At 37.6% G+C, this 72089-nt stretch overlaps 1 protein-coding gene across 1 annotated transcript; it reads left to right on the top strand.

The window, feature by feature from the left end:
* Window positions 1-22376: 22376 nt before the first annotated feature.
* Window positions 22377-71677, top strand: LOC106878490 (elongator complex protein 2). The gene is made up of 20 exons (XM_014927711.3): window positions 22377-22519; window positions 25139-25238; window positions 29198-29268; window positions 33080-33263; window positions 35741-35821; window positions 39260-39324; window positions 39803-39869; window positions 42212-42379; window positions 45132-45227; window positions 49353-49453; window positions 50421-50543; window positions 56077-56232; window positions 57339-57533; window positions 58172-58325; window positions 60328-60458; window positions 61250-61430; window positions 64893-65014; window positions 68148-68272; window positions 70052-70150; window positions 71485-71677. The coding sequence occupies exons 1-20, from the start codon at window positions 22394-22396 to the stop codon at window positions 71642-71644; spliced, it is 2505 nt and encodes an 834-aa protein (XP_014783197.1). The 5' UTR covers window positions 22377-22393; the 3' UTR covers window positions 71645-71677.
* Window positions 71678-72089: the final 412 nt, after the last annotated feature.

Below are 72089 nucleotides of genomic sequence, written 5' to 3'. Positions count from 1 at the left end.
TTTATATCAATAAGCTATTGGTTATATTCATTGTGCAATTAATTATCTCTCCTTGACTTCTGTCTGTCTTTTTTTGTAAACAATCTTTCAAATGTCAAATGCATCAAATGAAGTCACTAAACCATCTTGATAAATGACAAAATAGATTATTATTTTAGTCAGGGAACCTTGGGTAGCTGTATTTCACAAGACTTTTGAGAGTTTTATTATGATACACATGTGTGTGTGTGTGTGTCATTGTTATTATAACAAATTTATAGACTTTTGAAATTGGGTACACACATACACACACACCCACACAACACAACACACACACACAGCACAGCAAGAAACTCAAAAGAGGGCAGCAATGTCAAACTCCTTCCTTTACCAAGAGCCAACCGCATAAGAATGGCCATGGAAAAGATGATTACACAGGTGGTGCTCCAGCCTTTGAGCTGAAATGCATAAAAAAAAATAAAAAAAGAATATATGTGTACATATATACATATATACATACACACACTCCCATATATATGTATATATATACATATATATATATATATATATATATATATATACACATGTATGTATATATATATAACAATAAGAAAATGGAGGGGAATATGTGGTACTCATCAACTTGCAGACATTGTATTATGTCAATTTACCTGTTTATTTTTCAACTAAGAGGGTCCTCTTAGTTGAAAAATAAACAGGTAAATTGACATAATACAATGTCTGCAAGTTGATGAGTACCACATATTCCGGTCCATTTTCTTATTGCTATATAAATTAAGGGTAAAATTTCCTTTTACCTGCACCCATTTATTACACTCGGTAAAAACACTAGTGTAATAATAATTGGGTATCCTTCCAGCAGTATATTGGATAGATATTATCCCTTAGTGGGTTGGATTCACAACCCCTAACTTTCTTGGTTTATATATATATATATATATATATATATATATATCACACATACATACATATATATCACACATACATACATATATATATATATATCACACATACATACATATATATATTTACACAAATTTTTAATAAACCGGATCCATAATCCCAAACCTATAGATATAGTTCTAGCTTCAGTCACTGACTCGAAACCATCCAAGGACACTACAATACGAAATTATAACACGAAATAACACTAATCAACCCTCTTTTTTAATTCTTTTAATTTTTACATTTTTACTTTATTCTACTATTTTTATATCATTTTACATTTTTTATTTGATTTTATTTTTTACTTTATTTTACTTTTTATTTCTTTGTATTTTTTATTTTTTATCTGTTATATTTTGACTCTTTTATCTTTATTTTTTATATTTTATTATTTTTTCATTTTTAATTTTTTAATTTTTTACCTTTTATCTCTTATTTTTATTATTTTTTACTATTTTTTAGTTCTTATTTTATTGTTTATTTCTTATTTGTTACATTATTAATGTGGGTGCTAATATTTCCTATCACTAGTATACTATATTACTCTGTATTTTGAATTTTGTTTTTTGAATTTTAACGTCCAACCCTACCTCCCCCATATACTTTATTTCCCTTTTCTTGTTGACATGTTTATTGATTCATTCTTTAAGGTCTTCTATGTTATAATTACCCTTTCCACTTCCTTCACCCTTCTTCATCTAGATAAGTGTATGTAGATAAGTTAGTACACTTAAGTTGTAATTCGCTTAGGTTGACCACTGACCACTCACCACAAGAATTTCATGTTTCAAGTTTATTCTGGCATGTCACTTCTTATTTACGACCCACCACTGATATAGACAGACACAGCTCATATATATCTATCCCTTACGACCTTTAAGATCTCTGTATCTATATCTATTTATCGCTTTATCTTCCTCTTCTACATTTAGATTTTTCCTCATCACCCTTCGCCAACCCATCTAAATAGCTTAGATGTATCTTACTTGACTATCCAGATTTTCTCTTATTGTTTCTTAGATTACCCGCCCCACCGATTTGACTCCTGTTATGTTTTATTTTTTATTTTAATTTTTATTTTTATTTTTACTTTTACATGATTATCTGTGTATTACTTTTTCTTTTCTTCTCGGGATTTTATATTCCTATTTTATTTTATATTATTATTTCATTTTGTCTTTTTATTATATTGTTCTTAACCACCAACTTAACACTACACACTGAATCGTGGCAAGGTATGGACGGATTTCGGAGTACCGAGGAAATTATGTGTAAATGGAGAATTCTACGAGGTATAGTACAATATATAGTACAATACAAAATACCAAAAGGAACCTCACCCCTTACATCTCACCTTTCTTCCTCCTTTAACGCCGATGTGATATAATTTCTTGGGAGAGAAATACTTTTGCGGCTGAAGATAGCTTTGTATTGTCAATTATACACTGATATAAAGCTTGAAACACGTGTACCGCAGAATCCTTTGTGTTTTTGTTTTTATTTTTTGCATTTACAATTCATATATATATATATACATTACATATATATAAATACACACACACACACACACACACACACATATATGCATGTGCAGTGGTTCTAATTAAAATGATATTTCAGCATTAAATCTGTTTAAACTTCAAACCAAATGTTATAGTTCGTAATATTGTTTAGTCATATCACATTGAAAACACTGGTTCTCATCTAAAGTTAAGCAACATTGAGCCCAGTTAGTACTTAGGTGGGTGACTACTTGGGAAATCTAGGTGCTGTAAACATCTTTTATTCAAGCACAGAAGAGGCCATGTGGTGAAAAGCTTCTTAACCACATAGTTCCAGGTTCAATTCGACCGCATGGCACCTTGGGTAAGTGTCTTCTACTATAGCCTCGGGCCAACCAAAGCCTTGTCAATATATTTGGTAGATGGAAACTGAAAGAAGCTTGTCTTATATATATATATATATATATATAGAAAGCCTTTGACAGGGTCCCCGATCCCTTATCTGGTGGTCAATGAGGAAACTTGGGATAGAAGAATGGTTAGTGAGAGCTGTGCGAGCCATGTACAGAGATGCTGTCAGTAAGGTGAGGGTTGGAAATGAGTACAGTAATGAATTCTGGGTAGAGGTAGGGGTCCACCAAGGTTCCGTCTTCAGCCCCCTCCTATTTATCATAGTCCTCCAGGCGATCACAGAGGAATTCAAGACAGGGTGCCCCTGGGAGCTCCTCTATGCTGATGACCTTGCACTAATTGCGCAGTCACTATCAGAACTATAGGAGAAGTTTAAGGTGTGGAAGCAAGGACTAGAATCGAAGGGCCTTAGAGTCAACCTAGCAAAAACCAAAATCCTAATAAGTAGGAAGGTAGATAAAACACAAACCCCTTCAGGTAGATGGCCCTGCTCAGTAGGCAGTAACTCTATAAGATGTACCCGGTGCAAGCTATGGACACATAAGAGATGCAGCAATATCAAAGGCAGATTAACTACGAAGTTAGTTTTTGTATGTGGCAGATGTTCAGGTGCAATAAACACTGTAAACAAACAGGAAACAACTTCTATCTCATTCCAGGGAGAAAAACTAGAGGTAGTCGATAGCTTCAGCTATCTGGGTGACCAAGTTAGTAGTGGGGGTGGGGGCGCTGAAAGTGTAACTGCTAGAATAAGAATAGCCTGGGCCAAGTTTAGAGAGCTCTTACCTCTGCTGGCGACAAAGGGACTCTCACTCAGAGTAAAAGGCAGACTGTATGACGCATGTGTACGAACAGCCATGCTACATGGCAGTGAAACATGGGCTGTGACTGCTGAGGACATGCGTAAGCTCGCAAGGAATGAAGCCAGTATGCTCCGCTGGATGTGTAATGTAAATGTGCATACCCGTCAGAGTGTAAGTATCTTGAGAGAAAAGCTGAACATAAGAAGCATCAGTAGTGGTGTGCAAGAGAGACGATTGCGCTGGTTTGGACATGTGGTGAGAATGAAGGAAGATAGCTGCGTGAAAAAGTGCCACTCCCTAACAGTTGAGGGAACCCGTGGAAGAGGTAGGCCCAGGAAGACCTGGGCTGAGGTGGTGAGGCAAGACCTTCGAACATTGGGCCTCACAGAGGCGATGACTACTGACCGAGACCTTTGAAAATGTGCTGTGCGTGAGAAGACCCGGCAAGCCAAGTGAGATCGTTGCCAGGGCCCCTAGACTGGCTCTTGTGCGGGTGGCACATAAGATGTACCATCCTGAGCGTGACCGTTGCCAGTACCGCCTGACTGGCCTTGTAGGGTTTTCGAGCTAGATCGTTGCCAGTGCCCCTGGACTGGCTCTTGTGCGGGTGGCACATAAAAGACACCATTTCGAGCGTGGCCGTTTTCGTGCGGGTGACACGTAAAAGCACCCACTACACTCTCTGAGTGGTTGGCGTTAGGAAGGGCATCCAGCTGTAGAAACTCTGCCAAATCAGATTGGAGCCTGGTGTTGCCCTCTGGTTTCACCAGTCCTCAGTCAAATCGTCCAACCCATGCTAGTATGGAAAGCGGACGTTAAACAATGATGATGATGATGATGATGATATATATACACATGTGTGTATGTGTCTGTCTGTCTGTGTCTGTGTTTGTCTCCCCTTACTGCTTGACAACCAGTGTTGGTGTGTTTATGTTCCCATTACTTAGCAGCTCAGCATAAGATCTGTTAGAATAAGTACTAAGCTTAAGAAATAACAAAAAGAAAAAAGTACTGGAGTCAATTCATTCAATTAAAATTCTACAAGGCAGTGCCCCAGCATGGCCGCAGCCTAATGACAGAAACAAGTAAAAGAATAAAAGAATTATGGTAATTAATATTGTAGTTTTAAGCAGTTACTGAGCTGGCTTATGAAAGAGATGAAGATAATTTTTTATTTTTCTCTTCACATTTAATATATTTATGGAAAAGAAATGAATTCAAATGATGATAGATTCCAAGTCATAGGGAATGTTTTGGGCTTTTAAACTGAAGTTATGTTCAGCAAGAGAAGTAGAGTTCTTTAGAAAATCGATGGCAATGTGCATAATATCTTTGTTTGAAGTTAGAAGTGGAACCAATATAGAATTTAGAAGAATTATGGGTTTAACAGTACATTAAAATATCTACATTATTAGATTTGCTATGACCATTAAGTAGACCAGATTCTTTCACATTCTTTCTTTAGATAAATTTTTATCATGGAAAAATTCCTAGAGGCAGGTAGAGAATTGCTAGCATTGATATTAGAAAAAAGTTTATTATTACTATCAATTTTCATTATTACTACTCTGTAGTCAATACAAGTATCATCCATGCTACATCAATCATTTTGATAGTTAGTGGTACTGTTCTTTATGTATTTCAACTATTAGACTGCTGCCATGCTGGGGTACCACCTTGAGAAACTTTTAGTTGAATGAATCAACCCCAGTACTTTTTTCTGCTTATTCTATCAGACTCTTTTTGCCAAAGCACTAAGTTACAAGGATGTAAACAAGCCGACAGCAGTTGTCAAATGGTGGTAAAGGACAAACAGACACAGACGCCAACACACACATATACAATGGGCTTCTTTCAGTTTCCCTCTACAAAATCCACTCTCAAGGCTTTGGTCAGCCAGAGACTATAGTAGAAGACACTTGTTCAAGGTGCCACACAGTGGAACTGAAACTGGGAGCATGCAGTTGAGAAGCAAGTTTCTGACCACACAGCTATGCCTGCACCTACCAATATTGCTAATATTATCTTTATTACAGCCTTGGCTACAACAAACAGTTATTGTTGTTGGAAATTCTAATTGTTATATTTTTAACTAAATTATTTATTATGGATCTATGATTATTGGATATTTCATTTATATAATGTTGAGTTATTTTGATTTATGTAAAAGGTCATAAAAACCAGAATTAAAATTAAGGACCACATCAAGAAAATTTACAATTTTAGTACCCTTCTCAAAGGTAATAGATAAATATAATTTTTAAAAGATTTATGTAGGGATTTACATAAATCTTTCTGATTAAGATAGAGAATAATAACTAGTAGTGAAGAGGGATTCATCATGATACAGACCAACCACAAGTTTTGGAAAGTTTCTATGCAATTCAAACAAGATAAATAATTTTAGTACATCAGTTATGTTATTACTTAATTACTTAGCTCCTCAATTATGTAATAAAAGAATTAATTATGCTTATCTTTAATGAAACAGATGTTGAAAGTAATTAAATTCTGATATATCTGAGATTTACATTTCTCTGCAATTTATTCTCTCACTCTCTCTCTTTCTATTTAGACACACGCACACACACACACGCACACACACACACGCGCGCACACACACACACACACACACACAAAGATACATAATCAAAATAAGTGTTGTAATATGCATAGAAATAGTGAACAGCAACAGAATAAAGGTCTCAGTAAATGCACATGAACCAATATATATGAATACATGTATGCACGTTTGTGTATGTACACATGTGAATATTTTTCACTGATGTATTTTAAGAATTTGGCAAAATAGCCAATCAATAAGTCCTTCTTAGCAAAAATAATAAGTAGTATTTGTTCCACCCGAATTGTACAAACACTCAACATTCAGTTGTCACTTTTACCTTTGTAAATGCAGCCAAAAAGCGATTAGCTAGTTAGAACCATATTGATCCTATTGTTCACAAAATATTATAAAATAATCAAATAAAAAGAAAGCAAATATAATGGCTCATTCCATCCAGTTATGATAAGGTATCACAATGATATGCGTGTGTCGTCATCATCATCATCGTCGTTTAACGTCTGCTTTCCATGCTAGCATGGGTTGGATGATTTGATTGAGGACTGGTGAAACCAGATGGCTACACCAGGCTCCAATCTGATTTGGCAGAGTTTCTACAGCTGGATGCCCTTCCTAACGCCAACTACTCTGAGAGTGTAGTAGGTGCTTTTACGTGCCACCGGCACGAAGGCCAGTCAGGCGGTACTGGCAATGGCCACGCTCAAAATGGTGTATTTTATGTGCCACCTGCACAGGAACCAGTTTGGCAGCACTGGCAACGATCTCGCTCGAATGTCTTTACACGTGCCATCTGGCACAAGTGCTAGGAAGGCAATGCTGGGCACAGGTGCCATTGACGGTTTCGCTTTCACTTGCCCCAATAAGTCTTCGCAAGCCAAGTTTCATTTCCAATGAAGGAGATGACGTTGGCATGGGTGCCAGTCGTAGAATTTAGTACAATTTCGATTTCACTTGCCTCAACAGGTCTTCACAAGCAGAGTTTAGTGTCCAATGAAGGAAGGTACGTATAAGTGGGCTGCCTGAAGCCTTCGATTTAGGTCTCACTTGGCTTGCCTGATCTTCTCACGCACAGCATATTTCCAAAGGTCTCGGTCAGAAGTCATCACCTCGGTGAGGCCCAATGTTCGATGGTCGTGCCTCACCACCTCATCCCAGGTTTTCCCGGGCCTACCTCTTCCACAGGTTCACTCCACTGCTAGGTTGTGGCACTTTTTCACACAGCTATCCTCATCCATTCTTGCTACATGACCATACCAGCGCAATCGTCTTTCTTGCACACCACAACTGATGCTTCGTAAATTCAACTTTTCTCTCAAGGTATTAACACTCTGTCTAGTATGCACACTGACATTACACATCCATCGGAGCATACTGGCTTCATTCCTTGCGAGCCTATGCATGTCCTCAGCAGTCACATCCCATGTTTCACTGCCATGAAGCATGGCTGTTCGTACACATGCGTCATACAATCTGCCTTTTACTCTGAGAGAGAGACCCTTTGTCGCCAGCAGAGGTAAGAGCTCTCTGAACTTTGCCCAGGCTATTCTTATTCTAGCAGCTATGCTTTCAGTGCCCCCCGCTACTAATTTGGTCACCAAGATAGCGGAATCTATCAACTACTTCTAGTTTTTCTCCCTGGAATGTGGCAGAAGTTGTTTTCTGCACATTCAGTGTTTATAGCTCCTGAACATCTGCTACAAACGAAAACTAACTTCCTAGTTAACCTTCCTTTGATATTGCTGCACCTCTTATGTGTCCATAGCTTGCACTGGGTGCATCTTATAGAGTTACTACCCACGCCTTTTCTACAGATTGAGCAGGGCCATCTACCTGAAGGGGTTTGTGTTTTGTCTGCCTTCCTACTTATTAAGACTTTGGTTTTAGCTAGGTTGACTCTAAGGCCCTTCGATTCTAGTCCTTGCTTCCACACCTTAAACTTCTTCTTTAGTTCTGATAGTGACTCAGCAATTAGTGCAAGGTCATCAGTGTGTATGTATTTATATGTATACATATACATACATACATACATACATATATATATATATATATATATATATATATATATATATATATATATATGTATATATATGTATATATATATATATATATATATATATATATATATATATATATATATATATATATACACACATATATGTATGTATATATACATATATACAGGAGTGGCTGTGTGGTAAGTAGCCTGCTTACCAGTCACCTTGTTCCAGGTTCAGTCCCACTGCATGGCACCTTGGGCAAGTGTCTTCTACTATAGCCTCAGGCCGACCAAAGCCTTGTAAGCGGATTTGGTAGACGGAAACTGAAAGAAGCTCATCATATATATATATATGTGTGTGTGTGTGTGCATGTGTATATATATATATATATATATGTATATATATGTGTATATATATATATATATATATATATATATATGTGTGTGTGTGTGTACGTATGTATGTATATGTATGTGTGTGTGTTGGTGTGTTTGTATTTGTTCCCCCAACATCGCTTGACAACCGATGCTGGTGTGTTTATGTGCCTGCAACTTAGCGGTTCAGCAAAAGAGACTGATATAATAAGTACTAGGCTTACAAAGAATAAGTACTGGGGTCGATTTGCTCAAGTAAAGGCAGTGCTCCAGCATGACCACAGTCAAATGACTGAAACAGTTAAAAGAATATATATATGTATTAATATATTATCGAGTTAGAAAACAGAGGTCAAATAGATACAAATTAATTTATTAATTACTTAACATATATATATATGTTTGTGTATGTATGTATATATGTGTGTGTGTGTATGTATGGAAGTGTATGTATGTGTGTATATATATATATATATATATATATATATATATATATATATATATATATATATATATATACGTATATAGTGAGAGAGGTGAGCAGAGAGATGGAAATATCTGTATAAAATTTATCTCTATCTCTTATGCACAGTATCAACATTGTGCAATTGGGAAATAATTCATTAGCTCTATAATGTCTTAATTGTTAATGCACAAAATAATTTGTGTCATATCTAAAAGCATGACTAGGAGTTGTAACAACAAGCTTCTGATAGTATAGTTGCTTGCAAGCAATTATGTTGTTTCAGCATAAACAATACCCAGAGCTCATCTAAGCTTTTAATTTTGTCATTTGCATCTCACAAGAACATAGTGCTTAAATCATCACAAATTATTTAAAGTAGATGTTACAGGGTTACTTTGCAAGGCAGAGATTAATACTTCTCATGAGTAGTGTTAAGTATAACAACATTTGAGCCCTGCTCAAATGTTGGTAGGAAAAAGATTTGTCTCTCAATGTCATAAAAATGTTGAAACTGGAGATATACACTGACCTCAAAGATCTTTTTGATCTCTACCTAAAAATAATAATATTTTAAAGTATAATTCAAGTTGCTGGAAGTGACACACACACACACACATGTGTGTGTGTGTGTGTGTGAATATGAAAGAATTTTCAAACATTGGATGGCTATGAAGATAACTTAGATAATTGGGTAAATACCATTTTCAAAGACAGAAAAAAGTGGCCAGTAAGACTTTGATTCTCTGTAGAGGTTTTCTGGCCACATTTTTTTTCCTTCTTTTAAAAGGGTATTTACCAAATTTTCTAAGCTGTCTTCACAGCTATTCTGCATTTGGGAGTTCCTTTGCTTTCTTTAGAATTCTGACTCATTTGACACTTGTAAGGTTGTTTATAAAATGGTTTCTCTATATGTCACCTGAGTGTCGTGCACTAATACACTGTGATATATAGTACCACAGAACGGAGTAGATACCAACTGCCTCCACTTGATATATTCCCAAATACACTGTCAACATCTGTTACGAATCCAAAACAACTCTCAATGAACTATAACAACTTCTCAACGATTTCTTGCGACTCCACACACTCCGAACGACACCTTTCAACTTCCTGGGATTTGTCATTTCTTACTCTCAGTCAAACACTCTGCTACTTATATGAGTTCAGCTAATCAATTCTCACAGTGGGTGTCATGATTCTCACCATAACATTCTCACATTCCAAAATCTATAATATGAATATATTTCATCATCACCATTCCAACATCCACTTTTCCATGCTTGGAGGAAATACATTGTGACAGACTTTCTATGCCCAGGTTCCCATGTCAGACCAACATTCACTTGTTTCCAAGTAAGGTAACGTTTCAGCTTGTCCAGATATACTTCCATAGAAGGCTGGAAACTAACTTTCTTTCTTCCTTTTTTTTTTAAAAATTTTTAATAAGTAAGTGTTTGCAGAAAATTGATTGATAAATATACATTTGCACATATTTAAAACTTTGTACAAGTAATTGATTGCAACTGACTTCTTAAAGGTGTATCTACAATTTGTACCTTTGTTAATTGGATAGTTTGAGAACCTACATGTGACCAACTATTAGGTTGGCACGTAAGTTCCTGCCTTTCTTTTGAATTTTTTAAAAGGTTTAATAAAAAATAACAACTAATTAATCAATAATGTATTCACCCTTGTTGTTTACAACTTCTTCCCAACGTTCAACAAGATTTTCAATACCTCGTTGGTAGAAATCACCCGATTTCGACTCGAAAAATTGATCCAATTAAGCTCTCAATTCTGCAGCAGTATTGAATGAAACTCTGTGCATAGTATTTGAAAGAGATCGAAAGAGGTGGAAATCCGTTGGTGCCAAATCAGGAGAGTACGGCGGGTGTGGCAACACTTCCCAGCCATGCATTTGAATGGCTTCCTTGGTCATATTGGTGATATGAGGGCAGGCATTGTCGTGCAGCAGAAGAACTCCATGTTGCCGATCAGGTCTCTTCTCTTGAATAGCCATGTTGAGTTGTTCCATCTGTTGAATAGAGAGTTCCGCATTGACCATTTGGTTCCATTCATGCAATTCATAATGGATAATCCCTTCCCAGTCCCACCATATGCACAACATCGTTTTACGCGGATGAAGATCTTGTTTCACGCAGGGTGTCACTTGTTTACCGGGACTAAGCCATTCCTTAAGCTGCTTCATATTGATGTACAGGCACCATTTTTCATCACCAGTAACAATTCGGTACAGAAATCATTGCTTGTGTCTATGAGTTGATGAGCGGTGACGAGCAAGCAAACCAGCGGAGATTGTGGACCGTTGATATTTGTTGTTGTCACTTCAAGCATGCGAAATCCATGCTCCACACTTCTGAACCTTTCCCATAGCAGTGTGGGAGCATTCCATTTTCTCTGCCAGTTTCCTTGTCGTTTGACAAGAATTTTCGTGCAAAAGTTGGTTTAATCGCTCTTCATCGAACTCAACTGGACGGCCAGAATGAGGTGCATCTTTGAGGTCAAAATTTCCATTTTTGAACTTGGCATATCAATCACAAGCGGTTCTTTCAGCTATGGCACCCTATCCATACACAGCACAAATGTTGCGAGCAGCTTTTGCAGCCTTAGAACTTTGATTAAAAGCAAAAAGAAGGAGGTGTCGAAAATGCTCATTTTTCTTAACTTGACATCCCATTTTAATGATCTGAAAATAAACAAAAATTAACTAGAAAAAACAAAAAACAAAATAGGTTCCAAAATGATTCAAAAATAGAATTCTGCCATGTTCCAGGGAGAAAAACTAGAAGTGGTAGATAGTTTCCATTACCTAGGTGACCAAGTTAGTAATTGGGGTGGGTGCTCTGAAAGTGTAGCTGCTAGAATAAGAATAGCTTGGGCAAAGTTCAGAGAGCTCCTACCTCTGCTGGTGACAAAGGGCCTCTCGCTCAGAGTAAAAGGCAGATTGTATGGTGCTTATGTATGAACAGCCATGCTACATGGCAGTGAAACATGGGCTGTGATTGCTGAGGACATACATAAGCTTGCAAGGAACGAAGCCAGTATGCTCTGATGGATGTGTAATGTCAGTGTGCATACTCGACAGAGCATAAGTTCCTTGAGAGAAAAGTTGGATTTAAGAAGCATCAGATGTAGTGTGCAAGAGAGATGACTGTGCTGGTATGGTCATGTGGTACAAATGGATGAGGATAGCTGTATGAAAAAGTGTCACACCCTAGCGGTTGAGGGAAACTGTGGAAGAGGTAGACCCAGGAAAACCTGGGATAAAGTGGTGAAGCACAACCTTCGAACATTAGGCCTCACAGAGGTAATGACTAGTGACCAAGACCTTTGGAAATATGCTGTGCTTGAGAAGACCCAGCAGGCCAAGTGAGACCATAACCTGTTGGCCTATGCCAGTGGTGTAACCAGCCCACTTAGGTCTACCTTTCTTTCATCGGACACTAAACTCTGCTTGTGAAGACCTGTTGAGGCAAGTGAAATCGGAATCAAATTCAATGATAGCACCGCATGACTAGCATCCACGCCAGTTGAGCACTAAGAGCATCATCCAAGCGTGACCATTGCCAGGGCCACTGTGTGGCCCCTGTACCGGTGGCATGTAAAAAGCACCATTCGAGTGTGATCGTTACCAGCGTCACCTTACTGGCACTTGTGCCAGTGGTACATGGAAAACAACATTCAAGCGAGGGCGTTGCCAGTGCAATTGGACTGGCTCCTGTGCAAGTGACACGTAAAAATACCTTTTGAGCGTTGCCATTGCCAGTACTATGCGACTGGCCCTCGTGCGGGTGGCACATAAAAGCACCCACTACACTCTTGGAGTGGTTGGCATTAGGAAGGGCATCCAGCTGTAGAAACTCTGCCAGATCAGATTGGAGCCTGGTGCAGCCATCTTGCTCACTAGTCCCCAGTCAAACCGTCCAATCCATGCCAGCATGGAAAGTGGACGTTAATCAATGATGATGATGATGAATTCTCGAAAAAAATAGATTCCAAAATTTAAAAACGCAATAAATTCCCAAATTAAAAAAACGGCAGGAACTTAGTTGGCAGCCCAATACAATTTTTCCTAACGAAACCCTCAGCATATTTTTACAGTTTTTAAAATTTTGTCTCTTATTGTTTTTCTTTCCATGCTTGTACAATGGATGCTTCTGAAATATTTCTGAATTGTTTAAAAGAATTACCAGCCATGTATAAAATGAGAGGATTTTGCCTTATACATTACAGAAGATTTTGTAATGTCCAGAATATGTTCTGAAAAGTAATTCTCTATGGTACATCATAACATAACTATATGATTGTATATATATATATATATATATATATATATATATATATATATATTCTTTTACTTGTTTCAGTCATTTGACTGTGGCCATGCTGGAACACAGCCTTTAGTCGAGCAAATTGACCCTAGGACTTATTCTTTGTAAGCCTAGTACTTATTCTATCAGTCTCTTTTGCAGAACTGCTAAGTTACAGGCACATAAACACACGAACACACACACACACACACACACACATATACATATATATGATGGGCTTCTTTCAGTTTCCATCTACCGAATCCACTCACAAGGCTTTGGTTGGCTCGAGGCTATACTATTCAACTTCAAACCAGAGTTGATGCTGTGACCAAATGTGAATTATGAAACAGCTGTAAACATATGAAACATCTGTATTGATACTTTTGTTGGATCAGGCCTGGTCTGGGGCTTAATAAAAAAACATAATAGCAACAACAATTATCTTTAAATGTATGGAATTAATTGATTAGAATTAATTTCATCAAACTAGAAATGGTTACATCCTTATTTAACTATTGTTAGGTAAAGCTTATTTGTCTCTCCCATGTTGTTGTCAGAGCTGGTTAAGCCAATTGAACAGATTTGTTCAAAGTGGGCCCTGAACCAAATTAGGGCCCCACGCACACACTCAAGCAGAGGACACTATGATGAAGTAAACCCTTTGTTGTATCAAGCAAAAATATCAACATGATTCATTTTTTATCTTTTTGTGCAAGAAGTGGATTTACCCTGTGACTTTAGAAAAATGTCTTATTTAACTGCGATATTTATTTTCTGTGAAATGAGTGCTTGGCAACATCTGACAGGCAGGGTATTATAATCAGCTCAGCTCAGTTATCTCTATAAGCACAAGGCCGATTCACTAACAGTATATCCATAATTATCTTGATTTGTAATAAAACATTAAAACTTTCATATGAGCTGTCAATTTTTAGCGTATTATCATGGCTAAATGTGGAGCCTCAAGCTTTAAATGCTTTTTGGCTGGGACTGGCATACTACACAAGGCATACGAAAAAAATCAATCTTCAGCTTTTGTAGAGTAGAGGGTCTCACTGACAATTCTGTAATTTGAGCCCTGCACTTCCTAGCACTGGCTCTGATATTTGTATGATTTTCTTACTACTGAAGATAAAGCACCCACTACACTCTCAAAGTGGTTGGTGTTAGGAAGGGCACCCAGCTGTAGAAATATTGACAGATCAGATTGGAGCTTCTTTGTGCTGCCACTGGCTTTCCAGACCTCAGTCAAACCATCGAACCCATGCCAGCACGGAAAATGGACGTTAAACGATGATGATGATCATCGTCATCCTTACAGAGTGTCTTGGTTATTTATTTCCAAGTCACATGATATGTTGCTTCTTTTCAATTATCAATAAATCTCCACCAGGAATTAAAAGAGTTGATCAATTAGATGGCAAATTCAAAATGCTCACCATTCGTTCTACTACTGCCTCCAGCAAAAAAAAAAAAGCAACATAATGACCAGCATTACCTACCTAGATACAGTGCTACCACTGACTGGAACAAGGGTTTACACATCACAAGCTTCAGTGGTGATTTACACACTACAACATCCACTATTATTTATCCACATACAGTGCTCCCACTGCCTAAAACAATGATTTTGTACAACACAACACCCTGCATTACCAATATATATACTGTGATACCACTATATAAAGACAGATACCAATGTATCAACATCAGTGACTTACACTATGCAACACTTTGTAGTATCTACCTACACACAGTACTATCACTGTCAACACCTAATACAACTACCTAAATACAGTGCTACAGGGTTGCCACTATATTCAGCAGTGTCTTACATACCACAGTATCCAGTATTATCGGTCTATTTGGGTCAACAGAAACTGGATCAGATCAGTAAGGCAGTGAGCTGGCAGAAACGTTAGCACGCCGGGCGAAATGCTTAGAGATATTTCGTCTGCCGTTACGTTCTGAGTTCAAATTCCGCCGAGGTCGACTTTGCCTTTCATCCTTTCGGAGTCAATAAATTAAGTACCAGTTACGCACTGGGGTCAATGTAATCAACTTAATCCCTTTGTCTGTCCTTGTTTGTCCCCTTTATGTTTGGCCCCTTGTGGGCAATAAAGAAATAAGAAACTGGATCAGCCAGGCACAACTTGCTTGATCTCTAAAGCTCTCACTATTGAGGCCACAAGAATTCCTTGTAGCTTCCAACACAAGAAATGGATTATATAAGAGATAATTTCTCATTTATTTCTGTGGTTGAGTGAAGATGAATGAAAGAGAGAGAGTGGGGGAGAGAGAAAGATAGAGAGAGGTTAGAGCGTGGTAGAGATAGAAATAGATAGCTAGATAAATAGAGAAAGAGGGAGAGAGAGAGAAAGAGACAGACAGATAGGCAGACAGACAAAGTGACACAGGCTGACAGACATACAAACAGACAGAGAGGAAAGTTGATCAATGGTAATAATGGTGAAAATCTTTCGGAGTCAGCTTAGAATTGGAAATTATTCAATGTGAGATTAAGAAAGAGTTCTAATTAACTCTTTCTTCACTAATTAATGTCTACATGCAACAAGTGACAGGAAATAATATGAAAGCTGACAACTCAGATCAGATTACACTTTCTCTCTCTCTCTCCTCCTCTCTTTCCATTTTCCCTCTTCTCTCCCCCTTTCTTTCTTTCTCTTTTTCTCTCTTTCACTCTCTCAGTTATGGCTTCTGTTTTTGCTGGTAGTAATTGATGCAGTTGTGGACACAATGTCATTGTGTTTATCATCTGCACTTCCTTCCACTCTTCCTTGTCTTTCTTATCATCATTATCTCCTCAGCATCATATCTTTCATCATATCCATCATCACTACTTTTAGCCCCAACGCAGCCATCTTTCATCATCACCACCACCTCCACCACCACAAACAATAACGACACCATCACTACCATCTTCATCACCATCATTTCATACATTATTATCATGATGATGATGTGGCATGATCATAGCCTGAAGATAGATACTAAGTTTTGAAGTCTATCTTAAAAATTATTATTATTTTACTATAGAATTGGTGGAAAGAGTAAATACTTTTGTCTTTTTTTACTTATGCCTCTTTATGTGATATCTTCAAATCTCATTCAGGATAATTTTGTCTGTCATCTTTCCAGGATAATTTCCCACTACACTTTCCACTATATATTCTGTGATTTTCTCACACTATTCTCTCACTAAACCCTCTCAGGATACCGTTCTATGATCTCCCATAATAATCTTCAACTATATCCCTCTACATTACTTTCCCACTAAAATCTCCAAATATATCCTCCCACTGTATAACTCCCACTATACCCTCATACTATAAACTACCAGTATATTCCAACACTATATCCTTCCAAAATAAGCTCCCACTATGCCCTCCCACTACATCCTCCTACTGACCCGCATCACTATATATTAACCCTTTAGCATTTAGATTTTTTGTCAAATCTGATGCTTTTTTATTCGCATTGTTTTGAATTAATCTCGTATTATCTTGTGGCTTTGAGATTTTGATGATGTGATTGTATATTTTTCAAATGACATTGTAGGGTAGATGCGAGAAGCCAGATTTGGCCAACTTGAACCAAAAACAGGTAGAATATTTGGGTTGGATATGGCCAGTCTTATTCACTTAGTTTTACATGTTTACACTTTTATCACCTTCAAAGTATTCTCCATTTAAAGTAATACATTTTCCACTGTTCAAAGCAGTGCTGGAACTCTTGCAAAGTGATGTCTTTTAATGCCTCCTTCATTTTTTCTTCACCTCCTCCACCTCTGCAAATTCTGTAGCACCAGCTTTTGTCACCAGAGATGATCAAAGAAAAAAGGTCTGGATCAATTTTCAACTGTTCTTTCAGTTCACAACATGCATTCAGTTGTGATTGCTTTTGATTTTCTATGAGCAAGCGAAGCACAAATTTTATTACAACTCTTTTTCATTTGCAAACCCTTGCTCAGAATTCGTTAGCAGGAGCTCCAGGACACAAGTTTATGAATTGTTCAGCAACAGTCCTCCAAGATCAGTTCATGAATTCTCATGATATTTTCATTTGTTCAGAGGTCAGTGACAAGTGACCATTCCTAAAGCATGAAAACCACTCTTAAACTTGTGTTTTGATCATGGTAGCATCCTTGTACGCTGTTTGAGGCATGACAACTGTTTCAGTTGTCATTTTCTCCTGCAGAAAACAGAATTTCATGGAAGCATGAAGCTTCTTCATTTCAGTCATCGTAAAAATCAACAAACAGGGGAGAAGTACTACAAAACAAAGATGCACCATGTAGCAGTATGATATTACCTGATGATGTTGATCAGCAGACTTTTGCCTGGGAGTTGCATCAAGTGGCTTCTAACAGTGGAAGCCTGAACTACAATGGGCTTGTCCCACAGAGAACGTTTCTGGTTACTTTTGGGTACCTCTTTGTACTAAAGTTAGAAACTATAATAGTTATTAGCATTGTTCATTCCTTCTAGAAACAACTATTAATTCAGCTTTCAGGGCTTTCTTGTACCTGTAATTAGCTATGGAGTCCTGCTAAGAAATTTCTTCTATGCAACCATGAAACAAGGGTTAATTGATAACCCCTCAGATATTCAAGGTCTGAGAATGCTACAAGATGAGTATCAGATGTTTTCACACAGCCTTTTTAGTGCCGCATATTCAGTGTCACTGGTATAATGGTGACTTAAATGTTGACATCAGACATATTTGTTTTTCTTGTTCTCTCCCTCTCTCTCTCCTGTTTATAGGTGTGAGTACATTTCTCAATGTGACTGAGGAGAGGGGAAATGTTTGTATTAATTGTGTTTAGCTAATTGATTTTAATGTCTCTCTCTCCATCTATCTATATGTGTATATTTCTACATGCACATGCATGTGTGCTTATGTGTATGCTTGCTTCCAGCACCAGAAAGTTCTGTTGCTAAAACAGGCTGAATGTCCAGTGGCTTGCCAAATCATCAGCATCCAAACAGTTGTGTCAATTTTAAATTAAGTTTTACAGGTAACAAACTACCATCAACTGAATCTGCTTGAGATGGGTAGAGAGGAACAAAACTGTTTCCCATACTCTTATTCAATGTCAAACAATTGTTATTAAGTGTAAGCTGGATCTAACTCAGTGTTTCTCAACTATATTTTACCTATGGGTTCCTTTGATTCCTATTTTATTTGGATAGACGTTCCTAACAATGTTTCAAAAAAATCCAATCAAATTTTTTAGAATTAAATATTATTAGGAATTGTATTTAAAAAATTGTTAATATATTTTGTGTATTGTATAAGTATAACCAATTTATTGCAGATAAATTTTAACAACAAAATGTTATATGGATCCCAGTTGAGAACGACTGATCTAACTGATAGTCAGGTCCAAGCAAAGATTGCTCTATCACCCTCGTCACAAATAGGTACAGGCAGTTTTCCTGTGTCTGTTGGCCATATAATGGGTCATCCCATAAATAGTGCATTATTTTTCGATTGCATGAACTAAAAGTTGGAGGGGAATGGGATAAACTACCTACATCAACTTGCTATAAAAGCAGGTAGTAATTTTACTTGTACTTATTCTTAGTGCAAGTTTTGAAGAGTGCAGTTTGATTTTAACAGTTATTTTTTCAAAGCTATAATGGAAGTGACAAAGGAGCATATTTGGCATATTTTGATTTATGAGTTCAATAAAGGCAACAATGCAACGGAAAGTGAAAGGAATATTAATGCAGTATATGGGGATTGGACAATAAGCGTAAGCTAGAAACTATGGCCTAGAAGACAAGTCTTGTCCTGGAAGATCTGTAGAGCTTGATGAAGATGTCCTGAAAATTCTGGTGGAACAAAATTCCATCGTAACTGTTGAGGAACTAGCAAAGAAACTTGGATTTGGTCATTCATCAACACCTGCGTACCATTGGAAAAGTCAGCAAATTGGGTCAATGGGTTCCTCACTAACTTTCTGAGTCTAATCATCCATAGAGTGAATGTGTGTTCTTTTTTGTTGTCATGCCTCATAAATGAACCTTTTTTGGACCAAAAAGGTCTCCACCCACGTAAGGTGTTGTCATCTGTTTGGTGAGATATGAAAGGTTTAGCCTACTTTGAACTTTTAAACTCAAACGAAATGATAACAAAGGAGATCTACTGCAAGTAGCTTGAGCGGCTTAAGTCAGCACTAGAAGAAAAGTGACTATCTTTGGTTTCAAGACAAAAGGTATTCTTCCATCAGGATAATGCTCAGCCACACACAGCGAGGATGACATTCCAAAGGCTGGAGCAGTTTGAATGGGAAACAATGCCCCACCCACCATATTTGCTGGACATTGCCCCATCTGATTATCATTTATCCCACAGTCTTCAAAATATGAATTCTGCAGATGAAGTCAAAACAATACTGGAGGAGTAATTTTCATCATGGACAAGTGAATTTTGGGCCTTGCAAATCTACCAGATCAGGGCAGTGGTGGCCAGTATTATTATTATTATCATTATTATTATTATTATTATTACTTTTTTTTTTTTTTGAGGTTAAGGTGGTGAGTTGGCAGAATCATTACCATGCTGGACAAAATCCTCAGCCACGTTTCTTCCGAGTTTGTGTTTTGAATTCAAGTGCCACCAGGGACGACTTTGATTTTCATTCATTCAGGGTCGATAAAATAAGTACCAGTTGAGCATTGGAGTTGATGTAATCGACTTAACCCTTCCCTCAAAACTGCTAAGCTTGTACCAAAATTTTAAATTTGAAAATTTGATTAAGATGGCAAGTTGGCAAGATCAACAGTACATCAGACATAATGCTTAGCAGTATTTTTTCTTATACTTTACTTTGAGTTCAAATTCTGATGAGGTCAGCTTTGCCTTTTATCCTTTTGGGGTTAATAAAATAAGTGTCAGTCCAGCACTGGTTTCAATATAATCAACTCACCCCTCCTACCGACATTGTTGGTTTTGTATCAAAGTTTGAAACCATATAAAGTGGCAAGTTGACAGAATTATTAGCTCAACAGCATTTCTTCCAGCTTTTGCATTGTAAGTTCATATTCCAACAAGGCTGACAATGTCTTTCATCTTTTTGAGGGAAATAAATCAAATACTAGCCCAGTAGTGAGGTCAATGTAATTGACTTGCCTGCTTTCCTCAAACTAACAGGCCTTGTGTCAAAATTTGAAACTGTTATTATTATTATTGCTGTTCTTATAATTATCATTATTAAGGCAGTAAACTGGCAGAATCATTAGCACACCAGGTGAAATGCTTATGGTCTGAGGTCGACTTTGCCTTTTATCCTTTTGGGGTCGATAAATTAAGTACCATTTGAGTACTGGGTTCGATGCAATCAACTATCTCTCTCCCCCAAATTTCAGGCTTTGTGCCTATAGTAGAAAGGATTATTATTAACCATTATTAATTCTCTCTGAGGGAAGACATCATTTTTGGTATGATTTATCTGAGCATGCCAAATGAATTTTTTCAAAAGTTTTTTGATGTGATTATAAAGTGAACTATAATTGCCTAAGGAAGGGCATAATTATATGTGGCTATCATACTGATAATTATGCTACAAGATTTAACACTACAATGATAAAAAAAAAAATAGAGAGTAAACATAAAATCATAACACACAACTAAATGTACAAGGAAAAGAAGGTGATAGGACATACCTACGAAGAAGTTGTTGATGTAATTGGATTCTGATATAATTACTAAACTGACACAATCAATATTTAATCAGTAGATTAAATACTTTATAGTATTAAAGATATTCTTCTGCATTCTGTGTTCAAATAGTACTAAGTTTAAATTAACATTATAATTCCCCAGAGTTGATAAAATAAGCAGCAGTCAAGTGATTGGATTCAACAAGGGACTTGGGTGTTTTTCTGCATGCCTGTGTTTATTTTAATGTGTGTACATGTGTGTTCTTGCTTAACTATGTGTGTGTCAATGTGAACGTTCATATAATGTTCTGCAATGATTTTGAACATTTCTATATTGTCTGATAATTTGAATATCTTTCTTGTTCGTCATGTCAATGGTAAACCTGTTTGACTGTTAGGTGTGCTAAGGTAAGTATTGTATTGTACCTTGCCTGAAGTACAGCAGAAGTACTAAGATTTGAACTTATGACCAAGTTACTTGTAAGGCAATACATTATTTACTTTACAAGTCATGAAATTATTAAATCATAATTACAATATGGAATCAGATTTAGAAGGCCAAATATTTTGGTGCTCCTTTTTATGAGACCTGTATAATTGTTTGGATAAGTATCAATATATGACTGGTATGTACACTCTTTGAATGGATCAAACCAATGAGGGAGTCCATATGTGAACATTTAGCTAGTCAGATATAGTAGTCAAATCTCTCTTAAATTATACTCAAAAAATCGAAAAGAGGAAAGATACACAAGATTATAGAGTTGTAGATATGTCTTGCTTGAAAAAATGGTGGCGTGGTCATGCTTGGAATGCCTTTAGTTTGCTCAATAAGGACCAAAAAAAAACTACAAAAGCAACAGCCCTGAATGGATGGGATGTCAAATTTACTCATGTGAGACGAAAACTTAGAATATTGAAGAAAGAATACAGTGAGGTATTTCATGACATTTTACTCTCATTTTTTAAATTTAAATTTTTATTTTTGTAATATTTTTTGACGTGACACATCTACATTTTGTAGAGGAAATCGTTATAATCAATCGAAACAATAATTTTTTATAACTAAATAATTAAGTTAATGTTAGCATGTTTAACGTATGGTGCATTAAAAAACTAACTAGAAATAAATTTGCGATATGACAGATTGATAAACAGGTTAGTTTTAGCATATTTAGTGCAGGTAGATTTGATTGCTATTTGAGCGACCACGTGAAATGTCACAATAACATTATCCGGAATAAAATTTAAGCAGATAACACATCGCATGACACCGTTTAAGAAACAGCATGGTGGATGTTGTTACGAAATATATCAGTGCTGGCTGTAATAGCACACCTCATGTGGCAGACTGGGGCAAGAATGGCTGTATTTGCTTTGGATCTTGTAATTCTGTAGTTGTTTACCAACCCCAGGTTAGTGTATCTCTGTTTACATCGTTAATGTATTTTATATTTATTGATAACGGTTACTTCAGTATGACTATCACGTTTGGCTTTTGATATTTTGTGCTTGCGTAATGCATATACTGGAGTGAATGACTGAATCGAGAGTAGCTTTGGTTTCGAGCTTTTTACTTGTGAGTTCAAATCCCTTTATTCTTTTCATCTTGCTGTAATACAAGTGATTGGATATGATCGTCTTCACCACTGAATGCCGTGCCCCATGTATAGCCACCGTTTAATGAATGAACCCACTAAAAGAATAATGTGTATGTGTACACACACATAGGAAACAGTCTTTTAATACTTTCGGTTAGTGTTACTATTTATTCACAAAATGTAATATAATAGAATAGATAAAATAATATTTAACACTTAATAAAAACATAGATGATGTAATCATCACACCGATTAATGTTCATACGTTTGAAACATAGTTCTAATTTCTTGTAACTAAGATTTGTTAAAAGCCTTACATCTGGAACCCAGCCGTAATAAAAACATCTCCCCCCCCCCCCCCACAGACTGTTGGGCCGGATAATCTACAGAAATGAAGGGTTCCAGCCTAAACTATAACATCTTATATAAAGTCTAGATGTACAGGCACTGTCATGGTATTAGCTGTCAGAAGTGAAAGTAGAAAAATCTGACAAGGAACGTTACTGCTGGTTTGAGTTGATTCTTTGGCTACTGACAGCTAATACCATGACAGTGCCGATCTACATTGTCGATTGTAAACTTTCTTTCCTTATGACAGTACGACTATATTTGAGAGAGATTTAGTTGCTATTTTTTGCACGTCGAATTATGAAGTAGAGTCTCCCTCGTTATCTTGAAACTAGTATAGTTGATCTAATCAGTTCTCAATATATCTCTAATCTTTTTGCTATCGACCCTGGAAAGAGGATTGGTACAATCAACCTGGACAGGTTTTGAACTTAGATCGAGATTAAGTTACTGTAAAGGATTTAATCTGATGCTCTGTCGTCTCAGCTACTGCCACGGTTTTGCAATCAGCGGGACCCAATCAACAAACTGTCCTCAAATGTACGCAAATGATATTTCTTCCGGTTGGGCCCTATTGTATTACTACCCACATAGACCATCAGAGGTGAATCACCTAATGATGAAGTGGTGCTAGATAATTGTCAGCAAGATGAGCATCTAACAGTGATTAAGTACTGGAATGATTCTCTGAAGGTAACTACCAAACAAAAACTCTTAGTCTTTACAAATTGCTACACACACACACACACACATTTCTGATATATTTACAGGCACCTCAATCCCTTTGATAGGCGCAGGCATTAGTTGTGTGGTTAAGAAGCTTGCTTCCCAACCTTCTGGTCTCAGGTTCAATCCCACTGTGCAGCACCTTGGGCAAGTGTCTTCTACTATAGCCTAGGTCTTAGCCTTATGTGTGGATTTGGTAGACAGAAACTGAAAGAAGCCATTGTGTATGTGTGTGTATGTATATATATATATATATATATATATATATATATATATATATATATATATACATATACATACACTATGGCTGTCAACTTGTTGACTGAGGAAGATTGTCACTGAGCATTAGGAACATTGTGCACTCTCAAACAAATTTATACTTTACACTTGTGGTTCCGCTAATTTACTAATGAGCCCAGCTCAATAAACATGTCCGCAGATATTGCAAACCAAGCGTATCCCATTCATTACACTGGTTGTGTGTTTTCAACCAACTCAAATTCTGCATGAAAAATGTGCTTTTACGAAATTTTATATATATATATATATATATATATATATATATATATATATATATATATATATATATATACATGTATGTGTGTGTGTAACCTATGAAGTAGATATATAAATATCTCCTTAAAAATGATAAACTACATTAATCAATTTTTGAATCTTATTGGGTTTTCACACACACCAGCCTCAATCTCACATCCCCATGAACCAACACTTGGCAAATTCCCCTGTCTATGCTTATGCTTACACCCATTAAATACACACATCAACACCAATCTCCCCATGCTCACTACCAAGCATGTACACACACTGACATATGCACCTCCACACTCATCCCCCTCCCGTTTTGACTCCCCCCTCACAGAACAGTTTTTATCTTGTTACCTCCCTCCAATTAATTTTTTCCTTTACTTTCTTTTTCCCTCTCTCTCTTTCACACACACACACCGTTGCTCCTTCAACTTTTCTTTCTGAAAGACTAATGTCTGAAACATCAAGACATTCAGTACTCACTTCAAGCATCAAATTAATGCCAGATTTATCATACTTTGTTCTTTCTGTGTTATATTTTTTTTACTGTTTGTTTTTTACATTACAATATATAATGGATTAAAGAATATTCTACATTTATATTGAGTCCTGTAATTTATCACTTCTGGTGAATCACCAGATATATGTATATATATATATATATATATATATATATATATATATATCAATCATCATCATCGTTTAACATCTGTCTATGTTAGCATGGTTTCTACAGCTGGATGTTTTTATATAACACCACATGGGTGCGTTTACACACATTCACATATATATATATTTCTGCTGTATTTTCAGGTATCTCAATCTCAAATAAAGGATGCTGGCTCTATTTTGTCCACACTGAAGTCTCACAAAAATAGAGTAAATTGTGTAAGATGGATGAAAACAAGAAAAGGTTTGTTATTGTTTTGTTCAACTGTCTTGGAATGATTAGTTACCAACATCAGAATTCTCTTTGTCAGCAAACTCAGGTCATACCAGAAATATGGTCAAAAGCAATCAAACAATGACCATCCCATCTTTTTTCTCAGCTATTAGAGACTGTGGATCACATTGTTCAATGTATCCTTTTATATGATGGTAGGTGTGGTTTGAGGGAGATTTGGCTTCTGTTTCCAGTAGGTTGAGCAACCAAGCAGAGCAGCGATAGGGAATTCCTCACCCACAATTAAATGTGAAACTACCTGCTAACAGTTTCTATAAACCCATATAAAATACAGTTCCAGCCTTAAGACCCTAACATTTATTTATATTACATATGAATTTGTAAAAAAGATTTATTATGTTTTCAGTATCAATGCACCCTACTCCTGGTTTTTATGTGCTTGCAATTAAACTGGTTCTAGAAATTGTTGCCCATTCCTTGTACACAGAATCTCTCACTAATTCTAGCTCTTAGTGATGATCTTACCATATTTTTACGAGTACAAATGAATGGAAGGCCACTCTAGTGGGAAAGCTAAGGCTGTGGAATCTGCCAATCTTTGATTTGTAGATCAATTTTGCAGAATGTAAGATTTTGTCCCTCTTCATTGATCAGATGTCTTCAAGAGAGTCAGTTATGTGTCACTACTTTTTGCTTCATTCTTTGAAGATGGCTCTTTGTATGTCTTTGAGAAATTGAACAAACCAAACTTAGCTATATCCTTGGCAAGTTTGGTATCATGAAATAATCGAACCCTCTGGTCCTCTAGTTTCAAGTTTTTAGCTTATTTATTTTTATGGAAAATTTTAACTATCATCCCTCATCTGAGGCCTGGTTTATCAAAATTTTTGAAAAGTTTCTTCTATCTACAATTAGTGTCTATCTAGGCATTCAAGATCACCAGCTTAGATTCAGGCCTCTTCATTCTACAACTTCAGCAGTCATGCAATTCTCAACAACTTTTGCAATTGCATTTGAGTAGAAGAAAAATACTGTGCACAGGACAGTTACTGAAAACCTAGTTGACCATTGTACAGGGTGGGACATAAAGATCTCCCACATTTGGAGGAGGCACCGTGTGGACCTTAAGTTGAAGTAGAGAGGTGGGACAGGTTTCATTTGGAAGGTTAAGATCTACCATTTTTGTATTCATCATTAATTGCTCAAAAAAGTTTTTTCTTTTTTAGAACCCATGATAGTTTGGATTGGTAAACATCGTGGCTTTGTTGTTCAAGTGTATTATGAAAACAACCACTCTGTAATAGCAATGCAGCAAGTATTCCATAGACACTTTGCACTGTCAAAATGCATCTGTACCAGACCGGAAAATGATTTTGCTTTGGATTTCTAACCTTTATGCAACTGGATCCACATTGGAAAGAAAATCTCCTGGCAAACCTGGGACCATTAGAACTCCAGAAAATATGACATCAGTGACAGCATCTATTCAGCAGTCACCAAAGTGTTCTGCTTGTAAGCATAGCATAGCAATATCTAGCCGAAGTTTGAGGAAGATTCTGCATGCTGATTTGAAACTGGATCCTTACAAAATGATGCTAGTTCAAGAATTAATTGAGACAGATCATAACAATTGTAAAGCCCTATGTGCGGATATTCTTGCACAAGTTCCCACTGCAGCTGTTCTTCTGAGTATCGATGAGGCTCACTTCCATATCAATGGAAACATAAACAAGCAGAATTTTCACAACTGGGCTGAACATAATCCTCATGAACTCCACAGAAGACTGCGTCATTCGCCTCATGTAGCTGTTTGGTGTGCAGTTGCTAATTTTGGAATCATCAGACCATACTTTTTTGAAGAAGGTGATGAAACAGTAACGGTTACTTTTGGCTGGTACATTGAAATGTTGGAGAATTTTTTATGCCCTAAACTTGATGGGTTGGATATCGACTGTCTATGGTTTCAGCAGGCTGGAGCTATGGCTCACACAACATAATGTTTGCTTGGAGTGTTCAGAGAAATGTTTCCTAGACATCTGATTTCTTTGAGGGGAGATGTGGGGTGGCTGGCAAGGTCACCAGATTTAAACCCTTGTGAGTTTTTCCTTTGGGGATACCTAAAGGAAAAAGTTTTCTGACATCATCCTCAAACTCTTGAGGATTTGAAAGAAAGGAAATCAATGCAATACTACCTAAGATGACATTGAGAACTTCCAAGAATGGCTGCATCAATGTATTGCCAACAATGGCTGCCATTTGCCTAATTTAGTTTTTAAAACCCAGTGAAGTAAACAGTTTTTTATGTACTTTTCAGAAACATAATAATTTTTTTCCTGGATGGTTGTGTTCTCTTTTTATATTCATTTATGATGTGGACGATCTTTATGCCCTACCCTGTATTTCATTGGATGATCTCCACTAAAGCATTCTTTAAAAGGGAAGATGGCCAGTTCTGTATTTGAAATGTAAACAAAGGCCAAATTTCAAGAGCAATATTCTAAGACTCAGGAGATGTATGTGTCTGCTTTGTTCTTAATGTTTATGTCTCTAAAGTACGAAGTCTTGATAATGAGCAGCTGAAAGTAATGAGCTATACAATTAATTTTATGACTTCTGATTCAAACCTAGCCCAGTCTTAGTTATCTATAAACTGAACATACTAGCCCAATCTGACTGGCTATTTTGCAGACAGAAGATTGTAACTGTTAGCAGCCAATTCACTGTGATTTTGGTTACTCCTCAAACTGTCCATTTCTACACATCATTTCTGGGTCCAAGTTTCAGGCCACATGCTATCTCTGGAATAACAATCCAAGACACTAATTGTCACATTTTATACAATGTTTTCTTTCTCATGACATGTTTGAAAAATGACAGTTCAGGTTCAACAAAGAAACAGTATTCTTTAATCATTGGCTGACAATACATGAAGCCCACATTCACAATTAGATCAATCACCAAAACCAGTGATTGGCTAAATCTTAATTATGTAGACCTATTGTAGAACCTTCAAGCATTAAATACAACATATGAGAAAATGTAAATTGTACAAAATGCATTTCTTCCAGTAGCCCTTGGTTGTTTCAAAATGGCAGCTAAAGACCATCACCATGAAATGTATATATGCTATAAGTACAATTACATTCATACCCTCTGGTTTCACATACTTGGCTCAATGGCACAACAGAAGTCAACCATATCATTAATTATCTTCAACTCTGGACTACAAAAAAAAATGAAGCCAACTTTGTTGACAACAAAAATCCTATTTAAGTTAGAAATTTATTATAATGGGACATTTTCACTTGAAGATGCAATTTAAGGTTATTGGTCTCAAATACTATTAGGTGGCTGTCCAACATTATACCAGCTCATAATCAATAAGGAGGAAGATTGCCTACCATGGAAAACAAGGTACAGTTTGAAACAGTTATGCTCCAACAGATTTTCATATCTTCAGATTGCAGTGATACTCGTCACGATATCCCACATATCTTCATCTTTATGACTAATTTTAGTAATCTAAGCTGTGGCTCTATGGTAAGAAGCTTGCTTCCAAACCACATGGGTCCAGGTTCAGTCTCACTGTATGGAATCTTAGGCAAGTGTCTTCTACTATAGCTTTGGGCCAACCAAAGCCTTGTGGGTGGATTTGGTAGACGGAAACTGAAAGAAGCCTATTGTGTGTGTGTGTGTGCCTTTGTCTTGATATCGCATGATGGTTGTAAATGAGTATTACCCCCATGCAATGTTGTTAACTTTCAATCTTCCATGGAAAACATGGTCATGGGGAAATATTTCCTTGCTTGGAAACAGGTTAGGTTTCACTTCTGGAATGGCATTTTGCTGTAGAAAAGCTGACTCAATAAATTCTGTCTGGTATCATGCAAACAGAAAATAGATGCTAAACTATGACGGTGATGATGTGTGATTATATTAATTGTTAAATTTGTTCCATCTATCATCAGCTGCAGAATGGGAAATCATTTCTGGCTCTGTTGACAAGACAGCAATTCTGTGGACTCAAGTAGGCAGTCAGGTAACTTTGTTTCATTTGTTTCTTTCTTTGCATTTCTCAAAAAATCTTTTCCATAAACTCTAAATCACTCTCTTAATTGCAAAACCCCTCCTCAAATCCCTTAGTTCTTTGTTAATTCCCTGACCCTTCACTAATAGTATAACATGAAAGTAAATGAACAAGAAACTGTGACCTCATCATGACATTTGGTAATTATACAAGTCCATATATAAGTGTACTTGTACTATATGACATTCTGTGTCATATTGGATGTTATTGCTATACCTTATGTGATACTACTTGTGACCATATTTTGTGCAGTGCCTATACTCCAAGTATGTGTATTACATACACATGTGATGTATATAATACATGAAGTAGATATGTACAGGGGCTAGTCGAAAAGGTAGCAACAGTACTATATGTGGTGACTGTTCTGGGCTGAGGTGGTGAGGCAAGACCTTCGTACATTGGGCCTCACCGAGGCGATGACTACGGACCGAGACCTTTGGAAATGGGCTGTGCGTGAGAAGACCCGGCAAGCCAAGTAAGATCGTTGCCAGTGCCCCTGGACTGGTTCTTGTGCGGGTGGCACATGAGATGCACCATTTTGAGCGTGGCCGTTGCCAGTACCGCCTGACTGGCTCCTGTAGGATTTTCGAGCGAGATCGTTGCCAGTGCCCCTGGACTGGCTTGTGCGGGTGGCACATAAAAGACACCATTTCGAGCGTGGCCGTTTTCGTGCGGGTGACACGTAAAAGCACCCACTACACTCTCTGAGTGGTTGGCGTTAGGAAGGGCATCCAGCTGTAGAAACTCTGCCAAATCAGACTGGAGCCTGGTGTTGCCATCCGGTTTCACCAGTCCTCAGTCAAATCGTCCAACCCATGCTAGCATGGAAAGCGGACGTTAAACGATGATGATGATGATGATGATACATCATGTGATGGTTATACATCATGTAATTACTATATATTATTTGTGGTAAATATACTGCTTGTGGTAACTATACTGCAACGTTTCTCAAGGTGGTATGTGGCTAACTTCAGAATGAGCTGTGTGTTGCAATAAAGGTTTAAAGTGTCTTTTATTCCTTTACTTGTTTCAGTCATGTGACTGCGATCATGCTGGAGCACCACCTTTAGTCAAACAAACCAACCTCAGGACTTATTCTTTGTAAGCCTAGTACTTATTCTATTGGTCTCTTTTGCCAAACCTCTAAGTTACAGAGACATAAACACACCAACATTGGTTGTCAAACAATGGGAGAAACACAGGGACACAAACATATACAGACACACAAACACACACACACACACATATATCTATATACAACAGGCCTCTTTTCAGTTTCTATCTACCAGATCTACTCACAAGCCTTGGTTGGCCCAAGGCTATAGTAGAAGACACTTGCCTAAGATGCCACATAGTGGGAATGAATGCAGAATCATGTGTTTCGGAAGCAGGCTTCTTACTACACAGCCATGCCTACACCTGTTCCACTAAATCGTGTGTTTCTTTGCTCTGCTTCTTCTTATCATTTAGTAAATCTCTGTACCATCTGCTGAGACTCTTTACTGGTTTTCTTTCACTGTTGGTATATCTTCACCTCCGATCCTGAATTTCACTTCTTTTTGGACTCCTTTCACGAAAGCCATTTTGGGCTTTGAATTTCATTCTCGCCCATCCTATTGGTTCGTCCAACCGCTCTAACGTTCCATCTGCTGCTTCTCTACTTTCTCACAGTTTGTTGATCTTAGTAACATCTCCATGACTAGCACAAATAAGATAACTGATATCGTGCACCCAGCTGCAATACCTACTTCAATCGTTGTGAATTTTGCTGCCGTAAATCTCATCCTCTGTTTATCGTAATAATATTGCATGTGTTGTGGCATTCTCAGGTGTTTGACTCAAGATAAGCTATACGAGTTATCTCCCTTAGACCATTTCCATGTATAATTTCGCCTCTGCTGCATTTATATTTTAGTCAATAGGCTGTCTGTCATATTTTAATATAAATGAAATAAAACTTTACAGACAGACCGAGATTAGAATTTTATTGTTCCGGTTTCTCTCTTGCTATAGAATTTTTTCTCTGTCAATTCTTATAAATATTAATGAAAATATATTTACATATATATTACCTTTTTATCATCTGCTTTCATTTTCACTCTGAATGAAAATTTATATAATTCTGTCTTTTGTGCAGGTTTAAATTTTCTATATTTTTTTGAATTTATTTTTATTAATATTTATTTAAAAATTTTTTGTTGTTACTAAATCATGATGATGACAGCATTGTTGTTGTCAATTTTTTCATCATTCATCACTCCCATTTCTATGTATTCAAGACATCTGTTGTATTGCACATTGCTGCTCATCTCAGTCTTTCATCTTTTTATCTCTGATGCCCATTACTCATTTGATGATAGGCCTAACATGCTAAATGGTCCTTCGATGGTAGGTTTAACACCACCTTCTGGACCTGATTCAACACCAACACCTGGTCTTTAGTATAACATCATCTGATCGTTGGGTACCTATAATGAAATCCAATCTGTTTCAAGTATTCAAGCCAGACCCTTTAGTTCTTTCTCTGTTCATGACTTTTCCTTCAGATGTTCAGGTTGGACATAAGTGCCCTGAGCTACGAACTCTGGCTTAAAAAGATTGTGGAGACTGCTCTTTCTTCTCTCACTGACTTACTGAAATAAGGCTGTGGACTTAATGGTATCAGTTATTTGTTTATTGACATTAGGGTCCTGTGTACAAATAGATGGGTTCACTTCCTTTTTATAATCTCAACAGTCTGAGGTTGAAATACGTTATATAACGTTTCTTTCAGTTATTTACAGCAGTATAATGTAGTTTGAAGGAGAGTTGGCTATTATTTGTGGTAAGTCCAGCAACTATGCAGAGGTTCTGTTGTCGTGTAGTGAGGAGGTGTTCCATGTTCTTTCCTATTCTTTATAATTTCCTTTCAAATGTCCCCATATAATCACAGCAGCTCTTTGTGTTACATGGATCCAGCCAACCTTTCTCCTTTACTTACTTCATGTGAATTTTGAACCAATGAGAATATTTCAACATGGTTGCTTAACCTGTCTGAAATAGCTGTCAAATCTCCCTCAAATCATGTGCTGTCTTAAAAAAAGGAAAGACACATTGATCTGTGCCTAAAGACAATTCAAAATTGGAGGTGATCTGTTAGACTTTTGGTGGTCTTCCTCCTTCCCTCTGGCATCATTCCTAACATAAGATGTCATCTCACTAAAGTATTCTAAAATAAAATTAGTTAATCTGTCCTGGGCTAAGACATTGGCCTTTCTTTAAAAAAATGACCTTTGTTAGTCTCCTTGGACTGCACCAGATGCCCCACCATAGATTTCAAAAGTCTGAATTAATCTCCATCCTATGTCTTGCTCCATTCTCACCCTACTACTTGCCCATACTTACTTAATGTTTCATCTAGCTATCTTACCACAAAGTTTTCTTTTATCTACCCTCATTTTTTCTCTCTCAGCAAATGGAGCTTTTATGTGGTTATTTGACCTGCTAGATATAGCATCCAAATTCCCCAAACAAACCCTATTGTCCTGAAAAGACAGTGAATAATATAGTATAGGCTTAGTATTTTGGAAACAAGTGACAGATTGTTCATGATTCAAATACTTTTAATCATTGGCCTGCTTATTTGGAGCCAACTTAACGTTATACATCAACAACAGTTTTTAATTCTAAAAATATAATATCTGCTTGCTTCAGCTATGCACTCTCATTTATCCTTAACCACATTAAATATTTAACATTCAACATACTTACATTTCAGTTCCAGTGTTCCCAAATTCTGGCTGGGCATGATGGTGCTATTACAACTTTGGACAATATAGAAATTGAAGATTTGGATTTTGAACCAAAATCTGAAGTAACTGAATCTCCTTCAAGCCATAACCTCATTGTAACCTCATCTGTAGATTCTACAGTTAAAGTTTGGCACCGGTTTAATTCTGAAGGTAAGCACCTGTCTCTATATCTTTTGCATCATTCTGATTGTTTAGGTGAGCCACAGATGTTCTTAGAATATTAATATTTTACCTGAAGGAGACCAGTTTCATATTGAGTCACTAGCATCATTGAATCTCCATGGCCAAGTCCCTTTTATCTGTAAGTAGGTAGTATGATATGTGAAATCGGTCATTACTGCAAGCAGTGGCAACACTGTGAAACTGATGCAAATTTCAATGTTGTATATACTAAGTTGAAGTCTTATTTTCACTTTTATTCTTATCAAATGCAATAAACTGTAACATGGTCCTACGTTTAGTTTTAACCAAGTTACTCAGATTGATTCACACTGTTGTGACCAATTATTTGTGAATAAAATAAACCTCAGCCTTATATCTAACATCCTTTCAGTTCCGTCAGATTATATACAGGGACCATATTGTCCTCTATCACCTCCTTTCATTCTCTTTCCAGCTTGTTCTTTTGTATTCATTTTTATTTGGTATAGTGTGTTATTTATACCTGTCTCCCATTTCTTCAGATGTTTTCCTTTTCTGGACATGTTTTAATCAGTCTTTCTTACTTTATCATGTTGCCTATTTTCCTAATATATTTCCCAATAATTGTATACTTTCCTTCTTACAATTAAGCATACAAATACCTTAAGTTTGTATTTTGAGTTTGTCACTGTATTTCTGTAGCATGTATTTATGGATACATATTTAATTTAGTAAAGTTTATAGTTGACTATGAAATCTAGAAACTGATTTCCTGTTGTATCAACAATTCATGGAAATAAAGAGAAAAGCCAAGGAGATAATTTTCTTTTTACCTTAGCAAGAAGGGATTGTAACATAGCTCCATTAAGATGCATGAGAAAGATACTGGGTAGGTGTCTGCTTGAAATTCTCAGGTAAACAGTAAATGGCTCACTATCGGTTTTGATGATGAGTATTCACTTGTTTGATTAACTGAATTACCTACTCTTTCAGTTAGCATGTAAGTGGCTGAGTGTTTCACAAGTACTTGTCTCATCATCATCAGTTCACATGTTTTTCATCCTGTCATGGGTTGGATGAGTCATCATGGTCTGAGCTGTTTCTTGTTAGGAACTACAACTCAGTAAAAGTCACTCGTATATTTCATTTGCACTTAGTTTTTCTAGATGCATGCCCTTCCTATCACCAACCACTTTACACAGTGTACTGGGTGTATTTTCTTGTGGCACTAACACCAGAGTATTCAGTGACATAAAGTCTGTAAACTGAGGAGCAGAATAGGAGAATAATGACTGCAGAAATGGGTGGTTGAGAAGCAGAGGTATGAGTGTGAGTGTAGAGAGTATTCATTAGTGCATTTACATTTTCTCGGGTGACTTTAGAGGTGGCCGGGGTGGGGTATAAGAGAGAAAGGGAACAAGACCTGAGATGGAGCAGATGGGTGAAAATGTGGAAAGAACGAGAATATAATGGGGGAAAAGGCAGTGATATTTGGGGGTAATGTCAGTAGAGAAGTGATCAAAGGTAAGAGTGGATGATGAGATAAAAGCAAGAGATGTTGGCTGGCAATAGATATGATCCAGGTGAGTGATAATGCTGACTGGTAGTACAACAAGGTGAAGCTAAATTGTATTGGGTAAGGAGATGAGGTCAATCCAATGTGAACTCATATATGCAGGCTGAGAGAATGGTGAAGGGGTCAGAGTAAAATGAAGTGGATGATGCTGAGTTGACAGATGGTGGGCAATGAGTGAGGAAGAGATGGAAGTGATGGGGGCGGGGGGACAAGTGATCCATAGGTATACATGAGGGAAGTGAAGGGGCAGCTTAGTAGGTTTGGCAGGGTGCAAGCTTGTCATGATTTCTAAACACTATTTTTGTAACTGAGCATGTCTTGTCATGGGCAGAGATTTTCTGCAATTTTGCATATTACACATCAGTACAGTCCTTTGTCATTTCTTCTGTTTGATGCAACATCATCAGATCATCTTTCACTTCTTGTTTCAAGTCTTCCATGTTCTCTTTCTTCCTCATGTTTGACTAACTTCCTTATGTAGAAGTCCTCTTCCGTACACATTACATGTTCATACCAGCACAGCCTCCTCCCTTGCACACTATACCTAATTCGTCTTATACCCAGTCTTGCTCTCTGTTCATCTGTACTTTGACATTCATGCTCACTAACATTATATTTCCATGGGAACATGCTGACTTCATTTCTTTGTAGCCTTCACATGTCTTCTACACTCATTGCTCACATCTTGCTATCATGTAGCATCACAGTTGTAATACTAACAACCTACCCATCACTCTGTAGGAAAAGATCATTATTAACTACTGTGGTAATAACCCCTTACCTTTGTGTGTGTGTGTGTGTGTGTGTGCAAGCATGCATACAGATAGAGAGATAGACATATGTATATGGATAGATAAGTAAATATCCTTATGTGTATATTTATGTTTTTCTCTTTACCCTTTCTGGTCAGAATTTCATGACATCCAAACTATATCATTGAATACTGGGTTTGCCCTTGATGTGGCTCTGGTTTCACCTGAAAATTCTTCAGGTAAGTTATGGATATTATTCTTTGCTGTATTTGATTTTAAAACCATGTACCTAAATTAAAGCATCACAATTATTCAAACATCAAAATATATGTAAATATTCTGTCGACTTTCTCAGAATTTCATTGAGGTTTATCTTTAACATTAGTTACAAAGTCTAAAAGTGTTGTTAAAATGTTAATGATAGTAATGACTGTGTCGGTGGTGATGTTAATTATAACTGTGGTGATGGTGATAATAGTGATATTAGTGATGACAATGTGTTGTTGATGGTGGTGGCCCAACACGATTGGTGAGACTGATATGTTGATGTTCACATTGAGTTGGTGCAGGAAAATTGTAGGCGAGAAAAGAATTGCAGAAAATCAAAGCCCTTTTGGATGTTTTACATATGAAGCAGCAACAACAGCAATAGCAACATTGTCCCAGATGCAGATGTTTTGTCATTGTGCGTCTGGTATTAACAGCATAGTCCCAGCCAGATATAAGTGTAGAATTTCATTGTGGAATTCACTTGAACTTTGCTGAGAGTTATAAACAGTGGCTCCTGAAAAGGAAAACTAGCAAATGGGACAGTTTTTGATGTTGTATGTGGATCTAACCACCAGAGAAGATCAATGACTTTGACACCTGAAGGACTTGGAAACTTAAGAACCCTTCACATGGTCAGAGATTTAGGGATATCCTTACTGAGAAATTTGATGATAGGGAGGAGGAGCTACAGTCCTGTTACATAGAAGGCAGCTGGGAATTCCTGCAAGACAGTTTGCTGAGTGCCACAGACCAAATCTATGGTTGGTGCAAAGTCCCTTCCAGACCTCAGGTAACATGGTGGTGGAGCAATAGAACAAAGAAACAGGCTTGAAAGGCCTGGATGAGTTGGAGTAGCAGGAGAATGTATCAGATAGCCAAAAGGGAAGTTAGGAGACAGGTATATATAGCCAAGGGAGTAACAGAAAAGAAGTTTGCCAATGTTCAGCAACGTGAAGACCAAAGATCTGAAGTGTTTCAGATTGCAAGACAGTGTGTGAGAGAAAACCATGATGTCATAGGAGTGAAATGTGTCCACATGGATGATGGTGCCCTTGTGTTTAATGATTCTGCAAAGAAAGAGGCTTAGAGATGCCATTATGAAAGACTGCTGAATATAGAGAATGAATGGGAGGAGGAGAGTCTGCCAAAGGTTGACCCAAATGTGGGACCAGCTACCCAAATCGACAGTACCCTGGTAGATAAAGCAATTAAAGATATGAAGGCAGGGAAAGCACCTGGCCCATCAGGAATCACTGCTGAGATGCTTAAAATATTGGGCAGAGTGGGTTATAGTCTTTGTCACCCGCATCGTAAATCAGGTGGTTCATGAAGGAATCATACCCAATGACTGGTATAGCAGCACCATAGTCAACTACTACAAGGGTAAAGGTGATGCTTTAGATAGAAATAATTATAGGGGTATCAAATTATTGGATCAGGTGATGAAAGTCATGGAGAGGGTCAAAGCCCAACTAATTAGGAAGAGAGTTAGCCTAGATGAGATGCAGTTTGGTTTTGTGCCAGGCAGAAGCACCACTGATGCTATTTCTGGTAAGGCAACTGCAGGAGAAATATCTAGCCAAAGATAAACCTCTGTACTTGACTATTGTTGACTTGGAGAAGGCCTTTGACAGGGTTCCCCCAATACCTTATCTGGTGGTCAATGTGGAAACTGGGGATAGACAAGTGGTTGGTAAGAGCTGTAAAAGCTCTGTACAGGGATGCTATCAGTAAGGTGAGGGTTGGCAATGAGTATAGTGAAGAATTCCAAGTAGAAGTAAGGTTTCACCAAAGATCAGTCCTCAGCCCCCTCTTATTCATTATAGTCCTCCAGGCAATAACAGAGGAATTCAAGACAGGCTGCTCCTGGGAGCTCCTCTATGCTGATGACCTTGATCTAATAGCCAAGTCACTACCAGAAGTAGAGACAAAGTTTAGGGTGTGGAAGCAAGGTCTAGAATCAATGGGCCTTAGGGTTAACCTAGCAAAAACCAAAGTGTTAGTAAGTAGGAAGGCTGTCAAACCACAATCCCCTTCAAGTAGGTGTCCCTGCTCGATCTGTAGAAAAGGCGTGAGTAGAAACTCCATACGATGTACCTGGTATAAGCTATAGACACATAAAAGGTGCAGCAAAATCAAAGGAAGGTTAACCGGGAAAATAGTTTTTGTGTTTGGCAGATGTACAGGGGCAATAAGCACTGAAGATGTACAGAAAACAGATTCCATCACATGTCAGAGGGAGAAACTAGAAGTAGTTGATAACTTTGTGATACCTAGGTGACCAAGTCTGTCATGGGGCTGGTTGCTCTGAGAGTGTAGCGGCTAGAATAAGAATAGCCTGGGCAAAGTTCAGGGAGCTCCTACCTCTGGTGGCAACTAAGAGCCTCTCACTCAGGATGAACGGTAGACTGTATGATGTATGTGTACGAACTGCCAAGCTATACGGCAGTGAAACATGGGCCATGAATGTTGAGGACATATGTAGACTTAAAAGAAATGAAGCTAGTCTGATCCGCTGGATGTGTAATGTCAGTGTGCATACACGACAAAGTGTAAGCACCCTGAGAGAAAAGTTGGGCATAAGAAGCATCAAATGTGGTGTGCAAGAGAGACTACTGCACTGGTATGGTCGTGTGTTATGTATAGATGAGGACAACTGCATGAGGAAGTGTGACTCCCTAACTGTGGAAGGAACCTGTGGAAGAGGTAGACCCAGGAAGACATGTTTTGAGGTGGTGAAGGATAACCTTCAAACATTGGGCCTCACAGAGGCAATGACAGGAGACTGAGACCTTTGGAGATATGCTGTGATTGAGATGACCCGGAAACTAAAGTGGGATTGCAGCCATGCATTTTTGGCCCAGTTAAGAGTACCCCTGATGCGTTATGCGATATGATATGCTTGAGAAGACCTGTTGAGTCAAGTAAAACTAATATCGTAGTTGTGGCCAGTGCCTCCTGACTGGCTTCTGTGCCGGTGGCACGTAAAAAGCACCATCCGAATGTGGTCAATGCCAGGTCCGCCTGACAGTGGCATGTAAAAAGCACTATCCATTTGTGATTGATGCCAGGCCCACCTGACTGGCTCCTGTGCCGGTGACATGTAAAAAGTACCCGCTACACTGTTGGAGTGGTTGGCATTAGGAAGGGCATCCAGCTGTAGAAACATTGCCTGATCAGATTGGCTACTGGCTCTCCAGACCTCAGTCAAACCGTCCAACCCATGCCAGCATGGAAAATGGACATTAAACGATGATGATGATGATATTTGTGGTGACTTTGAGTGTTTTTTGTGGGTGTTGTCTATGATTGGAAAAGCTAAGGTACAAAAATGGGATCTGGTGATGTTTGTAGATGGTGACAGTGATGGTGGTGTTGATGATGGTGATTTGTTCTTCAATTTTCAGGTGTGATCCTTGCTTGTGGCTGTGATAATCAGAAAGTGAACCTCTATGTCTGGCAGCAATGTCAGGTATGTATATATTACTACATTAGATAGATTAATGATTTAAGGTTATTTCTATCAAATCTGCTACTTTTAGTGGCAGTTATGATGATGGTGGAAGTGATTGAAACAGTGCTATATTGTGAGAATTTCTTTTAAATGATTTCAATAATCCACTGAAAGAATTTAATTCTGTACTGCAAATTAACAAAGCATGCTTTGCTAACCATTCAGCCGTGAAATATTTAGCAGAACCTGCTTGTCAACTTAGGTGACTGATATAAGTGTAATTGTTTTGAATAGAGCCACCAATACAGTTTTTAAATCCTAATCTTGTCTGTATAAAAAGTAATTCCATTTCCCCAGTAACGTATTCCAGTCTGTTTCATCCAACAAACATAAGTTCCAGTGTATTTCTTCCACAATAAATTTCATACAGTTTCTCTCAACAATAACTTCTTATTTCCCCCCACATGTTCTACTCAATTTTCCATCCTTATTCCAGTTTGTATCTGCTGTGTCTCTGTCTGGCCATGATGATTGGGTGTCTGGTGTTGATTTCTGTGTTGAAGGTAAGCACTGGGAAATTGCCTCATGTCATTATTTTAAATTGTCAAATGTTTTTTCCCAAAAGAAAAAAATTTATTCATTTCCTACAGTCATCTATGTGAGTACTTATGAGACTTGTCTTGCTAATGACCTTCAACAAGACAGAAATGTCCTGAGTTGCCTCAATATCTACCAAAACTCAGAGCCACAACTCAGTATATCCTTACATTCAAATTTTGGAGTTGCTTTCCTTGTTTGTTTTTTTTATAAGAATTATCAATCAAACTAAGGGCTTTTCCCTTCACTATTGATGCAGGTGTGGCTGTGTAGTAAGAAGTTTGCTTCTCAACCACATGGTTTCAGGTTCATTCCCACTATATGTCACCTTGGGTAGATGTCTTCTCTAAGTTCTGGGCCGACAAAAGCCTTGTGAGTAAATTTGTTAGATGGAAACTGAAAGAAGCCTGTTGTACGTATGTACATATGTGTGTATATTTTACTGTTTCCTTGCTTTGACATCACATGATAGTTGTAAGCCAATGTCGCCATCATGCAAGTGGAATCCTTCATTTCCAATATTCTGTAAAAGACATGTCTGGTCATGAGGAAATGTTATCTCATTATAGATGAGGGTTGGCAACTGGAACCGTAGAAAATCTGCCTTGACAAATTCAGTCCAACCCATATGTGCATGGAAAAGGAAAAACAAAAATGATGATGCTGTAATTTTAGCAGGTTAAAAAAATTGGAGGTAACTTTCCTTCATTAAATATTCAAGAAGACCTTCCCACCACAACAGAATTGAGATCTTAAAACCAAAGTGCCAAATATTAGTGTGGGTGCTGGTGCCATGTAAAAAGCACCCAGTACTCTGTAAAGTGGCTAGTGTTAGGAAGGCCATCCAGCTGTAGAAACCAAGCCAAACAGTTTATGGAACCTGGAACTGTCCCTGGCCTTGCCAGTTCTTGTCAAGCCATCCGACTCATGCCAGCATGGAAAACCAACATTAATTGTTGATGATGATGATGATGAAATATATTAGTCTGCACTTGATTTATATTTGAAGCATTTGTATTCAGGCATAGCTATGTAGTTAAGAAATTGAACCCACTGTATGCTACCTTCAGTCAAATACCTTGTTACAAACTCAGTTTGACCAGAGTATTGTAAAAGAAATTTGGTATTCAGAAGCTGTGTGGTGGCCCATAAGTTGAACTGTGTCTGTGAGAGCAACTTCCTCAATTACTCACATCAGCTTTGAAGATCCTTTAAAACACTAGGTGTACTGCTCTTCCTCAGCTGAGAAATAAAAACATGATGTGTATGTGTGTGTGATAATAGTGTTGGGTATGTTCCTAGTGATATGCTGATAAAACACATTCACTGTCTATGGCTACCTGGGAATTCCTCTGTACGTTGAGTATAAAACAAATGATAGAGACGGAAAATGCAATACACGGGGAACTTTATTGCTTACAATGATCTTTTCTACACATCTTGCATCAATCCTCCATGGGTGGGAAACTAGACAACTTGGTGCAGAAGTATTTCGTCAGGTGATATAATTAGGGCTATCTCGTTAAATGAACTCTGTTTCATGAAACACATTCTCATGAACACACACACACACACACAAATATGTATATGTATACAGGGTGGCCTAAAAATCATGAACAAAATAAGTTCAATACGCTTTGGAATTATCTAAGACATGCTTCAGTTGTTAAAAAGTTGAATAAAATAATGATGAATACACACATACTTGTCCATGATGAACAAAATTAATAATATAATATAAATAAAATGTGAAAGGGTTTGGTGCGTGACTTTTGGCTCACTCTATGTGTGTTTGCATACATTCACACATATATGTGTGTGTGTGGGTATACATATATATATATATTTGTTTTTTAGAGCTACCATGGTATCTGCCAGGATAATATATCCCTCTAAACTCACGCATGTACGTGCACTCTCTCTCTCTCTCTCTCTCACACACACACGCACTCTGGATTCTCCTAGGGTTTTAGTGTATGAATGTCTAACAACATTTTTTTTCGTTTGTTTTCTTTTGTTTTAGCTCTGATGTTTTTATCTCTTACTTTTCTTCACCCAATAATTTAAAAGGCAAGTTCACATAAGAAAGGATTATTATACAAAGTAGCTGGCATATTAGTCTGACCCTTTGACTTTGCTCTCAGTTCTTTAAGATGATCAAGACAGTCCACTACTTATTTCTTTATGGCTTTATAGCAAATTAACCGCCATTTCTATAAATACAAACATTATATGAAAAACAATATGTATATATAAAAGTCTAATAATTTAATAGTAATAAATGCATGTTGTGTTTGTTTATGTTTAGATAATGGTGATCTTCTATTGGCAAGTTGTGGACAAGATTTCATTGTGCGTATATGGAGGATTTCCCAGAAAACTACTCCCGAGGAGAACAGTAACATTATAGTCAGGGATAAGCCTGCTACTGGAAATATTCAGATGAAGGAAACCCTGATCAATGTACAGAGTAAAGGTATGTCATTATATATCATGTATCTGTCTGGTGGACATTGGCACAAACTGTTGAGAGCCAACCTAGATGATTAATCTGTTCTGTCAAAGTCTCTGGGTATCAGCAAACAAACATATTTTGATATTATTTTGGGTGTGTGAGTCAGTCATCCAGGCCTCTTCTCCACACACAAAGACATGCTTACATTATGCAAAATCAAAATCATCATTGTGCCCATTGTGACTTTATAAGCAAAGTCCATAACTGGACTCAAATTACGTTCATGTATCCATCGCAAATACATGCAGTATTTTTTCTATCCTTGTTTTTTTGTTTTCCAATCCATTCCTTCAAACGTTCATATGTCAAAATTGACAGGAGTAACTTGTTATGGTTATTATTATTATTATTATTATTATTATTATTATTAAGAAGGCGGTGAGCTGGTAGAATCATCAGCATACCAGGAAAATGCCTAGCGGTATTTCGTCTGTCTTTACATTCTAGGTTTAAGTTCTGCCAAGGCCAACTTTGTTTTTCATCCTTTTGGGGTCAATAAAATAAGTACCAGTTGAGCACTGCGGTCAATGTAATCGACTTACACACTCCCACCAAATTTCAAGCCTTTTGCTTATAGCAGAGAAAACTATTTTTATTATTTAGGTGGTGAGCTAATAGAATCATTGATACAACAGACAAAATGCTTAGTGACTTTATATTCTGAGTTCAATGTCCACCAAGGTCGACTTTGCCTTTCATCCTTTCAGAATTGATTAAATAATTACCAGTTAAACACTGGAGTTGATACAATCAACTGGCCACTTTGCCCAAAATTTCAGGCCTTGTGCCTATTGTAGAAAGGACTATTATTATTATTGTTATTCTTTTTTTTTCAAAGGTTAATAAAAAACAAACGCATGATGATACAAGAAAAAACGATGCCCTCCACTCCAGGCCATGGTGGGTACTACCTGAAATGGAAAAAAAATGGCATTTAATGAACTTCGTTGAAATACAAAGTTTTTCATGCATCTTCATGTGTTTGTTTTTTATTAACCTTTGAGATCGGGGCAACCTTTCTGCTGCACCCTGTATTTGGTTACAGTGTTTTACATTCAAGAATCAGATACCATTGAGGTTAAGTTTGCCTTTCATCATTTCTGGATCAGTAAAATAAAAGTACCAGTCAAGTACTGAGTTGACTTAATCAGCTCTGTTCCCTCATTAAATTTCTGGCTTTGAGCCTATATAATGAATTATTATCATTGACTCTTTAGCATTTAAACCAGCCATATCCAGCCCAAATATTCTACTTGTTTTATGTTCAAACTGGCCATATCTGGCTTCTTGCTCCAGTCCTAGGAAGTCATTCTAAAAACAAAGAATCACACCATCAAAATCTCAACTCTAAAAGTAATGCATGATTAATGCAAAACTATATGAATAAATAAAACATAACGTTTGACAGAATAATCTGAATACTAAAAGGTTAAGATGGTGAAAAGTCAGTTGTATCTCTTCTTGTTTTGAGTTCAGATCCTACTGAAGTTAACTTTGCCTTTCATTGTTCTAGGGGTTAAATAAGTACCAGTCATGTACTGGAATGGGTTAAACTTAATTGAATTTATTCTGTGTAAGATATAATTGTTATTTAAAAATAAATTAATATTACAGATACATCCCCGACTTCCTGGCATCCTTAGCTTCAGTCCCATGCCAGATTATACATTTTGCTGGATTAAAAGTGGTCACGTTATAGTAACTCATTATAATAGTTCTGAGCAAATTGCTAGAAGACTGCTTCCATATTATTAGTTACTTTTGTTTATTCACTAGAAGCATGTTATAAATAAAAGTTGGAAATATATATAATAATATGAAAGTGTAACTATTAAAAACAAAATCCAATGCTTTGCACAAACCTAACCACTCTTCCCCCCACTGGATCTCCTTCTGAAATGTTATTGTGAAGGACATCATTATCATCCTTTAATGCCTGTTTTCCATGCTGGCATGGCTTAGATGGTGTGACTGGAGCTGATAAGGCTGGGTGCCACATTGTCTGTTCTGGCATAGTTTCTACAGCTGGATGTCCTTCATAATGCCAACCACTTTACAGAGTGTACTGAGTGCTTTTTATGTAGCACCAGCACTTTTGACATGGCACCACTTTTCCTCTTTTATGCAAGATCACTGTAATCTCTGCAGCCAAGTTAAGTTTTCTTTTAACTGAGAAAACGTTCTTAGTGGGTAAACACGTGTTGTTAGATTTAGTTTTAAACACTTTCACTTTCATATTATCACAGTTAGCTGTAGGAAGAGTATTTCTGCCTTCATCAAGTATTACTACTCAATAAACAAATGAATACTATAAAAATTGAAATTTCCTGCAACTATAATGGTTGCAGGAAATTTCAGTGTTCTCTTCATGTAAATTATGTCTGGATTAAAAGAGCTGCTGAAAAATTGGTAAGGTTCCTGCATTATTTGCTCTGTTGTTTCACTGAAGGCTGGGTCTTTGTAGTTGCTTGTTCTACATTCTTCACAATTCCAGTCTTTACTATGTCTTACTATTTCAAATCAGATTTTCATACACTGATTATGAAGTCAACAAGATTTCATTATTCTTTATTGAATACCTTCTGTCAAAATATGAAGTAACTGAGTGGAGTCAACTGTTTCATTGAAAAAAAAAAACACTTTTCTTTTTTTGTAATTTGATTATTTGTTTGCTTTGATGAATATGTCTATTTCTCTTCTTTCTGGTTCATAGGCTCTAGTCTCTGCTTTGCAATTACATTGGAATCAGTTTTGCTGGGTCATGATGGATGGATTTACAGTGTTAGATGGCATCCCCCCATTGAAAAAGGTATGTGTACCCTCTCTCTCTCTCTCTCTCTCTCACACGCACACACTGTGTAGACAGCATGACCAGATAGTTAGGGTGTTTATTTGACTACTTATAAACTAGGGTTTATGACTGCTGTAGCTCAGAAAGAGACACATATCAGGGATGGCACAGTCTGATAGGAAAATTTCAGTCCAAGAAACTAGAAACAGATGAAACCCAAGGGCAATCTGGTTCCCCATGAGATTCTCCTAGTGGACACACTCAAAGGTATTTGCTAATTCAAAGACGATATTGTTTGCACTGAATTTCTCACAATCTCCAGTCAAACTGTATCTACAGAAGCCCTCCTTGTGGTCACTGAGGTGATGAAGGTCATTGTTAAAATAGTGTTTTTGTTACTCAGGCCCTAAAATAATCACTACCTAATCATTTCTCCCTGGAATATAATGCCACTGGAATACCCTTCTTGCTCAGACTTTACTTACAAAGATTCACACTGAACAGCAGCCATTTTAATTTCACTTGACTGGGAGAAGAAACTACAAACATGATGGATACTGCTCCTACCACTCCTACCTCTCCTGACTAAACTTTAAAAGAAAATATGATGGTTTTTAATCTGCTGTAGGTGTGATATATTTCTGGGTCAACCACTATACTTTGCCTTGACACAGTACATACTTAACTGTGATAAGGCAGGAACAGGTACTGCCTGAGTACATAGAGAATGTTAACTACAGCAAAGTACTATCCTTTCCTGCATTAGATTATTTTGAGATATTTACATTGTTTTGTTGGTTTTTATGGACACATATATCATCATCATCGTCATCATCGTTTAACGTCTGTTTTCCATGCTGGCATGGGTTGGACGGTTTGACTGGGATCTGGAAAGCCAGGAGGCTGCACCAGGCCCCAATCTGATCTGGCAGTATTTCTACAGCTGGACGCCCTTCCTAATGCCAACCACTCCCAGAGTGTAGTGGGTGCTTTTTATGTGCCACCAGCACTGGGGCCAGAAGAGCTGGCATCAACCACAATCAGATGGTGCCTTTTACATGCCACCTGCACGGAAGCCAGTCAAAGCGGTACTGGTATCGGCCACGTTCAGATGGTGCATTTTACGTGCTACCGGCACAGGGGTCACAACTACAATTTCCATTTGATTTGATTTTGATATTGCTGTTGATGTTGATTTATTTGACTCAATAGGTCTCCTCAAGCACAGCATGTCGCCCTACGATCCAAGGTACTTTGGAGTGGGCTGGTTATGCGACACTGGTGTAGGTTACAGTTGTAGACTCACTTTATTTGCCAGATCTTCTCAGTCACAGCATACCTCCAGAGGTCTCGGTCTTTTGTCATTGCCTCTGTGAGGCCCAATGTTTGAAGGTCCACTCCAACCCATGTCTTCACCACTCCATCCCATGTCTTCCTGGGTCTCCTTCTACCCCAAATTCCTTCCACTGTTTGGGAGTGGCACTTCTTCACACAGCTCTCCTTGTCTATCCACAGTACATCTTATGGAGTTTCTACCTGCACCTTTTCTACTGATTGAGCAGGGCCACCTACCTGAAGGGGTGTGTGATGTGTTCGCTTTCCTACTTACTAGAACATTGATCTTTGCAACATTGACTCTAAGGCCTTTCGATTCTAAACCTTGCTTCCACACTTGAAGTTTCTTCTCTAGTTCTGGTAGTGATTCTGCTATGAGGGTCAGGTCATCAGTTTAGAGGACTTCTTAGGGGGGCAACCTATCTTGAATTCCTCTGTTATTGCCTGAAGGACTATGATGAATAGGAAGTGGCTGAGGACTGATCCTTGGTGGACCCCTACGTCTACCTGGAATTCTTCACTATACTCATTTCCAATTCTAACCCTACTAACAGCATCTCCGTATAGGGCTTGTACAGCCCTTATTAACCATTCGTCAATCTCCAGTTTCTGCATCACCCACCAGATAAGGGATCAGGGGACCCTGTCAAAGGCTTTCTCCAAGTCCACAAAGCTAAGTATAGGGGTTTATCTTTAGCTAGGTATTTCTCCTGCAGTTGTCAAGCCAGGAATATAGATAGCATCAGTGGTGCTACTACCTGGCACAAAACCGAACTGCATCTCATTTAAGCAGACCCTCTCCCTAATTAGTTGGGCTATGACCCTCTCCTTGACTTTCATCACCTGATCCAGCAGTTTGATACCCCTGCAGTTATTTCTATCTAAAGCATCACCTTTACCCTTGTAGCAGTTGACTATGGTGCTGCTACACGTGTCATTGGGTATGACTCCATCATGAACTACCTGGTTTACAATACGGGTGACTAGGCCATAGCCCACACCACCAGATGTTTTGAGCATCTCAGCAGTGATTCCTGATGGGCTGGGGGCTTTTCCTGGCTTCATATCCTTAATTGCTTTATCTACCAGGGTGCTGCCTATTCAGATAGTTGGTCCCTCTACTGGATCAATATTTGGCTGGCTCTCCTCTTCCGATTCATTCTCCACGTTCAGCAGTCTTTCATAATGTCTCCTCCAAACTTCTTTCTTTTCCAAATCATTAAAAGCAAGTGCACCATCATCCATGTGGACACATTTCTCTCCTGTGACATCACAATTTTCTCTCACACACAGTCTTGCAATCCAGAATACTTCAGTTCTTTGGTCCTCACATTGCTGGACATTGGCAAACTTCTTTTCTGCTTTGCCCTTGGCTATATATACCTGTCACCCAGCCTCCCTTTTGGCTATCTGGTACGGTTCCCTGCTACCCCCACCCTTCCAGGATTTCCAGGCCTGCTTCTTTGCTCTGATGGCTTTGTCTACCGTATTATTCTGCCACCCCTTTACTCTAGCTCTAGAAGGGACTTTGCGCCATCCACAGACTTGGTCTGTGGCACTCAGTAATCTGTCTCGTAAGAATTTCCAGCTACTTGCTATGTCCGAGGACTGTAGCTCCTTCCTCTCTCATCAAATTTCTTGATGAGGATGTCCCTAAATCTCTGACCATGTGAAGTGTTCTTTGGCTTCCAAATCCTCCTCTTCTGGATTAGTCTGCTTCTTGGCATCCTTCTGGTTTTGAGTCGAAAGTCACTATTGACTAGTCTATGCTGGGGGGTGGTGCATTCCTCACCTGGGAGGGTCTTTGTATTTAAGAGCAACCCTGCGTCCCGCTGTATGGTGAGGATGAAATCAATCTGGCTAGCAGAGTCACCTGATTGATAGGTTATCAGGTGGCTGTCTGGCTTCCTGAACTTAGTGTTGCAGATTAAAAGGTTACATGCATCACTGAACTCCAGTAGCCTAGTTCCCTCATTGTTCTGGGAACTAATACCATGGCCCCTGTGTACACCAGTGAAGATACCAGATTTCTGCCCGACATGCCCATTAAAATCTCCAGCTACAAAGATGAGGTCATTGCCACTCATCTTTGAGGTAGCTTGCAGAAGGGTATCATGAAGATGGTCCTTCTGATCATTTGGTAGCCCCGCTTGTGGGGCGTAGGCAGAGATAATTGTAGCTGTGCTGTTCTGCAGGGCTAGCCTGAGCTTAAGCACTCTATTGCATACCCTGACAACCTCTATGACCTTATCTACCCATTTCTATGCAAGGAGTATGCCTACACCCCTACTCCATCCATGTTACCTTGCATATAATTAGATACATTTTTGTGTGTGTGAACACACCCACATACACATAACTCACAGTCTACATATACACACATGCAAATACATATATTGATATTTACACAATATAAATCCAGTCAATGAAAATATTTATATCCAAATGATAATGCATCAATTTATGACAGTTTGAATATTTCGTTTATATTTCAAAAAACAGTCTTGGGGTCAGTGTTGGTCTAGAAGACAGTTGGTACTGGAGGAAACTTTGGGGTATGGAGATAGTCCTTTGGAAAAAAAAACATGGAAATGTAGATAATTTGGAGAAATTGGCTCTGTCCAAGAAATGAAAACAGCTTGGGGATCAGACAGGTCATTAAAACAGGGTCAGATGTTATTAGAAATGGGGATAGTTCTATGGAAGAGACACAATTCTATAAAATGAGCATAGTTGTTTTGTTTTTTATAAATAAAAAAGAACATTATTACTGTAGCATTGTAATAATATTTTATTGTAATTTTCCAGAAAATGGTTGGCATCAACCTCTGCGACTTCTTACTGCTTCCATGGATAAAACCATGATACTTTGGTCTGTTGATAAAGATTCTGGAGTTTGGGTTGAAGAGGTAAAAATCTAGCAACAATGTTTGAGCTTTTCCTTATTTGTCTTCAATGCATGTGTGTGTATTTGCAGACATTCATGTTTATGTATGTATGTGTGGCTATTTTTTTATGTGTGTTTGCATGACAGAAAGAGCACATGAAATATTTGCCTGCAGTATAGATATTATGAACAATCAAATATTATTGTAAACCAAGCCTCTTGCATCACAAGCCTTGACACATGCACACTCATAAACTTGTTCATACTCACATTCATATACACATGCTATATTATTAGTTATAGATTTCTATGAGACTAAACTCGGGTTCATAGCTTTCCCAACTGTGTGAGTGATGAGGGATTGCCTGTCTGATGTGCTGGTTTGTTGGTAGTTTTTCTACTGATGTGCATATTGTTCACCAAAATACACTTGGCCAAGGGGCTATATCATGAGATAGAAGCCAGAACCACATGGTTGCAAGGCAAATATATTAACCACACAGACATGCCCCCCCCCCCAACACACACACGACAGGCTTCTTTCAGTTTCCATCTACCAAATCCACTGACAAAGCTTGTGTGTGTGTATACACACACACAGACTGACGGACAGGTAAATGATAGAAAATAGAATAAATGTCATTTACAATCACTACAGATGTTTTGATACACGATAATGATTACACAGCACCTCATTACACAACATCTCACCAATGTACTACAGGTGTAAAATATGTTGAAAAACTTGTAGTGATTTTAAATAAAGAAAATTGTTCATTCCATTTTCTATCATTTATCTATTTATATAAACTCTACAGATATTATGGAATTCCTGATGTACATCCAGTAGCAAGAGCATTTCCACTACATGATATCAGGTAGCCAATAACTGTGGACAGACTTTGCATAACATATCGCCAGGCTTGTACCTGAATCTTTATTTAACTATATATCATGTATATATTACTGTAACCGTGTGTCTTTTGTAGGTTCGTGTTGGAGAAGTTGGTGGAAATACATTAGGGTTTTATGGTGGTTTGTTCAGTCCATGTGGTGATTCTATCTTAGCCCATGGTTACCAAGGTGCTCTACATCAATGGACATTTAATAAAGTAAGTAGTTTAAAGACATCTTCCTTTACTTATTCCTGATAATGTAAATACTTAATTTTTTTTTTTTTGTCATATGATCTATTTTGATAATCCATCCTAAGTGACAAATCTAACTGAATGCCACTTCTTTTCTTAAACATTACGTCCTGTAAATTTAATCATATTTAGAATATTGGTGCCCTAACTGTGTTTTCCAGTTTTGGAATATCTACCCCACGACCCCACATATTATAAAAAGTGACCTATGGGCTGGCACAGGAAGGGCATCTTGTCATATAAAGAAAATATCAAGTAACCTACCCAACTTCTGCTAGTATGGCAAAGTGGCAGTGGGTGTACAAGGATGATGATGAGTGTATTGGAGAAATGAAAGTTTTAAGTTGAACTGGGTGGATTTGAACTCAGAACCATGACATAACCAATAGCAATGTTTAAAAAGATGCTAGTTTGTTGGTCTTTATCACCACCACCACTGTGGTGTATAATTAATGGTCAAAGCAGTTACAATCATATACCATGTTGTAGGACCGTTTACAGTTACTAATACATATACTATAGTACCTACTTCCCTGCAAGACATGTACTATAATGCAAACTACTTTACTAATATTTGTATTACTGCATTAAGTTTACTATAACATGTTCTGCATTAAAAGAAAATATTGTAGAGCTAATTCTAAATAAGCAGTATCAGCAGGTACTTCAAAATTCTTAGCTCTTTATAAGCATCTGTTGCAAATCACAGCCTCCTGACAGCAACACAGCTCCAACAGCAAAGAACTACATTCTACAAGATATCTAACTAGCATGACTTCCCTGGGAAAGTTGGCTTGCTATGCTGGTCTGCAGTTTCCCTGCTGCTAACATGTTGGTGTCAGGAGGCTACATTTTGCAACATTTGGTGTCAGAAGTTGGATCATCCATGGAACTGGAAGGAGTGTGCACAAGGAGTCAGGCAGGAAAGGGAGAGGTGTCTCTGGCTGCACTTGTCACAGTAGCTGGAACTTTATTTTCTCCTTCATAACACCTTAAATCAACTTAGAGGCACCTAAGATAAAGCAGGGTTGCATGTATGGATGACAGTTTTGTTTTCTTTTCAAAACACTGAATGGGAAACTAAAACATGCTAACTCAGATGATCACAATAGTGGATTAAGCTTTAACTATATTTATAAATAATCTTCTAAGAAATTTTTGATTAGGATTGATTAATTTTGGTTGTAGAATATTGATTTTACTTTCATTCAATAATTGGTTTCAGTCACTTGACTTCAGTTATGCCAGAGCACTGCTTTCAACAATTTGTATTTATTTTTCATCAATGATATTGACTCCAAATACTTTGATATTTATTTCTTTGTTCACATAAGATACAAAAGTGAAGTGATTGCTACCTTAAGGGGAAATAATTCAATGTCATTTAAATTCTTTAGTATCTGCAGTGGAATGATATATCTCACTTACCTTCATATGTGTGTGTATGTGTACATATACGGTTAATGTGTTCCTCCTATCATATCTTAACTTTTCAACACCTTTTCTGAATTCACACCAAGCTTTTTTAAATCTCTCTCACACGTGAGGTTTTTAGAGTTTTGCAAGTTACACGTTGACTTCATCAGTGCTTGGGGTGCAGAAAAAAAAAGTCAGTTCACTGTGAACCGCTTGGTGTTAAGAAGGGCATTCAGTCATAGGAATCATGCCAAAATCAAGACATTAGAGAAAGACTGTTCCTTCAGTCCATTGAATCCTGTCAAAATACCGTAGAAAACCGTGTAAAATGATGATGATGATGAGGAGGAGGATATAGAACGGACTTCAGCATAGTTTCCATCACCCAAATTCTACTCACAAGTTATTGGTCAACCCAAGGCTGAGGAATATGTCATTTGCCCAAAGTGTTACACTGTGGGATTGAACCCATACTACATGATTGTGAAGTGAGCTTTTTAATCATATATCCATGCCTATGCCTTGTATTAATGTATTTGTGAGACCTAATCAGCTCTGCAACCAGTATCTTTTCCTTCTAAAACAAACACATTCCCCTGTCTTTTATTGCTTCTTGCCACCAACTTTTCTTTGTTTTCTACTGTCCACATAAAGTGGACAGTATTTTGTACAATGTAAGAGTGGAATAAATGAGCCAAGACAGCAGAGCATCAGACGAAATTCCCTGCTGTGTATAGCTTCCTCTCTATTTTGAATTAGAGTTTCAAGTTGACGAAAACTTTTTCATCTATAAAAGAAGTACTTCTCTTGGAGTGGTTGATGTTAGGAAGGGCATCCAGCTGTAGAAACCATGCCAAATCAAACTGGAGTCTGCTGCAGCTCTCCAGCTTGCCATCTCTGGTCAGACATTAAATGATGATGATGATGATATATATATCATCACCATCATCATCATTTAGCATCCGTTGTCCATGCTGGTTTAGGTTGGACAGTTTGACCAGGGCTGGTAAACTGAGGGGCTGCACCAGACTCCAGTCTGATTTGGCATGGTTTCTACAGCTGGATGTCCTTCTTAACACTGACCACTTTACAGAGTGTGCTGGGTGCTTTTACATGGCACTGCAAGGACGCTTTTACATGGTGCCATACAAGCGTTTTTACATAGCACCACTTGTACTTTAGATGGCACCATCACTTGTACTTATTACGTGGCATCGATACAGGACCATTGCAGGTCAATCCTGGTCACCAGAGGCACCGGTCTTAACACTTCTGCTGTGGTGTACAGGTCTTCTTCAGTACAGCAAAGCACCAGGCATCTCAGTCCTTTGTCATCTCACCTAAAAGGGTCAGCATCCAGGAGTTGTTCTTCAGTACTTTGTCCCATGTCTTCCTGGGTCTCCCACTTTCACTTGTTCCATCTACTTTGAGAAATCAGCACTTCTTTATGGAGCTGTCAGCATCCATCCACATCACATGACCAAACCAGTGCAGTCTTCTCTCTTGCTCACAACTAATTCCCCTTGTGCCTAACTTCTCTCTCAATGTATCAGCACACTATTGAACATGTACACTTGCATTACACATCCAGCGGAGCACTCTAGCCTCATTTCCCTCTAACTTTTGCATGTCCTCTGCATTCAGGGATCATGTCTCACAACCATATAAAACTGCTATCCATATACATGCATCGTACAACCTTCCTTTCACTTGGAGAGAAAAACCTTTTGTAGGCAACAGAGGTAACAGCTCTCTGAATTTCCTCCATCTTATTCTTATTCTAGCTATCAAACACTCTATGCATTCTCCCCAACTATGAATTTGGTCCCCTAGGTAGCAGAAATTATCTACTACCTCTGATGAACGACCAAGGTATTTGAGAGAATCAATTTCCTGAGTCTCTAAAGTTTTTATGGATCCTGTGCATCTTCCACATAAGAAAACTATCTTTTCTGATAACCTTCCTATTAATCCACTGCACTTCTTTTGTGTCCAAAGCTTACACTACGTACACCATATGGTATTCCTGCCTATGCCTTTCCTACAAATCTAACAGGGTCACCTACCTGAAGTGGGTAGGGCCCTGTCTGTTTCCTTGCTTACTAAGACTTTAGTTTTTTCTAAGTTAACCTTAAGGCCCTTAGATTCCAGGTTTTGCTTCCACACCTGGAGTTTCTCTCCTAGCCCTGATTTGGAATCTGCTATGAGGGCAACATTATCAGCATATGGGGTTCCCAGGGGCTGCTGGTCTTGAATTCCTCTGTTATGGCCTGGAGGACAATGATGAAAAGGAGGGGACTGGGGACTAAGCCTTGATAAACCCCTACCTTTACACCAAATTCTTTGCTGTACTCGTGGTTAACTCTCACCTTACTAACAGTATCTCTTTGCATGGTCTGTATGGCTTTCACCAACCACTTGTCTATCTCTAGCCTCCTCAGAGCCCACCATATCACACAAGATAGTATACGGAAGGCTTTCTCTTAGATCTACAAATGCCAAGTATAATGGTTTATTCTTAACTATTTCTTTTGCAGTTGCCTGACTAGCAAAATAACAATGGTAGTGCTTCTTCCCTGGACAAAGACAAACTGCATTTCATCTATCCTAATTTTGCTCCTAATTAATTGGGCTGTAGCTCTTACACACACACACACACACACACATATACAAAACAAGGTTAATTCCATTAATTGCACCTATCACCTATAAAAAATATTTGCTTTGTATTTAATCAAGAAATGTTAGTATTTTATATAGGGCTGTATAGTAAGTTCTGTTTGATTTTTAGTACTTATTTAAAAGTACAAACAGGATGATACTGCAGATTTGATAACATATATAAGTTCTTTTATTTTTTATCACTTCTCTTTTTGAATGCTTAATTTGAAAAAATTCTTTGGTTCTTTAATTAAAATATAAATTTAATTAAATATATTTAATTAATCTTCTCTGTCCTTTGCTGTGCATACTGTCTATCTAAATGGTTTTGCAATGATTTAAATAAATGGAAGTTTGATGGAGTGAGGTCTGGGGAATATGGATGGTATAGCATTTTTCCTATCCAAAGGATTCCTGAACATTTCAGTAACTTCTTCAATGTGAGGTTCAGCATTATCATGATGAAAGAGAACTCCACTGCAGTTTATTAAGGCAAGATGTTTACTATCTAAAGCAGTCTTCAAATAGTAAAGCTGCTAAAGATTGACTTCAGAAGTTGCTCTTTGATTTGACCCTAAAGGCTCATAATGAATACTTTTTTCCATATCCCACCAAACGCTCAATAAAGTTTTCTTTGGATAATATACTTTTTGTGGATGTAGTACAAGTTTTTGATTTGGACTTAGCCTCTGTCTGCAAGTGCTTAATATTACTGTAAAGATTCCATTTTTCATCTCCAGTCATGATCCAGTTTAAAAATGGTGCTTGATGGTTATGTGTACGGAATGATTCACAACAATCAAGCTTGTGTTCATAATTTGCTGCCTAAAGAGCATGAGGAACCAATTTCCACCTACTTAAAAACTTCCTTGCTTTTCAAATGATTATGAATGGTCAGATGCTAATGTTAAATTCAATGGAAAGTTTTCTCACTGCCATAGTAGGATTCCTTGCAAGTGTTGCCTGTAGCATTTTGTCTTTCAATTTGGAAGGATGTTCTGATTTAGGCTTATCAAGTAAATCAAAATTGCCATGTCTGAATTTTGCAAGTACTTTCATTTGCTGCATCTTGACTGTAGTTTTTGAACATTTTTGAACATCTTTTGGCTGCTTCTCTTTGGTTCCCTGATGGGTCCTTTGTATAGAAAATTAAATATGCTAAAATTAAAGTTGTTGCTTTATGGGAACTTTTTATGAGATGATTATGCCTCATTGAATCCTGAATCCTATCAATATTTTTAGTTTCTGCAGTAATAGGTTTCAGGAGGTTGAAACTTGTAATTAGACAGAACTTGGTATAGGTAAACTGAATCTCTTGTACAGTTTTATGTTGGCTGCTTTACCCTGTTTTCTTGATGAATAATTACTGTAATGTCTGGCATGCTATACTCTTTGTGATCTCTATGGTTACTATTATCAGGAGAAGCTATGTTGGGAACCAGCTGTAACAGGAGGTGGACATTTCAAGGCTGTTGATGATATTGCTTGGGATCCATTTGATGGGAGTTACTTGCTTAGTGTCAGCTTGGATCAAACCTGTAGACTTCATGCCCCTTGGGTGACAGATACCCTACAGGTAAGGACAAACTTTTTGTTGTTTCATATCAAGATATCACTGCTGTCTGGTTGGATATCACTGATGCTTCTATCTGTGGTCAGTATCACTGTAGACATCAGAGGCAGATATTGATATCAGATACATTATTAATAAAAGATGGTGATACTGAAGATATCAATAATATAAATATTTAGTATTTTTGTGTTTGATTCAACATTTATCTTCATCTGCTGGATGTGAAATGTCAGTGTGCATACACGACAGAGTGTAAGCGCCCTGAGAGAAAAGTTGGATTTAAGAAGCATCAGATGTGGTGTGCAAGAGAGATGACTGCGCTGGTATGGTCATGTGTTGCAAATGAATGAGGACAACTGTGTGAAAAAGTGTCATACCCTAGCAGTTGAGGGAACCTGTGGAAGAGGTAGACCCAGGAAGACCTGGGATGAGGTGGTGAAGCACAACCTTGGAACATTAGGCCTTACTGAGGCAATGACTAGTGACCAAAACCTTTGAAGATATGCTGTGCTTGAGAAGACCTGACAAGTCAAGTGAGACCACAACCCATGGCCTATGCCAGTGGGTGTAACCAGCCCACGTATGAGTACCCCTCATTCATTAGACAATAAACTTTGCTTGCGAAGACCTGTTGAGGCAAGTGAAATCAAAATCCAAATTGCTGATGTGGCCAGTGGCACGTAAAAAGCACCATTCAAGTGTGATCGTTGCCAGTGTTGCCTTACTGGCACATGTGTCGCTGGCATGTGAAAAACAACATTCGAATGTGGTCATTGCCAGTGCCGCCGGACTGGCTTCCGTGCAGATAGTACATAAAAAACACCTTTTGAGCATGGTCATTGCCAGAACCACCTGACTGGCCCTCGTGCCAGTGACATGTAAAAGCACCCACTATACTCTTGGAGTGGTTGGCATTAGGAAGGGCATCCAGCTGTAGAAACTTTGCCAGATCAGATTGGAGCTTGGTGCAGCCTTCTGGCTTGCCAGTCCTCAGTCAAACCATCCAACCCATTCCGAATGGAAAGTAGACGTTAAACGACGACGATGATGACTGTAAATCATGTTCTTTTGTAAAATTTAAGTCTTTCTTGAAACCATTTCTTCTGCAGCGACCAACATGGTATGAAGTTGCCCGTCCTCAAGTACATGGCTATGATATACAATGTCTTGCTGCTCTACATCGTTACAAGTTTGTCAGTGGTGCAGATGAGAAAGTGTTAAGGGTGTTTCATGCACCAAAGAATTTTATTGAGAATTTTTGCAATATTAGCAAATTGGACATCGAAGTGGAATTGAAAAATAAGGTAAATATTGTCTCACATTCGATGGTATTTTGTGTTCTTCTGCAGTCAGTGAAGTTATTTGGATCTAAGTCATCCCTGGTCTAATAGTTAAGCACTAGCACAGCCCTGCTCCAGCAGTTTAACCGGAGCATAGCTTTTATTTTTCAAGTCTAATATATCTAAGACAACATTATCCAATATGTTCTTTCACTTTTAAGAGTGTGATTAGAGGGAAATTAGGCTGCTGCTTCTTGCAAGCCTAGTAACCTCAAAGTTCTACTGGTCTGTGAGTATCAGATGTAGTAATGCTATTTTTATAGCTAGTCATCGTTTAGCCCTTGGTCGGCCTTGATTAACAGCTAGAAATTAACCTTTTTGTTGCTAGACTTTCATTGAAATATTCTGCCTTTCTTTCATTTAATTTTCAAAGTAATGATAAATTTAATAAAAATAACTTTGTTATTATTAATCAGAAGCTTAGAACATAATTAATGTGAAATTTTGATGCAAAATTTTAATTTACATGACTTGAAAATGTGAAGTTTTTGTCATAGAACCAAGGATGGTCTCAAACATTTTGATATCAAAAGGAGGCTTTATATTTCAAGATTCTGTGATCTATAACAATAAAAGTTCATCTTTTGTGTGGATCTTTTCAGGAAATTTCTTCTGTGCCACAAGGAGCCAGTGTTCCAGCCCTTGGCCTCTCCAATAAAGCTGTCTATTGCAATGAGAAAACTGCTGAAGAGGAGGTCGAGGCCCATCCCAACGAGCAATACCCTGAGGTTTATTTTTCTCCAGTGACACTTCACGGTTGGTAGATTATGCTTAGATTAATCATCATCATCATCGTCATTGTTACTGACTTTATTTTCCTAATTATTTACCTGTGAGGAAAAAAACTAAAGTGAAAGTTCTTTACAAGAATTTTAGAGTAGGAGACAAGTCGATTACATCGACCCCAGTGTTTCACTGGTACTTAATTTATCGATCCTGAAAGGATGAAAGGCAAAGTTGACCTTTGAGAAATTTGAACTCAGAATGTAAAGATGGATGAAATGCCGCTAAGCATTTTGTCCGGCATGCTAACAATTCTGCCAGCTCACCAACTTACTAAAGCATGTAAATATTGGATAAAAAAGAACTTCAGGATATCAAAGAAAATTATTTCATTTCTCTTGAGGCTTCTAAATTCTTATCAGGTATATTGCAAGGTATATTTTTTCAAATGTAGTAAATTTACTAGGTTCTTGTTCAAAACACATTCACATATATACATAGCTATGGAGATATAATAATAATACCTTTCTTCAAAAAATGGTATGGGTTAGTAACAGGAAGGGTATCTGGTTGTAGAACATTGCTTCAATATATCTGGTCCAACCCACTACCTGTCTACTTTTTCCAGCATGGAATAAGTGGACATAAAAGGTGATGATGATCATTGTATTCATGTGTGTGTGTGTGTGTATGTGAGAGAGAGAGAGAGTGATTGCGTGAGTATCATCATCATCATCATCATCATCGTTGTATGTTTGCTTTCCATGCTGGCATAGGTTGAACAGTTGAACAGTATCTGACAGGTCAGAGGACCATGTCTTGCTCCAATGTCTCAGATGTAGCATAATTTCTACAACTGAATGCTCTTCTTATCACCAACTTTATAGTATGTACTGGGTGCATTTTTTCATGGAACCACCACTTAGGAGATTGTCTTGGCCTTACTAAGACAAAATGTCCTGTCAATTCTCTGCTATCTCAGCTCAGTTTACCAACCACTTTACAGAGTGTACTGAGTGACACCAGCACTTGTGAGGTCGTCTTGTAACTGGTAAGACTAAATAGTCCCCACAATGGAAACTAGAAGAAAGAATTATGACTTTTGGTTGAGTGTTGAGAGAAATATGATAGGAGGGACAGATTTATTGCTGTGAGAGGAAGGAATGGAAGGTACAAGGAAAAGAATAGTGTAAGGGCTTAGTGAGAAAGAGAAAGGAATAGAGTGAAGGTGATGGAGTGAGTTGAATAGGAGAATCCAATGCTATCTCGCTTATATATATCACCATTATTTTATGTCTGTTTTCTATGCTGGTTTGGATTGGATATTTCGAAGGAAGCTGAGTCAGTTCTTATTGGAGTTGCAGCCTCCGAGACAGATCAAAGTACAACTTCTTGCTTCTGTGTGACAGTTTTGGTAATATTTCTATAGCAGAATGCCCTTCCTAACACCAACCTCTCCTGTACAGATCTGTGAATATTTAATCTCCAACCATTCTCCCAGCTCACCTCTGCCCTCTTGACGGTCAACTTTACACACCCAACCACATAATTCTCACCTCCTGTACAACCAATCCCAGTGTCACTTCGCTATGTCCTGTCATACTTCTCATTCTGCCCTGTAAGTAAAACTTTTGTTTTCCTTTTCATTGCAACTCTTTTACAACAATAGGGATTTTGAATCCAAACACTCTTCCTTATACTCTACAAACCACAATACAGTAATATGTATTAGTTTGAGCAAGGATATTATAAAGTTTACTGGTTCAGAGAAGCAGGAAATATAGTAACAGTTATAAAGAAGCATACTAGTGTAAGTAGTGTGTTGGTCATTGGAAACTTTCGACTGAGTTGAATGGTTGGTTTTATTTTTAATGCAATCTAGAGCTCCCGAGTCTGTGGTTATTGTCCTGCACCTTTGTACCCCAGCATTGGTCCTATTGTTAGTGTTATGTCAATAAAGATGCCACTGTGGTGCATATAGTTATTACAAAGATATTTGTGGTCATTATGTCAATAAAATTATCTTTATCTTCAGAGCCACCTACAGAAGAACATTTACTACAGAACACACTGTGGCCTGAAACACAAAAGTTATATGGACATGGTTATGAGATCTTTGCAGTAGCAGCTGATCCTAGAGGAGAAATACTTGCTTCAGCTTGTAAAGTAAGGATAGTTGTTTTGTTGCTTCACTTCTAATTATATGTGAAAGAAAGGAGGATCAGTAGGTATGTGTGTGTGGTGTAAATCTATATATGCTTATGTGTGTGTATCTGAGTACTTGGTATGTAGGGCTTGAGTTTTAAAAAAAATCAACTGCTATTTCTAGCTGCTTCAGTAACTATATATGAGTTCCCCTATTGGTTTGTAACTATCATTTAGCCCTGGTCCACACCGAATGTTGTAAATACAAGATGTTCCAACTATAACCAGTCTGTCTTTTTATTCAGACAGTATATCTAGGACTTCCTTATCCAATGTGTTCATTCTTTTTCTTCTTTTTTGTTAGATATAATTTAAAGGAGATTTGTCTGCTATTTCTGGCAGGTCGAATAATTTCGTAAAGGCATCTTTAATTTCTCATGTTTACTCTTGCTATACTGAATTTTTTTTTTTCATTTACCAATGACCTTCACAAGATTTTCCAGTTTACTGATAGCCTTTACAAAATCTCTCAGTTTATCCAATGATCATTGCAAAATTTCCCAAAACTAGAGGAGTAAACCACAATTCAGAGTTGTTGCAATAGGAAGCAGAGTAAAATATTATCAAGATATCATCAGATTAGAAACCTGGTTCAAATTCTATCAACAGAATGAATTCTACCAAAGGTATCCAAGAGCTATGTAATGGTATTAAACCAGATGTTATATCAAATCTACCAGCTAACAGTCTGTGATATTGAAGACTCTGTAATTTTACAGATTATGACTGTTTTCTCTATTTCTCATTTTCAGGCTTCCAAAAGTGAATTTGCAGGAATTATCTTATGGAATTGTTCAAACTGGAAACAACTTGGTGTCCTTGAAGGCCCATCATTGACGGTCACTCAACTGGCTTTTTCATATGATGGTCAACATCTTCTGTCTGTGTCCAGGGACCGTACCTGGACACTTTTTAGACATGCAGTGGACCATGGTTAGTTGGGGTTTTTTTTCACACTTTTTTGATTTTTGTAATGTCTTTTTTAATGTTATTTGAATTTTTGTTGCAATTGATTTTGTTTGTGTAGTTATTTTTATTGCTGTGTGTACGTGTGTCTATATATATATCTACAAAAGGCAGGATGTGTGTGTGTACATGAATGTAATTTATGCACGTCCACAGATTAGCACGCATGTCGCTCCAATTTTAGGAGGACATTGGTCATGACCATGGCTGTACTTTTGTCAACCTATTTTTCCTGGGACACCCGCGGATTGTGGTAAAAATCGATTTTCAACCATAACTTTTACCTATTTTGAACGTCAGTGAAAACTGTAAGTTTGCTAACATGAGTTAAGTCCCCTTCTTGCAATGGCAAAAACGAAAAATAAATTTCAAAATATATGCTGTCACTCTCCCTCTCCCTCACACACATCAATACACACCTTCTCTCTCTCTCTCTCTCTCTCTCTCTCTCTCTCTCTCTCTCTCTCTCTCTCTCTCTCTTTCTCTCTCAAACTCACACTTTCTATCTCGCACCCCATTGTCAACATATACGCACGTCCCTGTCATTTTCTCTCTCTTACACTTTATGTTGACATCAAACAAAATGTACGTTTCCACATCAAAAAAACAAATGTTTGTGTTTGTATGTGTAGACTTAGAATATATCCTAATGTTAAGAAAATTTTACACAATCATTCAATAAAACTCAAATGGGATAAAGAGCACACGCTTTATCCGCCTAGACAGTGCAACGGGACCTGCTTGGTAATCAAGTCCCTGACGCCCCACTTTATTGAGGCCACCATTGTTACGGGGTGCGGGAGAGGGGAAAATGTTTTCATTTCAAGGATGCACCTTTATCCCTCGGGGTCAGACATGCTGCTTAACTTCCACAGATCGCAGTTCCCAGTGAGACCATGCTTTGATGGGGTTAGATGATGATGGGGGGTTCGAAAGGGCCGGCATGTGCAACCTAATCACTTCTGCTGGTCAAACTCCCAACCCATGCGTTCCCGTCATGACACTGATTCTGCAGAACTGGGTTGGGTGTGAAAACTAACTTTAAAGTATAAATATAATTTTTTTGAATCAGCAATGTTGTGATCGGATAGTTCCTTTTTGGGGTGAAAAATCAATAAACTGATTCCTTATAGGGTTTTCCATTCAATCAGGATGAAAAATCGATAAATTGATTCCTGATAGGATTTCCCACTAAAATTGGTTACACCCCATTTTCAACAATAACTTTTACCAATTTTGACATATTTTGTTCAAACTTTATGCTGGCGTTGCTTAGAACTTATGGAATCTTTGAATGCTGTAAATTCTCCAAAAACAAGAAAAAAAAAAAACAATCGATGAGTAGAAAAATCAATAAACCAATTCCTTATGGGATTTCCCAATCAAATTGTCTGCAACCCATTCTCAGCCAAACGTTTACCAATTTCAATGGATTTCGCTGAAATTTGACGTTGGTGTAACTTAGTTTGGTTTGAAACAAAGCTCTTGATTAGCTTAATAATCCTAACTTAATCTTGGGCAATGCTGGGTGAAACTGCTAGTGTATATATATATTAAAATATGAAAAAGTTTTGAGCTACACTGTCGATAATTCCTTGTCAACAAATCACCTGTTAACTTTGCACATTTGAAGACAAGTGGAATGAAAGATCCTTTACTTGAATAACAAGTAGAGGTTAGGGCACCTTGTTTTAAAAAAAAAAAACAATGCATCAGTAATATGTATTCATCTAATCCATGCTAACACAGTGTTCTGGTTTCTTAAACCATCCAACCCATGCCAGTATGGAAGGAGGAGGTTAAGTGATGATGATATATATATATATATATATATATATATCATCATCATCATCATCATCATCATCATCATCGTTTAACGTCCGCCTTCTATGCTAGCATAAGTTGGACGATTTGACTGAGGACTGGTGAAACCGGATGGCAACACCAGGCTCCAATCTAATTTGGCAGAGTTTCTACAACTGGATGCCCTTCCTAACGCCAACCACTCAGAGAGTGTAGTGGGTGCTTTTACGTGTCACCCGCACGAAAACGGCCACGCTCGAAATGGTGTCTTTTATGTGCCACCCGCACAAGAGCCAGTCCAGGGGCACTGGCAACGATCTTGCTCGAAAACCCTACAAAGGCCAGTCAGACGGTATATATATATATATATATATATATATATATATATATATATATATATATATATATATATATATATATATATATATATATATATATATGTCTGTACGTATTGTCGTCGTCGTTTAACGTCCGCTTTCCATGCTAGCATGGGTTGGACGATTTGACTGAGGACTGGTGAAACCAGATGGCTACACCAGGCTCCAATCTGATTTGGCAGTGTTTCTACAGCTGGATGCCCTTCCTAAAGCCAACCACTCAGAGAGTGTAGTGGGTGCTTTTACGTGTCACCCGCATGAAGGCCAGTCAGGTGGTACTGGCAAAGGCCACGCTCATCTCGCTCGAGAAACCTCATGTGTCACTCGCACAATAGCCAGCCCAGGGGCACCAGCAATGATCCCGCTCGAAAAATCCCAGAACCCCACACAAGAGCCAGTTCAGCGGCACCGGCAACGATCTCGCTTGAAAAACCTCATGTGTCACCCACACAAGAGCCAGCCCAGGGGCACCGGCAACGATCCCGCTCGGAAGATTTCATGTGTCGCCCGCACATGAGCCAATCCAGGGGCACTGGCAACGATCTCGCTTGAAAAACCTCATGTGTCACCCGCACAAGAGCCAGCCCAGGGGCACCGGCAATGATCCCGCTCGGAAGATTTCATGTGTCGCCCGCACATGAGCCAATCCAGTGGCACTGGCAACGATCCCGCTCGAAAGACTTCATGTGTCGCCCGCACACAAGCCAGTCCAGGGGCACTGGCAACGATCCCGTCTTGCTCAAGGCATTTCATGTGTCACCCGCACAAGAGCCGATGCTTTTACATGTACATGCACACATTCCAGTGGTTACTGCATACATTACATTATTACTGTGTCACAATTTGTGTTATAGGTAGTACTCCTGCTGTCAGTATTATTGATGTTTATGTAGTGTGTCTCAAGCAGGTCTTCTTGGAAGTATTACAACTATTTCCCCCACCCCCTTGAAAATTCCCCACCCTCTAAAATATCTTGATCTATGATATTGTCTCCTCCCCTCCCATTTCCTATAAAGCATTTCGTCTCCCTCTGGGATTCCTCACCACATCTTAAGTTCTTGAAAACCTGCTATATAGTTTCTCCCATTGAAGTTAGCCAACTCTCCCTGAAAATTCTCCACATCCCATGTCAGCAAAGCTTGCCACAACTCTCATGTTCCCTACCAATAATGTCTAAATGTATAATTCCTCATGGATTCATTGTCTTTTCTTGACAGCTTTATATATTTTCTCTCTCTCTCTCTCTCAGATATTCCATTTAAGAAAATTGCCTCTGTTGACAAAAAGACTTCAGCCCATTCTCGCATAATTTGGTCATGTTGTTGGTCACATGACAATGCCTATTTTGCCACAGCATCTCGGGATAAGAAAGTGAGTGTCTAATTTTATTTATTTATTCATTGGTAAAATGTAAAGAGAGCCATGAGTTGATGAAGTGGCTGAGTGGACAGGATATTGGGCTATCTGTTCAGAAGTTCAAACTTCTGAAGATGTTTCAGTTTTTCTTTCACGTAACCTCGGTTCACTTGGCTGTCACAAGGGAATAGGTACCACCAAAAACCTCACTCTCCTTGAAGTCTCTTCACTCTCTGTAAATTCTCCACATTCCATATCACCATATCAACAAAATTTGCTACAACTCTCATATTCTCTAGCAGTAACGTCCAAATGTATAATTCCTCAAGGATTGATTGTCTTTTTTTTTTGATAGTTTCATTTTTTTTTTTTTATAGTTTCATTTTTTTTTTATAGTGGTAGACAAGCATCATATTAAAGTGATGATTTATCTCAGTTTCTATGTCTTGGACAATACTTTTTCTTTTACGTAACTTCAGTTCACCTTGCAGTTACAGAGAAATGATATCTCTCATTTTAGTTTCTCTGGGACAATACATTCTATTCCCTCAGTTCACTTGACTACCATCCACGAACAGGTAGCAAATCATATCATATTACCTGTCATAGACTGGCATCTTGTTCAGGAAACATTTATTTTATTTTAGTGCCTTTCAGTCATTATCCTATCTTCTACACAATCTCATTTCCATCTAGATATTATGATAGAAGAGGTAACGTTAGACAGTCTGAGAGGAATGTTATCTGGAGATAAAAGTCCCTTAAAGAGGCATTTATACTGCCAAGTGTTGGGTGAAATAAAAGAAAGTTTCAAGTATATCCATTTATGTATTTGTTTTGCAAGATTTTTGATGTGAAATTGTGTGTTGAAACAGATATTGTTATACTTAGAGATAGACATATTTTGCAATTAATCACCTGCACTATATATTTGGTCTTCACTCCAGTTTTATGATTAAAAACACACACTATATATTTGGTCTTCACCTCAGTAATAATACAGCTGAAGTGAAGACCAAATATATAGTGCATGTGTTTAATTGGCAATATATGACCATCCCCAAGTAGTTCTCCCATGTATTTCAAGAGGAATGGCATACTCAAGGTAGATAAAATAGAAGGAAGACCTGAGACTCTACGGTGGCAGTTAGACTTCAGAATGTTTGGCCTCACAAATGAGGGGATATTCAATCAGTTAAAGTGACTTTATGTCAGTCCATACCAGCCCTGAAAAACAGATATTGTAATGATACTGAGGTTGATATTTGTCTCAACAATAAATAACCAAGATTATTGTTTAGCCTCCCAGTCAACCCTGACTGTGCAGATCTATGGTCAAAGGTATTCCAGTTGTGACCATCCTGCTTTTTCCAGCAACATTATCCAATATTCCTTCATTGTTTTGATAATAAAAGAGCGGAACTTGAGGGAAATTTGAGTACTATTTCTTGCAAATTGAGCTGCCACCTAGAAGTTCCTTCTCTGACTGAAATAATCAAGATATTTAAGGAGTGCTGGTTTTGTATGAGACTGCCAATGTGATCACTATTTCTCTGAATAACCACATCAAAACTAGTCAAATATGATTTTGGTAGGAATAAAAGGTTGATAGAAACATCCGATAGAAAACACATGGCATATATATCGCCATTGAATGTTGATACTATCTGATGGCAATCAAAATAGCAAAAATATCTGAAAGAAGGACATATGCAGCACATAATAGTAATTACTTTTACTTTGAAATTTGGTGTTTATATTTCCCCCTTGATAAATCACCTCCATCCTGCTAAGCAACTTATGCTGATATTTATTTCTCTTTTTCTTGTTAGAGCAATGAACAGAACATTTCTTGACATTCATAAATCAGAGATATTAATGTGATTGGTCATTTAGATTAGTTGGAAGATGGTGATGAATTATCAATATGTTAAAAGATGTGAACGTAGCACGCTGTGCAAAATGCTTAGTGGCATTTCAAATTCTCACCAAAGTCAACTTTGCTTTTCATCCCTTTGGGATGAGTTAAATAAGTACCAGCTGAACTCTGGGGTTGATGTAATCGACTTATCCTCTCCTTGAAATTGCTGACCTTCTGCCAAAATTTGAAAGTAGTCTGTTAAAAGTTGTGATATCTTTAATTTTACACCAAATTTTTTTCCAACCAGACTTTGTGTTTCTCCTTAACAGAATTATTTTATATTGTATGGATGATTGATGTTTGAAGCAAAATTATAGTAGAGGTTGAGGATGTACTACCAGCAGCTGTTGCTTCTGTTGGCAACAAAATGTTTTTCTCTCTTAGATGAATTGAAAATGAAGATTAAATAAGGTCTTTAGAAATTGAAGTGAAATGGGACAAACATGAGCTGCTGAATGTATAACATAAGCATGGCTGTGAGATGGGGAATACATGAGCAGTGAGAGAGACTGACTCAGGCTTAAAGATAGAAGCAGATGTGAAGTGTGATGCAACCTGGTTGTAAAACATGGAGTGTTGAACAAGGGAATTATTAGGATTAGGGACTGAAATAGGATGATTATAAACTGTTGTATAAATTTTGAATGCATGTGAGCTGAAAGAAACAGAAACTGGGTATCAAAGATAAAAGTTAATGTGTGCTGGGGAGATAATTTGAATTGTACAGATGCATGACATGTATGGACAAATATTGTGGGGGTGAAAAATTGTTGTGCTCTCTCTGAGAGAAGACTTAATACAATCAGGTCTAAGAATGCTGAGCATCACAAATGAAATGACAAAAGACCAAGACAAGTAGAAATATAGTGTATGGTAGACCAATCCAACCTGTGTCGGTATAGAAAACTGCTAAAACATTGATAATGATTATAATTTCAAATCTGCTTGATGGTGTTTCATAGTGTTTGTTAGCAGGTCACTTTTATTCTACATCACCTCAGTTTACTGAGATGTTGGGAATAATCAGTGCAGTTTCCAAATAATGTTCAGTAGTATTGATTACCCATTTGACCTTTAGCTCTGATCAGGAAATGTCACAGTAATTCTCTCCGTCTCTGTATTTCAATTATATTCAGATGCTATACACACGTATATATGGTACATAACACAATATCTGTCACCTGAATGTGATGTAATTCCAGTGACATGTCTGTTCTATATATTTAGGTAATTCTCTGGAATTGTCCTCCACCCTCAGCTAATGTCATCTCTGTTCAACCAAAAGACAATTTCATATTCAGTGATTCAGTAACAGCAGTTGATATGGCTCCTACCTTCACACCTGATAACAAGTAAGTAAACATTTCTCTTTCTTTCTCTCACACACTTACATTACATACCATACATTGCTGTTTGTCTTAGTCTTTTGTTACTTTATCTGTGATACTCAACATTCTCAGACCCGACTGTACCAAGTCTTCTCTAACCTTTCTCAGTTACTGTGTCATGGATAAACCTTCACAGAAAGCACACTGCAATTTTTCACCGTACAATATTTGTCCATAACCATCAGTCATCTCCTCCAGGACACATCAACTCATGCCAGTAGTAATCTTTCTCTCAACTCATATGTTCAATCACTAGCAAACATTTGAGATAATATGATGACAAAAAACAGTTTTCCAACATGCCAAAGACCAACATGGCGGCAACCTGGGTCAACCTGACATCCACATCTTATCTAAGCACACCAAGGACCCAACACTCAGACAAATACAGGAGTAAGTCCTCATAAATGAAACTTCCCCAATACTAAATAGGAAATATACATAATAGATATCATACTCCCATACCCAGTTTACACAGGTAGAGTAGAATAGTTAGTGGGCTGTTATGTAGATAGATGTATGTACGTGTGTATGTATGTATGTATATGCACATGTATATAAGCATATGGATATGAAAGTAAACAGATCAACATACAGAAGGATAGGTACATAGGTTATATGAATAGACAAGCACACAAACACAAATGAAAACACATGACATATATACACACATGTACAAACACATACGCACACACAAACACATGAATATGCAGAATACATATATACAAATATACACACATACAAACATATATATACATATGCATACACACACACACACATACAAACATATATATACATATGCATAAACACACACACACATATATGCATACACACTAACCCACACACATACACACAAACAAACAAAAAGGTACGCATTGTGAATAACAGACAGTCAAAACTATTGAAAAAATTGCAAGATGCAACGAAAATTTTAGAAAAATAAGAAAGAAATAAGTGGAAATTTTACCGGTGAATGTGTTAAATTATAAGGCACTAAAAGAGAATGACCCTCCCCAGACACGACAGAATATGCTTCAACACACGAACTCATAAAGAATCTTACAAACCAAATCCAAAAAAGAAATATACTATTCATCATAATCATTTAATATCTATTTTCCCAAACTAGTGTATGTTAGCTGGGTCTGAAATGTGGAAAATTGCCACTTAACCTGAATTGTTTGTCATCTCATCTAGACTCAACATCCTGAGATACGACATCATGACATCACTTGTTCCTATCTCTTATTTGCTCCCCTCCATTGGCACTACACTGCAGTTACCATCCTGTCACATCACATCTCAACACAATCATCTCTCTTAGTGACTTTAATGGCAGCCAGTCAGCTCACACCTACTCTTTTACATTACTGCTGTACATCTAATGAATCATATTTGCCTCAGGTCTTCATACATTACCAACCATATACAATATCACACATGTTGACCAGTCTGCTACCTATTTTATTCATTTTTTATCATGCAAGCATGGATGGGAAGAATTATTTGTTGAAGCAAGTGGTTTTCACTTTCTACTGTTAATCACACAAAACAGGCTCCACTTCTTAAATTATTAGTTTTGTTCAGGAAACTAGATCAAGTAGAATGGGAGGATATCTACAAGGACATAATATAGTAAGATCTAAACTTACAGCTGTCCAGTCAGTAGTCCAGCATCTTAAACTCCCAGCTATTCTGTTTCATTTGATCATTGTAATTATTGTTGTTATATATATATTGCAGTTATTTACTCAGTATTGGTTTGGACAGTGGTATTATAGAGTTGTTATCCTGGTCACCTGACCAACCAACACCATGGCAACATTTGAAAGTCTTGGACTTGTATCCTTTCATGCAGAACCTTTCCTTTATCATTAATGCCACAATATGGTTAATTAGTTATTTCTTGGTGTATGTGTCAGTTATTACTGTAGGTCTTTATATGTACTATATTAACCAAATCTACCATTTTAAACATAACAAAATTACTTTATTATTGCACATTGACATTCAAACATATGATGGAGGAGGGTATGTGTGAGTGCCTGCAATGCAACCACCTTCTATTGCACCCATCCTATTGGTTGTCTTGCTTTGAATGAACACTGTACACCAGTGGGAACTCCTTTGCCTTGCAGGATTGAAAGCAACCTCACTAGTGTAGGTGCCACAGTAAAATGCACCCAGCACACTGGAAAGTGGATCATGTTAGGAAGGACATGCAACTGTAGAAACCATGCTGTAAATAAAAAATATGGTTGGGTTATGATTTCCTGATCTATTTAGGACCAGTATTAACTGAATAAGAACTGATTATGATGACGACCTCTCCAGCCAATGCCTTCATGGAATACAGGCATAAAATAACGGTAAGTAGGAACAGGGGAAGTAGATTTTATATAAAACAACCATCTAACTTGCTGCTATGAGTATATGCAGAAGTAACTTTTGTACATCTTATATATATATATATATATATATATATATATATATATATAAGGTAACAAACTAAAGAAAGGGGTGTGTAAAACATCCAATTCACTGGTATGTCAGTTGAATACCACATAAATATGGGTATAATTCAAATTAAAAACAATAAATTAAATAGAGAGATACAACTGACAGTCCAATAATTTATAAAGAAGTTATTGGATTGTCAATTGTATCTCTCCATTTAATTTACTGTTTATTTATATATATATATATATATATAATACATCATCATTTACACCCATTTTCCATGTTGACATTGGCTGAATAGGTTGCCATAAGGCGAATCAGTTCTTATTCATAATTACTACCTTTTTAGATTGGTAAGGGACCATACCTAACTTCTAAATTCGATTTTGGTAACATATCTATGGCTAGATGCCCTTCTCTACATTGCTTTTGTTTGCTAGATATATGATGCATATATTCATACCATGAATATATTACATACATGCATTATGTATCCTTTATAATCTATAATTTTTAATACAGACAGATACACATACAACAATGGAAAATAAATATTAACTCCATCTCGTCTTACAGTAACCTATGAATCCTCTCATTCAACTAAGTCTGAAAAGAGCATTATTTTAAATAAATTAGTAAAATACTTGAAACACATGAAAAAGAACTAAAAAGAGTAAAATAAAAGGGCACCAGTTCTATTTCCTTATGTTTATCAGAATTTCTCATCATTTAACTGTGAAGAGACTGAAATTCTCCAGAGTTATTAAAGACCACCAACAACAGAACAAAGATGACGACAATTCACAGTTTATGCTGGCATCCTGTGGTAATGACTTCTCTGTCCGAATTTTTAACATTTTTCTAGGACAATGTTAAATAAATAAATAATACAATTATATTTTCCACAAATTTACTAGTTGACTTTTTATTCTGTTGTCAGTTTCTCTTTGGTTTGTTGTGACTGTTGACACCACATACTCTTATTTTATATCATAATTTGCAAGCAATTGTGTTGTTGGGGCCTAATCTCTGGTTCATTGTTTTTTATGATATCAGTGACAAGGCTATGTCTGAATCTGGTTATAAGAAATTTTGTTCATAAAGCACTTATTCTTCATTATTTTTTACACTGATGTTTATATCCTACACAAATATAAATCAGCATACTTTTAAGAGAGTGGGTTGTGATTTGAGGGAAATTTGGTTGTTATTCCTAACAGATCCAGTACCCACTGACTCTCATATTGCTGCTGTTAAGCCCCAAGTCAGTGCCAATTGAACATACCTATTATTAAAGGAAATCCAGCTATGATCGCTCCAA

Source organism: Octopus bimaculoides, chromosome 4, assembly GCF_046866305.1.
Source record: "Octopus bimaculoides isolate indiv1 chromosome 4, ASM4686630v1, whole genome shotgun sequence".
In the NCBI taxonomy this organism is placed as follows: Eukaryota; Metazoa; Mollusca; class Cephalopoda; order Octopoda; family Octopodidae; genus Octopus; species Octopus bimaculoides.
Note: the sequence above shows the minus strand (reverse complement) of the source record. Positions and strands in the feature narration are given on the sequence as shown.

Bases quoted from the DNA above. Each gene is read 5' to 3' on its own strand.
- LOC106878490 (XM_014927711.3), top strand. From the start codon at position 22,394: ATGGTGGATGTTGTTACGAAATATATCAGTGCTGGCTGTAATAGCACA. The intron at 22,520-25,138 runs GTTAGTGTATCT...CTGTATTTTCAG, and splicing joins TAGTTGTTTACCAACCCCAG to GTATCTCAATCTCAAATAAA. The intron at 45,228-49,352 runs GTATGTGTACCC...GTAATTTTCCAG, and splicing joins GCATCCCCCCATTGAAAAAG to AAAATGGTTGGCATCAACCT.